Below are 72,089 nucleotides of genomic sequence, written 5' to 3'. Positions count from 1 at the left end.
ATTTGGGGACGTCTATAAATAGTGTTTGGCTGGCTCCAAGGCATTTCTCTTAGAACTTTGACATACTTAACATCCTTGTGAGCCTAAGCAAACACCTCCCACTCATCTTCATCATTGATTCATCATCATAGTAAGATTAGGAGTGATTCCTAGTGCATTTGCTTGAGTGATTGCATCTAGTGGCACTTGGGGATTGTTGTGGCTGCGGATTTCTTATTTCTCTTGATGGTTGCCGCCACCTAGACGGCTTGGAGCAGCGGAGGAGCTTCGGCATGTGTTGGTGATTGTTCTTGGTTGGCTCCATTGATTGTGAGGGGTCTTGCACCTATCGACATGGAATTTTCGTCCCGTGCCGAGGACACATGCAGCAAGCCAAAAGGGTCTGCTCGATGGAGCTATAGATCCACCTAACTTTAGCGCAGGGATGGTCGATCCTACGCACTCCTCTTGAGACGTGCCAGTAAATTTGACCCTACGATTGACAAGGAGAGAAAGCTTATCAGTAATTAAGGGTAAAACTTACCAGTGTTGCCAGACAATCCCGAATGTGCGGCTTTGAGAGCCGATATGAAAGGAGATCGACTAAACAGTCGATTCTAGCATATTCATAAGAATAAATCGGTTAAAGCTCATTGGGTTGTATAAGAAGAATCAGTTATCATTCAAGATAAATGTCATTATTTGAGTAGATATTAATCAATGGCAATAAGATATCAACAATGATTGGTTTATGCTGAGCCAATGATTACAAGCAACCAAACCCCTTTTATATAAAGAAACAATTCAACACCATTTAACCATTTAATAAAGATAAATCTAATAAACATGTTAGATCTCATCTATCGCTATGACTAGTGGGGCATGAGGCAGAATCATGTAGGCCATAATATAATAATAAGATCATGGGGCTAACACATCTTTCAACCTATCTTTACTTCAACGGTCTCGTGATGCGAACTGCTTGTGAAAGCACTCGATATCGACTAAAACAGCCGATTCTGGCATAGCGCATAGTTAAAGTCATGCCTTATCAGGAATATATCTACCAAATAACGATCCCCACTTCACGGTGCTAATAGTGGGATGTGAAGCAGAATCACACAGGTCGTGATAACAGGCCATGGAATGGTTTTCGCTAGCCAATAAATCTACTCAAGACGCAACATGCTTTAACTGCATGCTATGCATGATCAAGATTAATGTAAAACAGCTGATAAAATGTAACTCATCATTTAATGTGCAGATTAGGTCAGTTTTAGATTAACAAATGCTAGGCTAAACAGGATATAAGGCCGATCTAGATCAATCCCAATCGGGTAGAGTGATATTGTTGTAATTTAGATGAATAATAAAAGCAATAAGCAATATCGATAACTTAATGAATCTACCAAAGACTGCCATTCTAAGGTAGAGCCGATAACTTGACCTTGATCTAGTTAATGCAGTGGGGGTCGACCGGATCGATGCAGCCATACTTGAACTAGGCAAGAATCGATAACTAACTTATACCAGAGTCGCAGTGGAGGTCGATCGGATCGATGCAGCCGTACGAACAGAGGTATAAGCCATAATGGTACTTACAACAAGTAGTGGAGGTCAACCGGATCGATGCAACTGTACTTGCTGAAGAACTCGTCGAGATCTACTCTACTCCTACTCCTAAGGGGTGGCCGGAGCCGAAAAAGTAAATGACTTGTATATTGGATTGATTGTTGTTTTGATACAATAGCTGAGGGTTTATATTTATACCCTAGGCTGATACGAGTCCTAAACGAACATGACTAGATAAAAAGAAATACCAAGATACATGGACTCTAATTTCCCTTATGTAGAATCCTTGCTGATGAAGCTTCCTTATTTGATATGTGTCCTTGTTTCTTTCATCCTAATATGCACCTGGACGTCATGTCTCTCTCAAATTAATTAAATAATATTTCTTGGTCAGCTAATAAATATCCCTTAATTAGGAAACTTTCTCGCTTTTGACATCATTGACCGATCTCTTTCTTTCCAGGATAAGCTTACCAAATTTTGGTGTAAATACAGCCCCCCTAGTTCGAAGTATGAGTTTTCATGCTTTGAACTATTTTGATCCGATGGTCTTCTTTTTCCCAGCCGATGACATTTGATCGCAATCACTAAAATCTGCATCGGCTCCATCTTCTTTTTTATCTTGATAACTTCAAAATTGATATTTCTCTGCATCTCTGTTCATCTGCTTTAGCCGATTAGGAGCTGGCCCCCCGAGTTCGATCATAGCAATACAAGCTAACCAGTTATATGGAAATATGCTTATTTCAAGCCTCACCTACACATGTGAACTTTGAAGTGTCTACCATACCATTTTGGGTGGTTGAGGAATGGAACTGATTAGAATCTAGTCATCCTCGCTTCCCCTGCTCAGAAAACTTGGGTTTTTGAAAGATTTTCAAATTAAAATATAGCTTTGCTCCTCAAATGATTCTCTCAGATCGCTCAATGTGTATAGTTCCTCATCAAAGCATTGTTTTGTCTCTTCTTATCCTACTTCTAAAAAGCTTATGTGGAGTTTTAGGTAGGAATAAAATATGTAGCGTACTTACCTTACATATATTGTAAGGTCAAATCCTGGATCCAAGGAGAGAAATGTCATACTCTTAGATCAAGATGTGCATGTGCGTGGAATATTTGGTGGCTAACATAATTCTACTATGCTCTTTGAAATACATTTCTCTCTTATGGAATATTTTTGCGAGAACATGGACTATCTTTTCTCATCTTTTTCTTTTTCCCTTTTTTATTTATTTATTTTGGACTTCTTTTGTATCCATCTTTTATATATTTTTGCATAACCCATGTCTCTCTTTATAACAATTTTTTTGAGAGAAATATTATCAAGAACTTAGAGCATTCATTCTAATAAAACCAAACAATTTTTTGTCTTCTCCTAGTGTAGGAGCATAACATTTTGAGGTGGATGAAGAACATGTTTTTGCGTACTTCCAGTATAGAAGCAGCACATACATGTGCCATGTATGTGATCTTGATCTTAGGAACATGATAAATCTCTCAACAAGGGTCAACAAAACTTGAGAAAACTCAACACAGAGCGAGTAGCTTATGTGGAAGGTTTTTAATGAGACTAATATATGGCTCTGGTAGGAAATTCAACATCATTGAGGAGACAAGCTATTGATTTTGAATTTTTGTAAGAAAATTTCCCAAGTACTTTGCAAAAAGAAGCAAGGTTTCTTTCATCATACCATATCTTATTCATCAACTACTTAGATAGCATATTTTCCCTATGATAGATTGTTCACAAGTGGCAGGAAAAACGTGAAATAAAGAATATGCGTACCTTCGCTTTGAACCAATGAATGTCTTTGCTCATACTTTCTCCTAGTATGTACATATCAGCTAGACTTCGTCGGCCTTATGATCTCTACGTTCTCAATCAAACATATGATATGACATGACCGCACGTACTTCCAAGATTTGACTCATCCTTTTTGTGCCCACATACATCATGTATATATATGCATGGAAATCTGACTTGCATGCACTACATAAAGGGCTCTATTGGCTTGATGTCTTGATCTTCCAATCCTAAGCCGATTGCGAGCAATCTTTCATTTATTGCTTCTAACCTTTAATAAGGCGACTGTCAGTTTCAGAAGCCCCGCAATCAGATCAAGTTGAGAACATAGAAAGAGCACTATGAAAAATTCACTTGTTGAAGCCACAAACTGCAACAAAGGTCAAGGCTGGCCAATAGACTTCCTACGTTGCCGTTGAGCGCGCTATAGGTACATCATGGTAGTGCATACACCCTTGTTGTTGTCATGACTATCTTCATTTTTGTTTTTGCTCTATAGGCGATACGTATCGTATCGGCTTTTTCACATCTTTAGGCTTATTTTTTGAACTAGATGTGATACCCTTCTGGTACCGGCTATTAGAGCTGATGACTAAATGAATTGGCTATCAAGTGTTAATCAAATGTTAGGGTAATATTCCTTCAAATTTGTTTCATCAATTGCTATTGATAGGTTGCACCAGAACTCTTCAAACCAAAGGTTAAACAATCGATCGATTCAGAGCAAGCACCTCATCAAGTGCAACAAAACTTCATTTAAGAAATCTATCAATTCTTACTCACACTTAGGATTCCATTTAGTGTTCACATATGTTAGCCTAAGCCCATCTCTAGGACCAGTGTTTATTCTTCCTTAATCCAATGGCCGACATGGAGCCGTGACTATTTACTAAAACAAACTCTCAGAGTCGATCACTTGCATCGGCTATTGGCTTTCATTGCTGATTTTAATGAAGCCTCCTTCCCATAACTTGCCAGAAAAGCATTTGAAGTCTCCTAGCTCCCAAAAGACTAGATCAGCTGTTGCGATACTTACAAACTCATGAGCACGAACCAGTTCGACATCATTTCCATGCCACTGCATCAAACACTGATGCATGGTCGATGGTACACAACAGTTCGCATGAATCCAATCATGACCAAGGAGTAAACTGTATGACCCTTTTCTATTGATGACAAAGAATGTGGTGAGCAGAGTCTTACTCCCAATTGTCAGTTTGACGTTTATTGCCCCCGGGGTCTTAGACACATTACCTCCAAAGTCCTTAAGCATCATGTCAGTCTCCATCAGACCTCATGGTCCTTTGCCAAGTTTACAAAAAGTTGTGTAAGGCATTAGATTGACAGAAGCACCTCCATCTACCAACATCTTGTTCATCGGCTTCCCATCAATAAAACCTTTCATATATAAAGCCTTTAAGTACCGATGCTTGACTGGTTTATTAAATATTGCTTGTTGTACAACTGTCAACTTAGCAACTATCTCCTCATACTCTGATTCATCTAAATCCAAATAAACTTCTTGATCTACTAGAGCTCTGAATTCTGATGGTAATAGAAAAGCCATTTGGATATTTGCCGATGGTTGCTTTCTATCAGCTGTTTGCTTAGTTCGCCATACTTGAGGTTTACCGGATGTCTGAGCCTGTTCCAACTCTTTGTTTCTTAAGTGCTGCACCCTTCTCTTCTGGCCCCTTGTTAAACCTCCTATACACCATTGGCCTTCCTACAAAACATATTTTCTCTCTGTCGACTTCTTCTCCATGATCAGCCCAGTTTTGATCAACAATTCGCTTTCTAAGCCGATCATGAACACTTCCATTTTTTAAGCGTCAATCCATGTTATTATGATGATATGCATCTTGAGTATGGATAGACCAGTGGTTGGTTTGAGATTGCCTAAACTCCCAATACTGATTGCTGCATTCTGGACAGTCATATCTGGTAGGCAACTTCAAACCTTCATTCCAGCAATGTCTGAAGAAAGGACAATTCTAATGTGATTCGGCTTGTTTTCTTTCATACCTTTCTCTTTCCAGTTGACGCTGGTATTCTTGATCCTTTAACCAATGCTAATAATCCTTTTCCTTTTGTTGATGCCACTTATTCAACAGAAATAGAGATGTAACTCATGGCTTTGTCGTCCCTACTTTTGATGTTCCTCCCTGCTCATATCAGCTCTTTTGTTCATCGTGATGTCTCTTAATTTCTCTATATTTGTCATCCGATATTTACATCGTGGGATCGACTGTTCTGACTTCTTTTGATTTGGTTGATGTTAGGACCTTAGTATTTCCTTTTAGTAGCCTAGCATCAACCATGTTTTAATTTCCTGGGAAAGGATTATCATCGACTTTCATTTTCCGAGGCGTATCAAATTTGAGCCTCCCTTTCTGAATAGCCCTATGTATATGTTTCTGAAAGATTCTGCATTCATTAGTGGAATAAGAAGTAGCGTTACAGAACTTGTAGAACTTCTTATTCTTCAACTGATCAGGGGGTAACATAACATGACCATCGGGCAGTTTGATTTGCCCTTTCTCAAGCAAGAAATTGAAGAGCTTGTCTGATTTGGTGACATCAAAGTCATACCTCTCCTCGACTCCTCTTCCCCAAGGATTTGGCATCATTATTGTTTTCTTGCCCTAATTCTATTCAGCCACAACAACCTCTTCTTCTTCATCTTCATAGCCATCATCGACTGAGTATGGATTGTAAGCCTCGACCACTGTGGTACTTTTCTGAAATTAGGTATCTCTGCGCATACTTTGGAATTGGCTATTGAGCGCTGCCACTTGTTGATCCAATTGACCCAAGTTATCAAATTCTTATCCCAGTAGCTTTTCTTTCCATATTGGTAGTATTCCTTGAACAGCTAAAGCAGCTAGTTGATCATTAGCCAAGTTTAAGGAGAAGCACAAGTTCCTAGTCCCAATTCATTAGTCTTCTGTCTTATAGTTGTCAGATCGGTAATCTTCTTTTCTCCAGTCCTAGTATAAAAATATATATGAAACTTCTTCTCTAGGTCAGCCCAATTGGCAATGGAATTGATTGGTAGTGATGAAAACCAAGTGAAGGCTGGCCCCGATAGGGATAAAGAGAAGAAACGAACTCAATGGGCATCCTCAACTGATGCTTCGCCCAATTATGTAAGATACCGACTGACATGTTCTATCGTACTTATACTGTCTTGGCCAGTGAACTTAGCGAATTCTGGGAGCCTGTAATTTGTGGAAAGAGCGACCAAATCATACCATTCTAGATATGGGTATTTGTATGAAAAGGTCAGCCCTTTTGGCTTCAGACCGGACTAATTTTTCATCATCTCAATCACCTTCAGCAGCAACTCATCAGCATTTGAATTTGGATTTCTCTGTACTTGCTGACCCATCTGTGGATTGAAATCCTATGTGCATTGATACCCTAGATTTAGAATCATGTGAAAGGTATTATAGTCTGATCCATAGTGATATCCTTGTGGAATCTCCATCTGCTGGGTTCTTTGCTGGCTTGCTGCTTGAAGTATCTGATTATAGACATAAGGATCTATATCTCTACGAATCCTTTGCATTGATGGTGCTATTTTTTGAGCCAACGACTGTATGTGACCTGATGTGCCAAAATTGATCACCTAGTTCTGACCTTGCCCCACTAGCTATTGCACATGCTATACTAACGGTCTAGGATTGTACTATATCTAATTTGCAATAGTTCCTTGAGTCTATTCAGATGAACCCTGAACTACCTGGATGTCACCATTATCAGCCGGTGCTGCTTCTTGATGGCTGGTACCGACTTGATTAGTCCCTTAGGTTGACGGATCTGAAATGTTGTAATAAGTTGGCCCAGCTTGACCAACTGGACACTCATGAATTGCTTCTTTCATGGTGTTGTGGAATGTGTCCAAGAAAACTTCATTTTGGCTTGATATGGCATCACAAATAGATTTATCTACAACCTCTATAAAGAAATGCCTATCTTCAGCTTCAGTTGTATCTGTCTATCCATGCAATAGAACTCTTAGTAGTAGCAATTTTTGAACAATTGTGTTGTCACGTGTTTTGGTGTAGGACAACAAACACTTGTTCTGAAACTCTTCTATAGTTTTGTTGATGACACATTTATCACCATCAGGTAGATCTTCATAATGTATCATAAGGATGTCACCAAGCATGCTAGAAACATATGTCGACATAGAATTTTCGCCCCGTGCCGAGGACACACGCAGCAAGTCAGAAGGGTCTGCTCGATGGAGCTATAGATCCTTCTAGCTTCAGCGCAAGGATGGTTGATCCTGTGCACTACTCCCAAGATGTGCCAGTCAATTTGACCCTATGATTGACAAAGAGAGAAAGCTTATCAGTAATTAAGGGCAAAACTTGTCGGTGTTGCCAGACAGTCCTGAATATGCGGCTCTGAGAGCTGATATGAAAGGAGATAGACTAAATAGTCGATTCCAGCATATTCATGAGAATAAATCAATTAAAGCTCATTAGGTTGTATAAGAAGAATCGGTTATCATTCAAGATAAATATCATTATTTGAGCAGATATTAATTAATGGCAATAAGATGTCAACAATGATTGATTTATGCTGAGCCAATGATTACAAGCAACCGAACCCCTTTTATATAAAAAAACAATTCAACACTATTTAACCATTTAATAAAGACAAATCTAATAAACATGTTAGATCTCATCTATCGCTATGACCAGTGAGGCATAAGGCAGAATCACGCAGGCCATAGAAATAACAATAGACTCAATGACCCTAACTCATTACTAATATTAGTGGGGCATGAAGCAGAATCATGTAGGCCGTAATACAATAATAAAATCATGGGGCTAACACATCTTTCAATCTATCTTTACTTCAACGGTCTCATGATGCGAACTGCTCATGAAAGCACTCGATATAGGCTAAAACGGTCGATTTAGGCATAGCGCATAGTTAAAGTCATGCCTTATCAGGAATAGATCTACCGAATAACGATCCCCACTTCATGGTGCTAACAGTGGGGTGTGAGGCAGAATCACACAGGCCGTGATAAGGGGCCATGGAACGGTTTTTGCTAGCCAATAAATCTACTCAAGACACAACATGCTTTAACTGCATACTATGCATGATCAAGATTGATGTAAAACAGCCAATAAAATGTAACTCATCGTTTAATGTACAGATTAGATCAGTTTTAGATTAACAAACGATAGGCTAAATAGGATATAAGACCGATCTAGATCAATCCCAATCAGGCAGAGTGATATTGTTGTAATTTAGATGAATAATGAAAGCAATAAGCAATATTGGTAACTTAATGAATCTACCAAAGACTATCAATCTAAGGTAGAGCCAATAACCTGACCTTGATCTAGTTCATGCAGTGGGGGTCGATCGGATCGATGCAACCATACTTGAACTAGGCAAGAATTGATAACTAACTTATACCAGAGTTGTAGTGGAGGTCGACTGGATTGATGCAGCCATACGAACAGAGGTATAAGCCATAACGGTACTTACAACAAGTAGTGGAGGTCGACCGGATCAATGTAGCCATACTTGCTGAAGAACTCGCTGAGATCTACTCTACTCCTACTCCTAAGGGGTGGCTGGAGCCAAAAAAGTAAATGACTTGATATTGGATTGATTGTTGTTTTGATACAATAGCCGAAGGTTTATATTTATACCCTGGGTCGATAAGAGTCCTAAACGAACATGACTAGATAAAAAGAAATACCAAGATACATGGACTCTAATTTCACTTATGTAGAATCCTTGCTGATGAAGCTTTCTTATTTGATATGTGTCATTGTTTCTTTCATCCTAATATGCACCTAGACGTCATGTCTCTCTCAAATTAATTAAATAATATTTCTTGGTTGGCTCATAAATATCCCTTAATTAGAAAACTTTCTCGCTTTTGACATCATCAGCCGATCTTTTTCTTTCTAGGATAAGCTTACCAAATTTTGGTGTAAACAGCACCTTTCTCATGCAAAGAGCCGCAAGGTAGCTCTAGTAAATTGCTCGTGCCATTGAGTTACCTCACTTAAGAGTAGGTTCTTGTAGCGCCTCTTGTGGTGAGCTAGGTGTGTGATACCTATTAGCCGCTGAACCACCAAGTGTTGGTCGACACAATGGGGACTAGCGTGCCGGTAAGCACATGAACCTTGAGAGAAAAATTTATTGTCTCTTGCCATTTGGTATTCTCCCGGTGATTAAATTGGTATTCATCATGTGATTGATTCATTCCTCAACATGGCAGTATAATCACCATACTCACTCTTTTATATTTATTGTAAACTATCTATCAAGCTCTTTAGTGTAATTAGTTTTGAGAGCTTGTCTTGCTTGCTAGTTTAGTGTAGACTTATTGAGAGCTCTTAGTGAGTAGTGACATAGCCATTGTTTGTGCCTAGTGATCATAATAACTACAATTGTTGAATAAGTGGCTTGCAACCCTCGTAGAGCTAGAGCAAAATTGTATTTTGCCATTTAGTGTAATAACCTCTTGCTCTAGTGTATTTATAGAAATTTTTATAGGCTATTCACCCCCTTTAGCCATTTAGGACCTTTCAGTGTTGCTAGAGAGCGAGTCTTGAAATATAGACTAGTGAACCTAGAAGATAAAAAAGATCTATATTGGTGGCAAAGAGCTCATGTATTATGGCTCGAGAAGGGTGATCATAACTCAAAATTCTTCCACTACTTTGCGTCAGAAAAGGACAATGCAGAATAAAATTTAAAAGCTAGTGATGGAGGAGGATGTTATGGTGGAGGATGATGTGGGTATGAGAAATCTGATTTTTACCTATTACATAACTCTTTTTGAGTCTCATGCAGGTGATCACTACGAGGATCTCTTACAACATATGCCATTGAGAAGCTCTATGGAGATGAATGGGAGGCTTGGTAGGGAGGTGAGTAGTGACGAGATCAAGGTGACGCTGGATGGGATTGGTGATCTCAAAGCACTAGAGGCGCATGGAATGCTAGCTCTTTTCTATAAACAGTTCTAACATATTGTTGGGGGGAGACATTGTATGGGAAGTGAAGACTTTCTTGCAAGGGGTGAAATGCCTCATGGGTGAATGACACAATGGTGCTGCTAATTCCAAAAGCCAAGAATCCAAATAAGCTCAAAGATCCTAGGTCGATTAGCCTTTGTACTATTGTATATAAAATTGCATCAAAGGGTCTATCAAATAGGTTAATGTATCCTCACTGATATCATGTTGCCAAATAAGAGTGCCTTTGTATTGTGATGGAATGTGTGACTTCTGTCTCCTATAGAGTGAAGTTGAATAGAATACTAACTTAAGAGATCAAACCTGAGTATGGCTTAAGACAGGGCGATCCAATATCTCCACACCTGTTTCTAATATGCACTAAAGGCTTCTCTTCACTGCTAAATGTTGTAGAGGCAAGGAGTTGGCAGGTGTGAGGATTTGTGCTAAAGCACTGACTACCAACCATCTTTTGTTTGCAGATGATTCACTGCTACTTCTGAAAGCTAATGAATGAAGTGCATGACACCTACAGAATGTATTAGATTTGTATGAGGTATGCTCAGGGCAAACCATCAAGGATAAATCTTCAGTCGTGTTTAGCAAGAACACCAGAGACAACGATAAGAGGGAAGACATGACTACACTGAATATTGGTATAGAAGCTAATAAGAAGTATTTGGGTCTTCCAGTGTATGTGGGCTTCTCAAAAGCAAAGACTTTTATCTATTTGAAAGATCGGGTGTGGAAAAAAGATCTAGGGATGAAAAGAGAAGCTGTTGTCAAAAGCGGGCAAGAAGATCCTAATAAAACTGCGGCTCAAGCTATACCATTAATCCATTATGCGTAATGTCTTTCTTTGATCCTACCAAATCTGATGAGGACATCACTTCTTCATCACATACAAGCCAAGGAGAGGAGGAGGACTAGCATGGGCATCCAATTCATCTTTCTCATGGTGGAGGCCCAGTCCAATTGAAGTTAGAGCCTATCTCGGGTTCTAGGACCAGTCTACCTTAAACTGGTCACCCAAGATGCATCCGAACTCTATTCTCGATGATCCACATATGGTTGGAAAGCTAATTTGATAAGAAAGCTAATCCAAGTGGTCTAATGTCAAAATACCTTTGGAATCAATGGGAATCGTCAAAATAAGGCAGCATTCAGAATCTGCCAGGGTGCTACGACACCATCTTTTGGTCCGTTGGACCGTGTATCGTGTTTGGGTCCATTAGGGGGCGTGTCTAGGGGGTGATGCCCAAGACTCTATAAATAGTAGTTGTCACTCTCTTTATGGTTTGGGTTTTGTTTAGTTCTTGATTTCCTCGTGAAACAGACATCGTTTTGCTACAACTATGCTGCCAAGGCTGCTTGCTATGAACCAGGGCCCCAGTTCTTGATTTTGTTCACCTATGGCAATTAGTCCTTTTGAATAAAGACTTAAACTCCTTCTTGTTATCATAAGCCTTATATTTATTTGCAATTTTAGATTGTGTTCATCTCGTTCTTGCTTGTGTTCTCGATTCGCTTGCAGGAAAGCCTTCTCGGTGAGGTCAATCGCGTTCGCATGGTTGATAACAAACGGAGCAGTGGTGTAATGGTTGCGGGGGTCCAAATTAGTCTTGGTTCAAAGCCTAGATCGTGAACTTTGAGTCTCTACCAGTCAACGCTATCATATCTTTTGAAAGATCGGGCCTAGTCTACATCAAGTGGTATTAGAGACCTTGTTGCCCATTAGGTATAACTTTGTTTTTCCCTTTAGATTGTTACGGTTTTTGCACTACCTATAGTCCACAAAAAGCCAAAAAAATATACACTGCTACATATTCCCTATCCTATAGCCTCGTTGTGCTATGCAATTTTGTCTCTATGTCGCGTGGTTGAGTTTGTGCCCTAGGTCAAGCTCTGGTTGCTAGTTTTAGATCGTTTTTTAGTCTAGTTTGTGTTTTTCCCTTTGTTTTTCATCATAATCCGTAAACACCTTCAAGTCTTGCTATGTTTCCTTTATATCCATCAAATCCTAGTCCACGCCATCTAATTTGTTATACTTGTCTTCACTATTTCCATCAAATCCTTCCTGCCATGATCAATTTTGCGCGTATTATTTCTGTTTTGTCCTCTAATTCAGAGTCAGCTCGTAAAACTGATCTAGTTTTCGCATACGAACTCAGATTTCAACGTTCCATATATCAAAATCGATTAGAAAATTTTTTTGGATTCATCTATCCCCTGCCTTGTTGGGGTCGGTGAAAGGTCCTAATGGCTAGAGGGGGGTGAATAGCCTAATAAAAACTTCTACAACAACACTTAACAAAAGGTTAGACAATTATGAGGCGAAGCAAGTGTTGTGCTAGCCTACTCAAAATACAAGCCACCTACCACAATTCTAGTTTAGATAGTGTCTATTCACACAAAAGTTATGACACTATTCTATGTTAGTGTGCTCTCAAAAGCCAACTAAAGAGTCACACCAACTAACCAAGCAAGCTCTCACAACTAGCTACACTAAAGAGCTTGACACCTAGTTTACAGTAATATAAAGAGAATAAGCAAGATAGTTATACCGCCGTGTCGAGGAGTGAACCAATCAATTACAAGAATCAATATCAATGAAGACCAATCACCTCGGAATCAAAGGATAAACATAATGATTTTTACCGAGGTTCACTTGCTTGCCGACAAGCTACTCCTCGTTGTGGCGATTCACTCACTTGGAGGTTCACGCGCTAATTGGCTTCACACGCCAAATCCTCAATAGGGTGCCGCACAACCAACACAAGATGAGGATCACACAAGCCATGAGCAATCCACTAGAGTACCTTTTGGCGCTCCACCAGAGAAAGGTCAAGAACCCCTCACAATCACCACGATCGGAGCCGGAGACAATCACCACCCTCCGCTCAACGATCCTCGCTGCTCCAAGCCATCTAGGTGGCGGCAACCACCAAGAGTAACAAGTGAAATCCATAGCGAAACACGAACACCAAGTGTCTCTAGATGCAAACACTCAAGCAATGCACTTGGATTCACTCCCAATCTCACTATGATGATGAATCAATGATGGAGATGAGTGGGAGGGCTTTGGCTAGGCTCACAAGGTTGCTATGTCAATGAAAATGGCCAAAGATATGAGCCATAGCCGGCCATGGGGCTTAAATAGAAGCCCCCTACGAAATAGAGCCATTATACCCCTTCATTGGGCATGACACGGGCTGACCGGACGCTCCGGTCCAACTGACCGAACACTGCTCCTCAGCGTCCGGTTGCCCGATGGCGGCCACGTGTCTTCTGCATTCAACTGTGAACGATTGATCTCAACGGTCGAAATGTTGACTGGACACTCTGACAGAGCTGACCGGACGCTAGACCCTTAGCGTCCAGTCATTTACAGTAAGGGTCCAAAACATGTTTTTGCCGACCGGATGCGTCCGGTCATGCTTGACCGGACACAGCCTAGCATTTGGTGCTTAACCATAATTACTGTGTCGACCAACAACATGACCGGACGTAGCCCTTCTGCGTCCGGTCGCAGAGCGACCCAGCGTTCGGTCAGTTGACCGACGCCAGCATCATTGCGACCAACTCTATTTCACATCTAACTTCTCCATCCTTGCTCAAATGTGCCAACCACCAAGTGTATCACCTTGTGCACATGTGTTAGCGTATTTTCACAAACATTTTCAAGGGTGTTAGCACTCCACTAGATCCTAAATGCATATGCAATGAGTTAGAGCATCTAGTGACACTTTGATAACCGCATTCCGATACGAGTTTCACCCCTCTTAATAGTACGGCTATCAAACCTAAATGTGATCACACTCTCTAAGTGTCTTGATCACCAAAACAGAATAGCTCCTACAAGTTATACCTTTGCCTTGAGCTTTTTGTTTTTCTCTTTCTTCTTTTCAAGTTTAAGCCCATGATCATCGCCATGCTATCACCATTGTCATGCTATGATCTTCATTAGCTTTTCCACTTAAAGTGTGCTACCTATCTCATGATCACTTGATAAACTAGGTTAGCACTTAGGGTTTCATAAATTCACCAAAACCAAACTAGAGCTTTCAATCTCCCCCTTTTTGGTGATTGATGACAACCCTTATACAAAGATATGAAATAAAATTCAATTGAATCCATGTTGCTTGCCCAAGCATATTTACCATTTGTAAAAGGATATGGACAAGTTTCATGAACCCCAAATGGTAGCAATTGCTCCCCCTACATATGTGCTAAGAGTTTGGATTGAAGCTTGCACATATGCTTAGATAGGAAATATAGGAGTCAATGTCTACCAAATAATGCTAAGGTATAAAAGATGGACCTTTAAAGCGTGATACCAATCGGAGTGCACCAATATACCATCCTTAGCACCATGGTTAGCTCAATATCACATGGAAACATACTTTGGAGAGATACCACTTGTAAAGACTTACTTGGAAATGAAAGTTATCTAGTGATTTCATTTCATCATTCAATCTTACAACTAGCATATATCACACAAGCATGGATATTTTGAATTTTAAAACTTATGCCATGCAAGCAAACATATGAAATGCACATTCAAATGCATCATACAAGTTCATGAGCTTGCTCCCCTACTTGTGTGCTCAAAATTTTAATTGATCCCTTTTATTTTTCACTTTTCTCCCCCTATATCATATATCAAGTATACCTTTATGTTTCATTTCTCTTTATGATATTTCTCCCCCTTTTTTCACTATTTTTACTACTATCTTTGTTTCTCTCCCCCTTTGTCACCAATAACCACAAAGGTTCTAAATATAGATAGTATTACTTATAGGGTCAAGATTATCAATGTCAATCAATGGGGTGAGGATCATTTTCCCAAATTTGGTTCAATCTAGATTATTTGCCAAAGATATTTAACTCGGTTTGATCCAAGGACAAGCTTCTTCACACCTCCAAATAAGGGTTATCTTGTACCATGTTGAGTTAAACACTTATAGTTCATTTTCTAGATTAAACACTAGGTTTACAAGCCCATAAACATGTCATATGCCATCACTAGATCAAGTCAAGCATAGAAGCAATAGTGATACCATATAGACATCAAAATCATTTGATTTTCATGAATGAGCCTAATAAAATAGAACCACTTGAAAGGTACTAATAAGATTGAAAATATGATTAGATGCACTAAACATGTCTTTAGCAAGGATGTATGCCATGCCAATCAACTTTTTACCTTGGATTGCTCGAATGAGAGGCATGTCATATGAGTGGGGGTGCATCAACACATATTTGAGAAATCCAATATGTTCAACTCATTCCTTAGCTTGCAAAACCTTTTCTCATCCAATGGCTTGGTGAATATATCGGCAAGTTGATCTTCGGTGCCTACACTCTCAATGCAAATGTCCCCTTTTTGTTGGTGATCTCTTATGAAATGGTGGCGGACATCAATGTGCTTTGTTCTTGCATGTTGAACCAGATTGTTTATCAATTTGATTGCACTCTCATTATCACATAGCAATGGCACTTTCTTGAACTTGATTCCAAAATCACTCAAAGTGGCCTTCATCCAAAGTACTTATGCACAACAACTACCGGCGGATATGTATTCGGCTTCGGCGGTTGATAATGCAACACTATTTTGCTTCTTTGATGACCATGAAATAAGTGATCTTCCCAACAATTGACATATGCTTGAAGTGCTCTTTCTTTCAACCTTGCATCCCGTATAATCTGAGTCAGAGTAACCAACTAGCTCAAACTTTGCTCCTTTGGGAAACCACAAACCAACATTTGGTGTATGCTTCAAGTACCTCAATATTCTCTTTGTAGCCTTTAAATGACTTTCTCTTGGTGAGGCTTAAAATCTTGCACACATGCATACACTAAACATGACATCCAGCCTTGATGCGGTCACATAGAGTAGGCTTCCAATCATAGACCGATACAATTTTTGATCCACCATATTTCCACTTGCATTACTATCCAAGTTGCCATTTGTTCCCATTGGTGTGCTAATGACTTTGCTATCAATCATGCCAAACTTCTTGATCATGTCCTTAATGTACTTGCCTTGACTCACAAATGTGCCATTCTTCAATTGCTTGATTTGAAGCCCAAGGAAGTAACTCAACTCTCCAATCATGGACATCTCAAACTCATTAGCCATCATCTTTCCAAACTCATCACAAAATTCTTAATTGGTTGATCCAAATATGATGTCATCAACATAGATTTGCAATACAAATAGATCTTTTCCAATCTTCTTGATGAAAAGAGTGGTGTCAACCTTGTCCATTGTGAATTCTTTAGAGAGGAGGAAATCCCTCAATCTCTCATACCATGCTCTAGGTGCTTGCTTCAAGCCATATAATGCCTTCTTCAACTTGTATACATGGTTGGGCTTCTTATCATCTTCAAAACCAGGAGGTTGCTCAACATATACTTCTTCATTGATGTAGCCATTGAGAAATGCACTCTTAACATCCATTTGATAGAGCTTGATATTGTGAGCACAAGCATAGGCTAGCAAGATTCTTATTGCTTCCAATCTAGCAACCGGGACATATGTTTCTCCAAAGTCAAGACCTTCAACTTATGTATAGCCTTGTGCTACTAATCTTGCTTTGTTCCTTACTACTATCCCATTTTGATCTTGCTTGTTTCCAAAGACCCATTTGGTTCCAATCACATTGTGTTCCTTTGGTCTTTCTACTAATTCCTATACTTGATTTCTTGTGAAGTTATTCAATTCTTCATGCATAGCATTCACCCAATCAACATCCTTCAAAGCTTCATCTATCTTCTTTGGTTTAATAGATGACACAAATGAGAAGTGTTCACAAAATGATGCCAATCTTGATCTTGTTTATACACCTCTTGAAATATCTCCAATTATAGTGTCCAAAGGATGATCTCTTGCAACCTTGGTTGGTTGGAGGATTGGAACTTGATTGTTTGCATTTGCTTGATCATTGGTAGCTTCGCGTGCAATCCTTTCTTGTTCTGTTTCACCAACTACTGGTGGTTCATCATTACTGACAACACTGATCAAATCCCCTCGCCTTGGTGGGAAAGATAGGAATTGTGAGAACCCCGGGGCGTGATCTAGGATATCCAGATCGTATCCGATGCCTTCATCGTCGTGATGCTAGAGCTCGGTGTGGATAGAGGCATTAGATGCGATGCTAGACGAGGAGCTGGAGTCACCCTCTTGGACTATGTGGACGGATCCTTCTTGATAATCCTCAATTCGGATCATGTTGATGAAGTTGCGAGGCTTCGGCCGAGGTCGATGTATAAAACACAGATCCGAGTGGCGTTGTATATTGTACGCGTAGTTGGAGGCAGTGTTTCATAGGCCATAGGCCTAGGCCTAGTAGTTCTCCATCGAGGCTTCATGCTCGGAGAGCTGGAGACCCATTGTGGAGGCTGGCCAGCGACGAGTGGAGAGCCCTTCAGGAGTAGATGTGACCACGAGATCTGTACCGAGTCATGCAGGACAACTGGCCTGAGCTAGTCAGGTAGATCTATTATGGGTTGCGGTTACCTGCTCATTAGGTTGACTTTGAATCGAACTTACCAGAGCTAGGGTTTCAGCAAGTTTAGCGCTGACCCGATCGATGGAGTCGAGCAGGTCGGTGTTGTCGATCTACTTCCCTTTGTAGTGAGGAAGCGGATGACGGGTTATTGGCATGGCTAAAGATGATGCAGGCGTGATCGGAGCCAGATGTACCATGGTTGGAGCCGTATCCACCATGGTTGGAGCCATATCCACCGTGGTTGGAGCCATATCCACCGTGGTCAGAGCTGTAGCCGGTGTAGGTGAAGCAGCGATCGACGCAGATTGAATCCGCACCTCCTCCGTGGTCATGGCGCTGAAGTCGTTGGAGTCGGTGGTCCAGGTGATCTGACCGACGGTGAACGTGAGGCCATTCAGTGTAGCCATGGAGCCAGGGATGATGACCATCTTGTTCGCTTGGAGAGCAGTACGCACACCCCCTACCTGGCATGCCACTATCGATGAAATATGGTCGGTAGTCTACCTAGGGGTATGCCCAAGGTAGTAGATTGTCGGTAGACAGATGCACAAGCCACAAATAAGATGGTGACGTAAGACATACACAAGGTTTTATCTAGGTTCGACTACCAAGAAGGCGTAATACCTATGTCCTGTGTCTGATTGTATTGTTGTATGTCAATGAGAGATGTTTTTTAGAGGGGTCCCCTGCTCGCCTTATATAGTTCGGGGGGCAGGGTTACAGATCTAGAAACTAATTCTAGCCAGTTACAATTGCCATAGGTGGCCGGATAAGGATTCCTATTCTAACCGACCAAGATCTTGCTTGATCTCCAAATCTGCCTTGACTCCTTGTGCGGGACTCCGAACAGGTTGGCCGAGCCACGTGTCGTCTTCCAGTGGACCGGACCCCCTGATCTGGGCCGGCCCAAGCCTAGCCGTAAGGGTATAGTGGTTAATACCTCCACAGGTTGAGATGATGTACTAGCCACTTGATCTTGTTCATTATCATGAGATCCACTTGCACTAACTTGATTTGTATCATCTTGCACATTTGAGTTAGAGAGCACTTGCACTTGATCATCTTCATCATCATTCACTTGTCTAGGCCTCAATTCATCAATATCCATGTTCTTCATGGCATTTGAAAGTTGAATGCCTCTAACATGTTCCAAGTTCTCATCTTCTACATGTGAACCCTTGGTTTCATCAAATTCAACATCATGAACCTCCTCAAGAGTACCATTATCCAAATTCCAAACTCTATATGCTTTGCTTGTGGTGGAATAGCCAAGTAGAAATCATTCATCACATTTCTTATCAAACTTACCCAATCTTGTGCCTTTCTTCAAGATATAGCATTTGCAACCAAAGACCCAAAAATATGTAATGTTGGGCTTTCTACCATTCAAGAGCTCATATGGTGTCTTCTCTTTCAATGGGTGACAATAGAGGCGGTTGCTACAATAGCAAGCCGTGTTGATAGCTTCGGCCCAAAAAGATTGACTCACATTGTACTCATTAAGCATAGACCTTGCCATATCAATGAGTGTTCTATTCTTTCTCTCAACAAGGCCATTTGATTGAGGTGTGTACTTGGTCGAGAATTGATGTCTAATTCCAAATTCATCATACAACTCATCAATTCTAGTGTTTTTGAACTCACTACCATTGTCACTTCTAACTCACTTGATGGTTGTTTCAAACTCATTGTCAATGCCTTTGATAAATGATTTGAATGTTGCAAATACATCACTTTTGTCCACTAGAAAGAATACCCATGTGTATCTAGTGTAATCATCCACTATCACAAAGCCATATTTATTACCACCAATGCTAGTATATTATGTTGGCCCAAACAAGTCCATGTGCAATAACTCAAATGCTTTACTAGTGCTCATCATGCTTTTCTTAGGATTAGTGTTTCCAACTTGTTTGCTGGCTTGACAAGAACTACAAAGCTTATCCTTTTCAAACACAACATCTTTCAAGCTTTTAACTAAGTTATGCTTAACCAATCTATTCAATTGTTTCATTCCAACATGACCAAGCCTCCTATGCCATAACCAACCCATGCTAGACTTAGTGAACAAGCATGTAGATAATCTAGCTTCACTAGCATTGAAATCAACCAAGTATAGATTCTCATATCTAAAGCCTTTGAAGATCAAGTTAGAGCCATCTACACTTATGATCTCTACATCATCTACTCCAAATATGTATTTGAATCCAAGATCACATAATTGAGCTATGGATAACAAATTGAAGTTCAAGCTCTCTACTAGCAACACATTGGATATGCTCATGTCATTGGATATTGCAATCTTACCAAGCCCTTTGACCTTGCCTTTGCCATTGTCACCAAATGTGATACTATCATAACCATCATTGCCATTGGTGTTGATTGAGTTGAACATACTTGCATCACCGGTCATGTGTTGAGTGCACTCACTATCAAGAACTCAATGCCTTCCTCCAGCTTTGTAATTGATCTACAAAGGAAGATCAATTCTTTTTAGGTACCCAAACTTGCTTGGGTCCTTGAAGGTTAGTTACTAAGCTCTTTGGTACCCAAATGGCTTTCTTCTTTGAGCCCATCCATGGTTTACCATTGAACTTAGCCTTCACACCATTTGTACCCTTAGTAAGCATATAGCATGAATCAAGCTTAATGGAGGATACATTAGCATTTTTGCTCTTGTTTTTGCATTCTTGCTCTTTGTGACCCACTTGCTTGCAACTAGTGCAAAACCGACCGTTGTTCTTCACAAAACTAATCATGTGAGGAGCAAAGGCCGCTTTGCCTTTCTTAGGGGTATAGCCTAATTCCACTTTGTAGAGAGAAGCTCTTTGGCTACCCAAGCATATAAGCAAGCGGTCCTCACCACCATAAGCTTTAGCTAAGGTGTGAGTGAGCTTATTGACCTCCTTCTTGAGGTTCTCATTCTTAACTACTAGTGAGGTGTCACAAGTGAGATCATCACTACTAGATGAGGTAGAAGTGGAAGTACTACAAGAAGGATTAGTAGTAGCAATAATGATAGGCATAGATAGTGATGTATCAATTAAATCACAAGTTACACCTACATCACAAGTTTCAACATACTTCTCTTTATCTTGTTCATTAAGCAAAGTGGAATGAGCTTTTTCAAGCTTTTTGTGAGCTTTGCCAAGCTTCTCATTGGCTTCCTCTAGCCTCTTATGAGATGCATTGAGCTCATCAAAGGCTTGCTTAAGGGCTTTTAGTTCCTTACGTAAGCTTTTGCATTCCCTTCTCTTGATATCAAAGTGTTCTCTAGCATCTTCTAGCATGTTAATTAATTCATCCTTAGTAGGTTCATCATCATCACTATCACTATCATTTTCATTTTCATGTTCATTATCATCAACATGTTCTTCATCACTTTCATCATCACAAGATTGTACCTTAGTGGCCTTAGCCATGAAGCATGATGAAGATTCGAAGAGAGAAGGCTTCTCATTAATGGCAATACTTGCAAGAACCTTCTTCTTAGTGGTCTTGTGATCATCACTATCATCATCATCATCATTTGAGGAAGCATCACTATCCCAAGTGACTACATATGAACCATCCTTCTTCTTCTTGAAGGCCATCTTGTCCTTCTTCTCTTTCTTTTCCTTCTTGTCCTTCTTCTTATTCTTTTTGTTGTCATCATCATTGTCACTATTGTATGGGCATTGAGCAACAAGATGATCTTTGCTTCCACACTTGAAGCACCTTCTTGACTCTTCTTTGTTCTTGGATGAAGACTTCTTTCTTCTAGCACGGTAGCCCTTCTTCACCATGAACTTGCCAAATCTATTGACAAATAGAGCCATCTTTTCATCATCATCATCATCCCATGATTTATCTTCTTCACTTGATGTTTCTTGCTTTGCTTTGCCCTTGGATGATGTGGCTTTGAATGCCACACTCTTCTTCTTCTTCTCATCCTTCTTCTCATCCTTCTTCTCATCTTTCTTCTCCTTCTTTTCTTCCTTCTCATCATCATCTCTATAAGTATTATTGGTCATTATATCTCCCAACACTTAGTTTGGTGTCATGGTGTCCAAACCACTCCTCACTAGAATAGTGACCAATGTACCAAATCTTAAGGGTAAGCATCTCAAGAACTTGTGGGAGAAGTCCTTATCCTTCACTTCTTCTCCAAGTGCTTTGAGATTATTGATAAGCACTTGAAGCCTATGGAACATTTCCGACACACTGTCATCATCCTTCATCTTGAAACTTACAAACTTTTCTTTGAGAATGTAAGCCTTTGCACCCTTCATGGCTTGAGTGCCCTCAAATGATTCTTCCAACTTCTTCCAAGCCTCATGAGCCATCTTAATATTCTTGATTTACTCAAATGTTCTCTCATCAATTGCATCATGAATAGCACTTAGAGCAATATCATTATTTTGGAGAAGTACTTCTTTAGCCGTGGTGGGATTCTCCGGATCACCAATCTTAATTTTGGTTTCTACCACCTTCCACACCTTTCTATTGATTGACTTGATGTGTGTGGTCATCTTTGACTTCCAATAAGGATAATTTGTGCCATCAAATTGGGGTGGTTTCTTGGTGTTGTTGATTTGAGCCATTTTTATAAATAAGGTTGTTAAGCCTCAAATCATGGTGACCTTGGCTCCGATACCACTTAAAAGGTCCTAATGGCTAGAGGGGGGGGGGTAAATAGCCTAATAAAAACTTCTACAACAACACTTAACTAAAGGTTAGACAATTATGAGGCGAAGCAAGTGTTGCGCTAGCCTACTCAAAATGCAAGCCACCTATCACAATTCTAGTTTAGATAGTGTCTATTCACATAAAAGTTATGACACTATTCTATGTTAGTGTGCTCTCAAAAGCTAACTAAAGAGTCACACCAACCAAACAAGCAAGCTCTCATAACTAGCTATACTAAAGAGCTTGACACCTAGTTTGCAGTAATGTAAAGAGAATAAGCAAGATAGTTATACCGCCATGTCAAGGAGTGAACCAATCAATTATAAGAATCAATATCAATGAAGACTAATCACCTCGGAATCAAAGGATAAACACAATGATTTTTACCGAGGTTCACTTACTTACCGGTAAGCTACTTCTCGTTGTGGCGATTCACTCACTTGGAGGTTCACGTGCTAATTGGCTTTACATGCCAAACCCTCAATAGGGTGCCGCACAACCAACACAAGATGAGGATCACACAAGCCATGATGCACTAGAGTACCTTTTGGCGCTCCGCCGGGGAAAGGTCAAGAACCTCTTACAATCACCACGATCGGAGCTAGAGACAATCACCACCCTCCGCTCAACGATCCTCGCTGCTCCAAGCCATCTAGGTGGCAGCAACCACCAAGAGTAACAAGTGAAATCCATAGCGAAACATGAACACCAAGTGCCTCTAGATGCAAACACTTAAGTAATGCACTTGGATTCACTCCCAATCTCACTATGATGATGAATCAATGATGGAGATGAGTGGGAGGGCTTTGGATAGGCTCACAAGGTTGCTATGTCAATGAAAATGGCCAAAGATATGAGCCATAGCCGGCCATAGGGCTTAAATAGAAGCCCCCATGAAATAGAGCCATTATACTCCTTCATTAGGCATGACACGGGCTGACCGGACGCTCTGGTCCAACTGACCGGACACTGCTCCTCAGCGTCCGGTCGCCCGATGGCGGCCGCATGTCTTCTGTGTTCAACTGTTAATGATTGATCTCAATGGTCGAAATATTGGCCGAATGCTCCGACAGAGCTGACCGGTCGCTGGACCCTCAGCGTCCGGTCGTTTATAGTAAGGGTCCAAAACATGTTTGTGCCGATCGAATGTGTCCGGTCATGCTTGACCGGACACAGCCCAGCGTCTGATGCTTAACCCTAATTACTATGCTGATCGACAACATGACCGGACATAGCCCTTTAGTGTCCGATCGCAGAGCGACCCAGCGTCCGGTCAGTTAACCGACACCAGCATCATTGCGACCAACTTTATTTCACATCTAACTTCTCCACCCTTGCTCAAATATGCCAACCACCAAGTGTATCACCTTGTGCACATGTGTTAGCGTATTTTCACAAACATTTTCAAGGGTGTTAGCACTCCACTAGATCCTAAATGCATATGCAATGAGTTAGAGCATCTAGTGGCACTTTGATAACCGCATTCCGATACGAGTTTCACCCCTCTTAATAGTACGGCTATCAAACCTAAATGTGATCACACTCTCTAAGTGTCTTGATCACCAAAACAAAACAGCTCCTACAAGTTATACCTTTGCCTTGAGCTTTTTATTTTTCTCTTTCTTCTTTTCAAGTTTAAGTCATTGATCATCGTCATGCCATCACCATTGTCATGCTATGATCTTCATTAGCTTCTCCACTTGAAGTGTGTTACCTATCTCATGATCACTTGATAAACTAGGTTAACACTTAGAGTTTTATCAATTCACCAAAACCAAACTAGAGCTTTCAGTTAGAAATTTTTATTATGGTAAAAAACTAGTCACAAGATCCTCTTTTCATGGTCACAAGCTTTTTGTCGATTTTGAGCACATCTTCTGAAATTTTCACAGGCCATGCCTTTCACTTGTTTAAGCTCATATTTTCTATGGTTACTTCTTTTGTGATCCTAAGTGAAGAAAAAATATCAAAAAAATAAAAAGAAAAAGTCAAAGAATCCCCAAAAAACAACGACAACCCAAAAATAAAGAAAAAAGAGAGGGGCAGAAGTGAAACAATATCTAGAGGAGCACATAGAGAACGTCATTTGAGCTGTATTTGCGTGTGCTGATTTTTGTCTTATTCCTAATCATATTTCTACTGTTCACATTACTTAATATATCTGGTACTTAGAACATGAGTAGACCAGCAACTAAGACAAGTACTTGAGATACTTATTCAGCTTTGTTATTCAGTTATGAATTTTGCTATTCCTTGCTACTATGTTGTGCCTGTCTAAGCTCCACTTTCTTCTAACCAAGTACAGGTTCGCCTTACAACTGTTATACTCAAGCTACAATGGTATCACAGTCACCGACCAATTGCACCACCTGTTGCGTTGGTAAGAACACTTGTAAGACCGTGGTAAGACGCTTGAGAGTTAAGTGCCTTGTTTTTCCTTGTCCACAACCTAAGTAGTTGGTAAGGATAATACTATTTGTGTTGTCTTCTTCTTTCTACTAACCATATCAGGAAAAGTGGAAGGCAGCGGCAAAGGAAATGGGGACACACCTACAGATTTCAATAACTGTGTTTCTAAGAATGAGCTTCGTGCCGTTCTTGATGACAAGTTCAATGAGATCCTTCAATAAATCACCAACTTGGCCAAGAGGATTGAAGATGTTAAACAACGACATCCTAGACCACGTCCTGAAGATGATGATGATGATCTCTCTGAGGAGGAGGATGACGACGCGGAGGATGAAGCCAAAGCTCAACGACGTGCTGAGGATGCACGTAACCGTAATCGGTTGAACTTTAACCGATGCAGTATGAGAGGTAATAACCAAGGTAATAATGATCCTTTTTCTAAAACTAAGTTTAAGATACATCTTTTTTCTGGTTCTGCTAATCCTGAAGCATATTTAGATTGGGAGATGGCTGTAGATAAAAAATTTAGCTCCCATCAAGTACCTGAAGAATATAGAGTTAGACTTGCTACTAGTGGTTTACTAATTTTGCTCTTTTCTGGTAGAATGATATTTGCAATAATGTTAATGCTAATGCTAATGCTCAAATACCTCAAACCTGGACTGTACTTAAACGACGAATAAAATCGAGATTTGTTCCTCCATACTATCAGCGTGATCTACGATTAAAACTGCAACGTTTAAATCAAGATAGTAAGACTGTTGAGGAATATTATCAGGAGCTTTTAATTGGTCTAGCACGTAGTAACATACAAGAGGATAAAATGGATAAGTGTTCTAGACTTTTTGAAGGTTTGCGTCGTGAAATATAGGATGTTCTTGACTATAAAGAATAAACTAGATTTTTCCAATTATATCATTATGCTCTTAAAGTTGAAAGGGAAGTACAGGGACAACAACCTAGGTGTTCCATGACTCCGTCCACTTCTTCACGTCCAACCGAGGTGAGTAAATTTTCTAATGTGCAGACACTACCAGCGCCTGTAAAGAAGAGTTCTTCTATCACATATTCTTCTAGTGGATCTGCTACACCTTCCTCTAGTAGCTCTTCTAAAATTGTTTGTCATCGCTGCAAGGGCATGGGATATATTGCTAAAGAATGCCCTAGCAAATGCGCATATATTGCTACTAATGATAGTGGGTATGCTAGTGCTAGTGATGAAGAGAATGAATTTGCACTTGCAACTGATCTTTATACAGATAAATTTGTGGATAGTGCTGAAGATCCCGATGAGGTAATTGATAGTGTGACATGCACTGTAAACTATAAATCAATCCTTGTTCAGTGTGTTTTGAGTACACAAGTTGAGCCAGTAGACAAGCTACAACGCCAAAATTTATTTCAAATGTTCCTCATTGTCAATAATTTTCGTGTTCATGCTATAATTGATGGAGGAAGCAGCAATAACTTGGTAAGTTCTGAGCTTGTCAAGACCCTTGGTTTATCTACATATGCTCTTTCACATTCACAGCATGTTCAGTGGTTCAATAATAGTGGTAAGGCAAAGGTAACACAATCTACTCGTGTGCATTTTTCTATCGGATCATACCATGATTATGCTGATTTTGATGTCATGCCTATGCAAGCTTGTTCACTTTTGTTAGGCCGCCCTTGGTAATATGATAATAATGTTCTACGTCATGATAGGCAAAATAGATATACTTTTATATTTAAGAGAAACACCATTGTTTTACTTCCTTTAACTCCTGCTGAAATTATGCAATATAAAAAGCAACTTGCTGAAAAGAAAAAGAAAGGCCATGATAAAGACTTTAGCAAACCAACAAATAAACCATCAAGTAACACGAAAGAAGTTTTATTTGCTCTTAAATCTGTTCTTGCTGATCATGATGAACCTTGTTATGCTTTAACTTGTACATCATCTATATGTCCACTTGGTCCTGCTTCAAGTGATATGCCTCTTATTGGTACTAACCTTTTGCAGGAGGATGAATTTTTAGTAGGGAAGCCACCATGGTAGCCGCCTTTGCGAAGGATTGGGCGTCAAGATAAATGTCTTCTTCCGGAGCCATCGTTGCTGTCATCTAATGGAGGAGACGATCTACTTCAGTTGAGGACGACTTCAATTCAAAAAAGGAAGGATGATGAGGACATCAGATGACGAGGACATCACTTTTTCATCGCATACAAGCCAAGAAGAGGAGGAGGACCAGCATGGGCATCCAATTCATCTTTCTCATGGTGGAGGCCCAGTCGAACTGAAGTTGGAGCCCATCTCGGGTTTTAGGACCAGTCTGCCTTAAATTGGTCACCCAGGACGCATCCAGACTCCGTTTTTGATGATCCACATATGGTTGGAAAGATAATTTGATAAGAAAGTCAATCCAAGTGGTCTACATCAAAATACCTTTGGAATCAACGGAAATCGTCGAAACAAGTCAGCGTCCAGAATCTGCCAGGGTGCTACGACACCGTCTTTTGATCCGTTGGACCATGTATCATGTTTGGGTCCATTAGGGGGCGCGTCTAGGGGGTGACGCCCAAGACTCTATAAATAGCAGCCATCGCTCTCCTTATAGTTTGTGTTTTATTTAGTTCTTGATTTCCTCGTGAAATAGACATCGTTTTGCTGCAACTGTGTCGCCAAGGCTGCTTGCTGTGAACCAGGGCCCCAGTTCTTGATCTTGTTCGTCTGTGACGATTAGTCCTTTCAAATAAAGACTTGAACTCCTTCTTGTTATCATAAGCCTCATATTTATTTATAATTTCAGATTGCGTTCATCCCGTTCTTGCTTGTGTTCTTGATTCGCTTGCAGGAAAGCCTTCTCGGCGAGGTTAATCCCGTTCGCGTGGTTGATAACCAACGGAGCAGTAGTGTAACGGTTGCAGGGGTCCGAATCAGTCTTGGTTCAAAGCCTAGATCATGAACGTCGAGTCTCTACCAGTCGACGCTATCATACCTTTTGGAAGATCGGGCCTAATCTACATCAAAATCCTTATATGATGAAATCAATACTATGATGTGTTGTTATTGGTGGTCACAACAAGATAAAGAAAAGAAAATGCATTGGTTATCTTGTGATACTTTATGTAACCATAAGGAAGAGGGAGGCGTGGGCTTTCATGATTTACACCTTTTTGACGTAGCAATGCTTGCTAGACACACTTGGAGACTACTGGCTGCACCGGAGTCATTGCGTGCTCAGGTGCTCCGTGCAAAATGTTTCAACAACGGTGACTCAAGGGGTGTTTGGTTGCCCTCCTAAATTTTAGTTGTTGTCCCATCAGATATTTGACACATGTATAGAGTATTAAATATAGACTAATTACAAAACTAATTACATAGTTTGCGACTAATTTGCAAAACGAATCTTTTGAGCCTAATTAGGCCATGATTTGACAATGTTTTGCTACAGTAAACATGTGCTAATGACGGATTAATTAGGCTTAAAAAATTCGTCTTGTGGAGTACTGACGGATTATGTAATTTATTTTTTTATTAGTATCCGAACACCCCATACAACATCCTTCCGACATATCTCCTAAATTTTATTAGCCGGATCAAACACCCCCTTACTCTGTGTGAAGGAAGGTCCTTATAGTAAGTGGAATAAAAACATTTAAGCAGAGCTTTGATATGGGGGTGGGTGATGGGACCATGATGATTAGACCATGGATTCCAAAGGTGTCACAAGGCGGCCTTACACCGAAGAGACATATTCTGGTCACTTGTGTAAGGGAGCTAATTTACTCGGTAACAGGAGATTTGGGATCGAGCGCTTGTTAGATTGTCTCCAATAAGAAGACCTAAATCCAAAATAGGTAGTGAGAAACCCAAAATCAGACTCTAACAGAGTATCTATATGGAAGATCTATTTTAGGTTGCCCGAAAGACACAATCCAAATATGGGTATGCTCTCTCCTAGAAGCCTATTTGTAGAAAATATTCTCTTTTGAGTCTTCTTGTTGAAGAAGATGCCGAATATGTATTGAACCTTTTACCTGTAGCGCTACCCAAAGTACGAATGGATTTTGTATTTTAAATGGTGTTGTTAGAGATAGCCTTAGGGACATATTCTCGGAGGACAACGCTGAGTTACCCGGTAGGAAAAAATAGAATACGGAGGCATAAAGATTGTTGGACTATTTTTTTTGCCATATAATCTCTGGAATGGGTTTTATGAAGGCATTTAGACGAGTTGCTCAGCGGGCAAGTAAGTTGATGTTTAAATTCATGGCGTAAAGTGTAGGGACGTTATATCGAATGTCATATCAAGGTGTCATATGAAAGTGTTCGGATAATAATAATAAAATAAATTATAGAAATTCGCAGTAATCCGTGAGACGAATTTATTAAACCTAATTAATCCATCATTAACGCATGTTTAATGTAGCACCGTATTATCAAATCATGGACTAATTAGACTTAAAAAAATCATCTCATAAATTAGTCGTAATCTATATAATTAATTATTTTTTAGTCTATATTTAATACTCTATGTGCGTCTAAACATCCGATATGATAGGGCTGTAAACTTAAGCACCAGTTTCTCACGCGTCATCTAAACTCTAAAGTCCCACATGGCAGTCAGTCCAGTCGGTCACCGCCGCGTCGCCCGCGGGCAGATCATGTTACGTTACCGCGTGCGCGGACTGGACCCCACCTCCATCACCAAAAACCACGCGCTGCGGCGGCGGCAGTGAGATCGAGCGAGTAGACGCAGCCACACAGGAGAGCTGCAACCATTTCCCCCTCCCTCCGCGAATCACCTTCCCTCGAGGCGCTTTTGAATCCGCCTCCGTCCGGCTTACCCCCAAAACGCCTTCCTTCCACTACTGCTTGGCATCCTCAGACTCGCACGCAGTCAGATCACGCGGCTCGCCTCCACTGGTTACTGACCTAGGGCTCGCCGCGAGGGCGCGGCGATGTCGTCGTCCAGGCGCCGGAGGGGCGGGGGCCCCGAGCGGGCGGCGGACAACTGGGAGCGCCTCGTGCGGGCCGCGCTCAAGCGGGACCGGGACCACCTCCGCTTGGGGGGAGCCCCGGCCGCCGTGGGAGGGCAGAGGCTCGCCGACGCCGTGCCGGCCTCGCTGGGTCGGACCACCAACATAGAGCAGATCCTGCAGGCCGCCGACGACATCGAGGACGAGGACCCCAACGTCGCCCGGATCCGTGAGCCCCTTCCTCCCACATATCTTTACCTGTTTGTGTGTGTTCGCCTAGTTAACAGGAGTGCAGTTCATGGATGGAGCTGGCAGCTGATTTGTTTGGGGTAGCTCTGGATGGGGGTTTTGGAGTCCTTGATTCGGGGGATTATCAAGTCCTGCAACACTGCCTTTCCTGTTGTCCTGCTGTGATTGCCCATTACTACCTGCAGTGCGTGCCACTGAGTAAAGGGGAGGTTCTCAGTGTTGGTAATTTGTGGCCAGGTGTAGTGCTGGGTTGTAGCTTGCAAGTGGTAGAGTCTTACCGCCTGTGACTGGAAGGTCCCGGGTTCGAGTCGCGGTCTCCTCGCATTGCACAGGCGAGGGTAAGGCTTGCCACTAACACCCTTCCCCAGACCCCGCACAGAGCGGGAGCTCTCTGGGTACGCCCTTTTACTGAGGTTTTAATGTTGTCGCCGAGCAAGGTATGGTTGGCTGGTTTTGATTTCAAGCAAGGAGGGCTTGGCGTGGTGACTAAGAGTGATCAAACGGCGTGGCAGAGGGGGGGGGGGTGTTCAGGTGCTATTTCCTAATGCTATGTATGAGTGCACGTACTCACAATACCTAAGGTTTAGGGTGTTTCTGGCTCGTGGTTCGGTTGGGTTTGTGCGATGGGAAAACACAGCAGGCCATTAGATCAGAAGAGACAAACAAATTGTTCCTTTCCAGGGATTTTGATATAGGGAATCAGTTTACTTTATTAAAGCTGGCACTTTGGTGTTCTTTTAAGTCACTCCTTTTCGGCTTGCACCACAGTTTGTGAACAAGCGTACACGATGGCCCAGAATCTGGATCCCAGCAGTGAAGGTAGAGGGGTTCTTCAGTTCAAGACAGGTTTGGCATCTGTAATTAAGGTATGCTTTCTTTCACTGTAAACATGACTAGACATACTTGTTACTTTTGTTTCTGCTCAGTCTTCTTCTTCTCAGTGAATTATTTCTAAGTTTCCCATGTTCTAATCATGGCATTCCACAGCAAAAACTTGCTAAAAAGGACGGGGCTTTGATAGACCGACAGAATGACATTCAAGTCCTGTGGAACTTTTATCTTGAATACAAGAGTCGTCGTCGGGTTGATGATATGCAACGTGAGCAGGAGAGACTGAGGGAGTCAGGAACCTTTAGTACAGAGTATGCCCTCTCTACTGTAAAAAAATTCATGATGTATTTTGTTTTTTTTTGGGTTTCCCTAGTGATAGGGTCTCAAAATTCTTTGTGACTGATCAGCTTTTGCCTGATAAAACTTCTAGTTCTAGGTTAGCATACTTTTACTGAAAGTGAGGAATCCATCCATTTCTGTTTTACTAGTCATCAGCAACCATTAATTTGATCTTTTGTAAATAGTATTTTTCAAGTTCACTTTGCTTCAGACCTGCATACGTTTTGTTTACTGGATGTGCCCAGAAACGACATTTGTGTCATCAGTCTTTATATAATGTAATGAACTTGTGGTAATCCTAGAATTGACAGGGATAGATACATGACACTGTTTGTTGCTTGTTTATTCTCTGTGAATTCTTTTTTCATGCACACTCAGTAGTCAGTAGCTCATTTGCCTTCTTATTGTTGAACAACTAAGCTATGTGGTGCTACTATATTATGTACCACATCTTTTAGAACTTTGCTCTCTGAAGTTGATACTATGCTATAACATCCTTCTCTCTTTGGGTTTTCCATCAACAAGAAATGGGATTGGGTGATCTAGTCTAATCTGTTCCACTGGAGTGGAATGTAATTTGTGGTGCGAACACCAAATCTAGTTGTTTAAACCTGATATATATGCTTACTGAGCATTTGTTATATTCCCCAGTTGTTAATAAAAGGTTAGTCTATGCTCAGTCCAGTTTTGCCTTCTGAGTTCTGATGTGCCATATGTTTTTGGTTACTCTTTGCCTTAATGTAATGGAAACAGATCTATCTACTACCTTCCTCCTAAATATTGTATCACTCTCAGGGCTTACCCTGTTATTTTATTCGTTAGAAATCTTATGTTTGTTACTATGTGTCTCATGGCAATTCTATTTTCCTTACTATGATCAGGATGGGAAATAGGGCAAGGGAAATGAAGAAAGTTTTTGCTACATTGAGGGCTTTGCTTGATGTTCTGGAAAATCTTGTTGGCCAGTCACCAACTGATAGACTTCATAGACAAATTCTGGAGGAGGTAGTTCATGGAAGAACTCATGACCCTGTGAAAAAAAACGTATTTTTTGTATGTAGTTGTGTCACTGGTGCACTAAAACCCTGTGACAGTAATAGTATTTGCTTCACAAGAATAAATTTACGTTATATAAAATGTACCATTACTCTTCTCATCCTCCTTTTTTTTCAGATAAAGAAAATAAAAAGATCTGATGCAGCCTTGAGAGGTGAACTTATGCCATACAACATTGTACCCCTTGATGCACCATCTTCAGTGGCAAATATTATTGGGTTTTTCCCTGAGGTATGAATATGTACTTTCGGTTTTGAAACACCAATATTGATTATAAATTTGTGCTGTACTATGCTTTTAATTTTTAAATGTAATATTGCCATGGGCTTTAGAAGTCCTTTGAATCAATTACAAACTCTATAAGACGTCATTTTCATATGGTATATTTACATAGAGACATCACTGGTCAAATTTACAATCTTTTACTTCAAGTTCACTTGGTCGGTACTTGATGGGTTAAAATAATCATACATCATGCCATTCCTATAGTCCAGTTTCCTTTTCTCATTGCTGGAGCAATAAAATGTTTTTTGGGATTTATATGTTGTTAATGAAGAGCAGAAATTTAGGTGGTAAATAGTCCAGAGTTGTCTATGCTGGTACTCAAAGACTCGAGAGCTCTTTCATTATTTTGTTATAGCTTAACAAACAAAAGAAATATCTTTGTGTTGATGAGAACTATTCCATGCAACTGTGTCAGGTCAGGGCTGCAACAGCAGCAATTCAGAACTGTGAGGACCTGCCACGATTCCCTTTTGGTACACCCCAGCTAAGACAAAAAGACATTTTTGACCTTTTGCAATATGTTTTTGGCTTCCAGGTACATATACATACTTTTCAACAGTTTGATATTAGATCTTCTAAATGTTTTGTATGGTTTATATTTTATCCTGCATGTTGCCATATGGAGCAGTTAAAATTGTTGCTTGTTCTGAGTCATCTATTTTATCCTGTTTGTTTTTATAGATTTAGCTAATACTTACTATTATGGAAGAATTCTGTGCCCAAATCTCGCATATTGCCAATAATACCTCTAATTTTCTTAGACTTTGGAACTGTCAAATGATTAGACCACTAACTGGCTTTGACAGTTGACATCTTCCATTTATCTGTTGACAAGCCACCTTTAAGTCTTGGCTCTCTTAAGACACTGTGTTACTTTGTTATCTTCGGTATGGAAATGGACAGTTTGATTTTGTGCAGATTGAGTAAGTGATGGCTTGGACATTTTGAACATTTTTCATAAACAAGTTAATGACTAAAACTAGTGCCATGATTTGCCATAGAATCTTTTTCAAAAGTTTGAATGCTTGGCCCGTTGACTTTTGTATTATATGGCTTAATGCTAATCAGGAGACTTTTATGGGATGTTTTTATTTCTCTCTACATGCTAATGCAATTGTTCACTGTCAATTTGTTAATCCAATTTTGTATTGGCTTTGTATTGACCATCCACTTTGGTTGAATGATTGTTCCAGGAAGATAATATTCGGAACCAGCGTGAAAATGTTGTACTTATGTTAGCCAATGCTCAATCCTGGTTAAGCCTGCCAATTGGGTCAGAACCCGTGAGTTCTTCTGCTCTTTTATTATGTAGCTTATCTACTAGTTCTGCATTTTGTAAGATTTTTAGATCCAGCTGATGTTATACTCTATATGTTATATTAAATAGGTGTTGTTGCACATTAACAAGGTATCAGTGTTTCCCACAAACCTAGTCTTGAGAACTCTTTAAACTGTAGTTGGGTGATGGGTCTCTCATAGTGGCCTTGGTGATGTATTTTTCTTCTATTGTTTAGCTTTCTTTGAAATTCATTATTCAGGTAAATTAAGCTCGGTCTAGAACAAGGAATAAAAATCTGAATAATCAGCCTTTTTGCGTTTATTAGTTGATCTGGATACAAATTTAGGGGCTTATTACCTGTCAGTATAGTTTTGCTAGTAATTGCCTTACAGAACAGAAGTTTTGCCATAGTAACATCACATCCTAATTCAATGATATGCAGATCATCTGCGTATTCGAGAAAAGAAATCAGATCCTGAAGTATTGGATAAGTTATTTGAGATACATTAGCATTACTTAGTAATGCCTATACTAATTGTTGTTGTCTAACATGTTTCTGGTAAAAGCTCAGACAGTCACCATGTATGGAATCTTTGTCATGGCCTTCTGTATCCATTTTCAGCAAGTTCTCTCTGTATATATGCACCAGACACTAATTGGGGCTATGATCCTTGCAGAAAATTGATGAGATGGCTGTTACTGAAGTTTTTTGCAAAGTCCTGGACAACTACATAAAATGGTGTAGGTACTTGGGCAAGCGTGTTGCATGGACCAGGTGAGTGTGTGTTGTGGGTGGGTGGGTGGGGGGTGGTGCTTTCCTTGTGCATGCTACCATCTTGCATGATGCTGACCAGTTTACCTTCTTTTTTTTAGCCTTGAAGCAGTAAATAAGAACCGGAAAATCATATTGGTTGCCCTCTACTTTCTGATTTGGGGTGAAGCTGCGAATGTTCGTTTCCTCCCAGAATGCATATGCTATATTTTCCACAATGTGAGTCAATGTTTGATCAAGTGCTGGTCTTCTCTTTTCTTTTTTCCTTCTAAAAAGCACAGGATCTTCACTTCATTTCATTATAGAAGAAGAAACATTTCGTGTAGTTTAGAAATGTGTTCATTATGCGTTGTACTTTTATGTTGATAGTCTTGTTAGTTTGTTGATGATGACTGACATGGTTAATGTTACTAATCTTGGGGATCTGAGAAGATTAGCTCTCCATTAGAGGAGATGACTCTATATATATAGAGAGAGCCTCATAGGGTATATGGGGCTATAGGATGGGCCTTGACATATTCTTGCACACTCCTTCAAACTCAAGGTGAAAGTGGAGGATCTGAAGCATTGAGTTTGAGCAAGTGAAGCTGATGGCACTCTGTGTTAGGATTGATAGTGGTATATGGAGCTGCTGTGCTGCTGCTGCACTTCACTTGTGTGAGGATGTGGAAGGCTAATTTTGGCTGCTAGATGCTGCAGCTGGCTGGTGCATTCACCTCTCATTTATAGCTGAAAAGGGGTACAGAAAACATCCCTATTGGCTTACTTACAACCTAAGAAAAAACCTTGACTTGCAGCCTAAGATTTATACTAATTACAAGCCAAGAAAACTTATTGACCAAGCTAGGAGACTAGCTGACAGCTGACCAGACCTATTATGACTATTAGCTAAGCAGAAGACTGACACAAGGATTATTTATCTATCACTCTCGAGTTTGTGCTTTAGTGAAAAATTTGCACTTGTAGCTCCAATGCACATACTAAAGAACAATTGTCTTGTTATAATAATGAGAGAGGGTGAAGAAGGCATCGATTGCCAAATAAATGTCAGCATATTGTTAATGAAGCCATGGACTGCTCAACCTTTTTTTTCCCCTTAGCTGACTTCCCTTCATGCACATCTGTGTTCCTGGATAGCAACTTTTGTGCTAAAATACTGATCGTAGTTTGCTACGCGCCAAATATAGTTATCAAATAGATGTTCTTGTACAGTTACTGATTTCCTGAAAGAAAAATAAATTACTTCATCTGATAAAATGAAACACTGTCCTCGAGCATTATGGGCTATGTTATGGCCTTGAGCCAGACCCATGTGGTGAATTTGGTTAGGATTAAGTCATATAAAGGTAGAATATCATAGGAAAGCGATGCTGATAATTGCGTCGTTGTGCCTGGGCTGTGAGGGCTCTCAGCCACATGGATAATTCAATGTGCTCATCAGCGCCAGACCTGAAGATGTGGATCATCCAAGGCACATTAGCATGGCGTAGATGGGTCGATTCAGGTGAGATCCCATGTAGATTGAACTTTCTATTCACTCGTGGGATCCGGGCGGTTAGGGGCGTGTGTGTGGGGGGGGGGGGGGGGGGGGTGGCATCGTGGCTCCTCTCTTCTCGAGAATCCATACATCCCTTATCAGTGTATGGAGAGCTATCTCTCGAGCACAGGTTGAGGTTCGTCCTCAATGGGAAAATGGAGCACCTAACAACGCATCTTCACAGACCAAGAACTACCAATGTTATCAGGACGGCTGGTCGAGCCTGGTCGCCTGGGGACCGTCCAGGATGATTAGTCGTCGTCCAGGACGATTAATCGACCCTGGACGCGTCCCCTGGTCGTCCCCTACATATGGGGACTGATATATACCATATATATATTATATAGTTTTGCTAGGGCCTTCTCAACAAGAGATGCAACATCTGGAGCAGCTGAGGATGCTGAACCAGCAGCAGCTGAGCCTGATGCAACTGAGGAGGCTGGAGCAGAACCAACTTCTCCTTGAACATCGGCCTCAGGCATGTACACTTCCACCTGCGCACCCGCTGGATCTGCAGGCCTGTGCACCTGCAGCAGCAACAACCTCAAGGAAGAGAGGGAGGGCAGCTGGAAGGGAGGAGCGGCTGGGAACTGGAAGGGAGGAGAGGAGGAGAGGGAGCTGCAGAATTGCAGCACTGGAGGCGGCTGCTACAGCTGGATGGGAGAGGTGAGAAGAGTGCGTGTGTTCTGCTGACTTCTGAGTGAGCGTGAGGCTGATGGAGTAAGGGGTAGGAAAGAAGAGAAACCCTAATGGCCTTGGGCCAAAACATAAGACAGCTAGCTAGGCCCAACTCTGAGATGCAGCCCACTCTCTGGCTGGACGACCACACAGCCTGGACGGATGATTAATCGCGACTGGACGACGACTAATCGGACGACCAGGTTTCTGGACGGTCTGGCCGAGTTGGAGGCCCTGGTCGAGTAGCTAAGACCGTCCAGGACAACTAGTCGCGATTAATCGGACGTCCTGATAACATTGAGAACTACGAGATCACCCCTTTCATTCTGGGGTGACGGACGGATTGTACCATTCGAGCCTTTTTTTCATGCTTTTCCTGGCGGTTTGGAGAAAGCAGTAATGAATAGGACTTCCCTAATCCTCCCTTCCTGAAAGGAAGAATGATATTAAATTAATGGCCAAGATCAGGTTTATTTCTATGATAATAGAGATTAGGCCCTCCACAATCTGTGCTTCAACTGATGCCTAAAATGGAGAGAAGATTTGAACATCACTCACTACACTGCAGCATGTGATGCTAATGCCAGGAAATCTGGGAGGGAAGCAAGATAGGACGCTGGTGCCTGTTCATTAAAAAATTGTGAAAGGGAGCAGAGCATGAGAGAGAGATGGTAGATGAGGTTCTGCACTTTTGATTCCTTTTCTGTTTTTTATTTGTTTCCTGACTCCGAGGAACGATGCCCACGCTGTGACATGCAAGAGTGATGCCAGTATTTCGCATGTGGGGTCCAGATTTTTTAGGCATCTCCCATGCTGTGGAAGGCCTTAGTTTCTTAGATGTGAAGTCCTCCCTATACATAAGGACCCATGTACTTGATTACGAATATAGGATGAATCTATAGTTAGTCTCATAAGCCTGAGCTTCTCCTAGCTAATTAGAGGGAAGCCCTGCTGGTGCTGGTTGAGGGACTAGGGAGAGTGCCCCGTCCCTTGGGTCTTGCCCTATGAGGTAGTACAATATCTAATAACCAAATTTGCATTTTTTAGTCAAAATTTAAGTTTATATCCTTCTGTTTTTGTAGTCGTACATATCCTTACGAGGGAAAAAGTCCTCTGTAGTTCTGTAGTAATGTGCTTGTGTGTGGTACTGCAGTTTTTTCTGCTCAATGACATTATTGGCATATTTTCAGATGGCAAAGGAACTTGATGGGATTCTTGATTCATCTGATGCTGAAACTGCGAAGAGTTGCACTAGTGAGGGTTCCACCTCATTTCTAGAGAGAATAATTACACCAATTTATGATACCATGGCAGCGGTAGGTTCATCTATTAAAGGTTCTATCTTGATCTACCTTTTTTTATAGAAAAAAACTGGGCTGCTATTAGATCTTGATCAGTATGGTCTACCTACTTGTATTTCTGGCTGCATTTGGATTGACAATAGACTCTTTGGTGTTTTGTTCAAACACTATAATGTATTCACTGCAATTCGCCTTTACGGTATTATGCAAGATCCCGGTTCAGCTAGGGACCAAATCTATCTGGAAAATTGTGAAACTTTCATGGGGTGTTTTAGCACTCTAGGCATTTCATCAATGTTTTCAAGTCGTCTAGTTGAACCTAGTCGCCATGGGACCGACCAGGTGACTAATCGCGATTACTCGTCGACCAGGCCGATTAGTCTAGCAGAGTGGATTGCTTCTCTTTCCTTTGGAACCAGAGAATAACAGAGGGACAGCAGTACAGCACAGCAAGCAACCTAGCAGTCTAGCAGAGAGCCAGAGAGGCTGCAGAGTGAGGGATGGGGGAGGAGGGAAGATGGAGAGGGGAAAGGCACATAACGTCGTCGGAGCAGCTCATCACGAAGACCGTGGCCACTTGACCTTGCAGAGGGCGCCGTTGGCTTCATAGCTCACCAGAGAGGAGAATAGCGTGCGAGGGAGGGAATAGCACACGAGGGAGGGGAATAGCTCACGAGAGAGAGGGAATCGCCCGCGGGAAGGGGAGGAATGGTGCGCGGGAGGCAGGAAATGCACGCGTGGGAGAGTGGAGGCGCGTGGGGAAAAATTGCGGCCGCCCTGCGTTTGCCACTGTGCCTGCGTGCCTCCGGTGTTTTGGGGTGCCTATTCTAACCCTAATAGGCCAAATTGGAAGCCCAATAGGCCACATATAGGCCCGGTTGAAAAAAGGGGGCAGCCCCAGTGCACGTAGCTCCCGCTTGCGCAGGGTCAGGGGAAGGGTCCGACCACTTGGGTCTTTTGTACGCAGCCTTTCCCTGCATTTCTGCAAGAGGCTGTTTCCAGGACTTGAACCCGTGACCTCATGGTCACAAGGCAGCAGCTTTACCACTGCGCCAAGGCTCCCCTTCTATATAGGCCCGTTGAACAGGCCCAAAAAAACAGAGCAACTACACTGGTCATCCATGGCCTAGTCGGACGACTAATCGTGATTAGTCGTCGACTAATCGGACGACCAGCTTTCTAGTTGAGCTAATCGAGTCGGACCTCCTAATCGAACACCAGGGACCGATTAGGACGAGTAATCGCGATTAATCGGACGACATGAAAACATTGCATTTCATTCTCCAGAAGAGAAAAAGTTTCCGTGGACAGGAACATTTTTTCTTTCCCCTTTGTTTTGCTAGATTGTTATATTTCTTGCTATTAATTCATTAGCATGATTTTGACTTATTTTGTTTGTAGTCCACAGGAGTAAATGTAGAGTTAGATCTAGGCATGTAGCATTTTCACTTATAACTAGTGACCAAATTCAATTCTAATTGCACAATTACACTGTAAAGATGTTCTGCATGGTACCTTGCGCTGCTGGTGCTGTTTGGTGCTTCAAGATTATAGTACTATGTTTTATTTTGTTATGAATTTTCATTCAATATTTAATTGGGCATATTTAGAAATAGATTGTTCTAGTAAGACATGTGGCATTTATCTAATCCTACAATCTGCCTGTGTATTAAGCTTTTCTCTTGGGTAAAATTAGCCAATTACATTCCAACAGCTTAACTATGTTGGATTTTTTTTAAACTAGCAAACCATGCCCATGCGTTGCAACTTGAGTGTACTAGTATCATCTGTTCCAATACGTCCTGCAATTGAACTCTTTAACGTGGCTAGACGCGTGCTATTCTAACTCGTATGAGCACAGGTCGTGAGTTCGGGTCATGGACGGGACAGTAAACCAAGTAGAACTCTTGTATATCTAATTCATCATGTACTACTATTCTTAGTAAAATGGTGTGGACGGACAGATGGGAGGGAGGGAGGGAATTTTCTCCTTTTAATATTAGCCTATTAGGTATATAGATATAGATAGGGGCGCTGGGAGCCCCAGCAACCGCCTTATTTTTTTGTTGCCATATTGAATATTTTTGGATTTTGTATACTGTACACAGGAGGCTGAAAATAATAAAAATGGAAAAGCTGCACATTCTGCTTGGAGGAACTATGATGACTTCAATGAATATTTCTGGTTTGTCTGTTAACTTGCTTTTCTGCTGTTTGTGTGTATATCCTTTTTCTTTTCTGTCTTGATGTCTTGCCTATTCTGCTGCATGTGTAGGTCACGCTCATGCTTTGAGCTTGGTTGGCCACCTGCTGAGGGTTCCAAATTTTTATGCAAGCCTGCTAAGAGGAAGCGTGTAAGTTAATCATGTGTGTTTTCCTAAGGAACTACTACCTCTGTTTCAACTTATAAGTCTGTTTTTTCTAGGTATATAGTTTTTGCTATGTATCTAGACATAGCTTATATTTAGGTGCATAACAAAAGCCTATGTACTTGGAAAAACCAAAACGACTTATAATTTGGAACGGAGGGAGTATTGGAGTAATAGTTTTGTTACATGTGGATCGCGAGGGGCACAATGCGAGAAATATAAGTACAAGAAATGTTTTCTCTTGAGATTTATATTTTTCTGTCAGCTAGTATCCATCCTTGAGTGTTTTATTAGCTTAATAGTTTTTGTGGCTGTAGACCTAATTTCCTATGTTATTTTAATTGCTTCCAATTTACCTAATCGCATAATAACACTCAAATAGTCAAAATTGTAAATTATAGTTTTCTATTAGTAATCTTGTTGCTATGTATAACGCCTGGTTTGAAAATTGGTCAACCCTACCATTTAATGTTATGTAAGAACATTTTGACTAAAAAAAAGAATAAATACACTTTTTGGTGATTGTTGATCCCTTCGGTGTTTAACACAATTATCAATATTTTCACCTTCTCTTTGCTTTTAATTATTTATTTACAGACAGGAAAGACAAATTTTGTTGAACATCGCACTTTTCTGCATTTGTACGGCAGTTTCCACCGCTTGTGGATTTTTCTGCTATTAATGTTCCAGGTTAGTGGTTTGAGATTGTGTTCTGTCATCAATAAATATATCAGGAATATATAATGCTAAATGTGTTTTTCAATTGATGATGCAGCTCTTAGCTATTATTGCCTTTCACCATGGGAAGATGGACATTGACACCATTAAAATACTACTTAGCGCTGGGCCAGCCTTTTTCGTTCTAAACTTCATTGAATGTATGTTCTCTATTTTACTATTATAGCTTATTTTTGCTTTTATCTTGATGCCTTTGTCATTTCTAAATGTAATCTGGACTGTGATCGATTTATATTTTTATGGCCTTTTTATATTCCATATTTTATTGTCATTGTGTTCTTTTGTAGGCTGCTTGGATGTGATACTCATGTTTGGTGCATATAAGACAGCAAGAGGTTTTGCCATCTCAAGATTAGTTATTCGATTCCTTTGGTTAACTGCAGTTTCAACATTTGTAACCTATCTCTATGTGTGAGTATTCACTTAGCTTTTCTATCTTTTACTGTCAATGCACATTAATGCTGTCTATTCATTTGAATGATGAATGCTGAACAGGAAAGTCCTGGAAGAGAAAAATGCAAGGAATTCGGATTCGACTTATTTCCGAATTTATGGTCTTGTTCTTGGTGGTTATGCTGCTGTTCGAATCATGTTTGCACTGATGGCTAAGATCCCAGCTTGTCATAGGCTCTCAAGTTTTTCTGATCGGTCTCAGTTTTTCCAATTTTTCAAGTGGATATACCAGGTATTATATCATTGTTCAACATAACTTGGAAATATATTTTGATTATTTAATTATGCACTGATCATGTTTTACTAATTTGTTCTTAGGAGCGATATTATGTTGGGCGGGGACTTTATGAGAGTATTAGTGATTATGCCAGGTTCTTTCTTTTACCTTTAATGATTTGACATATTGTGACACCCTTTGTTTATTATGGATTATCCAGGTTAACATCTGGAGCAGAACCTTTTTATTTTCAAATTTTCACTTCAGGATTCCAATATTTATCTGCTATGTGAAAACTGTAAATTGTTTCTTGAGTATTGCATGTGAACTAGATGTTGAGACTGCTATTTGGGCTCCTGGTTCAGTCGTGAAAATTTAACACTGAATTCTGCTTGTAGTTTCCTTTGTTTCAGGGTTGGTACATGTGTCACATCGTGAAGCCTACGAAAATACTAATTAGGAATTGAGTTAAAGTAGCCTGACATACCCTTGTGGGTTCATTTACGTGTTGACGTTAACAGTTAGTGGCAATTGCTTGGTGTGATTACTTCCAGCGTTTAGCAGTTACTGGCAATTGGCCAAGATGTTACCATCTAGTAGATTTTTGAGTACTTGCTATGCTGTCATTTGTATACTCACCAGACACAAGTTCTCTGAATAGTGACTAAGTTCTCACTTATTGTTTTCAATTGTGCTGTGTTATGACAATTTTTTTTTTCTTAAGCAGATATGTGATATTTTGGGTCGTCATACTTGCATGCAAATTTACTTTTGCATATTTTCTCCAGGTGGCTCTACTAACAACTTTCAGAGAGTTTATGTTTGTTTTATGTTTTGTAAGATGAAAAAAATTTACTCCTACCTTTTCTTACACATTTGCAGATTAAGCCTTTAGTTGAACCAACCAGTATTATCGTGCAACTCCATGATTTGAAGTATTCCTGGCATGATCTTGTATCAAGGGGTTAGTAGATCTGAAAAATATTAGACTAGAATCATAGCTCAATTGTTGCTACTTTCTCAACTAAAATTATTGTTACATTGTTTTTCTATGCACATTAAAGAAATGCAACTATAATCCTGATAATGTATTCATTTTAGGGAATAAAAATGCTTTGACCATTGTGAGCCTATGGGCACCAGTCTTAGCTGTAAGTTCCTGTTTTGACTTCAAAGTTTCTTTGATATAAGAAAAAAGAGACTGCAAATGATACATTATGTCCTTTCATTTGTGTTTACAGATATACCTGATGGACATCCACATTTGGTACACTCTTTTATCAGCACTTGTTGGTGGCGTTATGGGTGCTAGAGATCGCCTTGGAGAGGTGTAATATTTTGCTCTTTTATGTCCTGGCCCTGTTTGTGGATCCAAGTTTTGTCAACTATGCATACATTTCTTCTGATGTGCAAGCTAGATTATTGTTCTGACATTCTCTAATGTAATGCAGATTCGGTCAATTGAAATGCTTCATAAACGTTTTGAGAGCTTTCCAGAAGCGTTTGCTAAAAACCTTTCCCCTCCAAGGTTCTTAACCCTATTCTCTATATTTGTCATTCTGAATTCTTATGACTCATGATTAATTGCATATAAGAGGTCTGTGTATTTGTGTTTATTCTGTCATTTAGTATAAATTGCTTTTTTTTATATTACGTGCCTTGTTTTTATAATGTTTTTATTTTATGCTGCAGGATATCTAGCAGACCCATTGCTCAGGTAAATGAACTGGTTCTGAAGCCTCGTCTTATTCACATCTTTGAAGAAATTTACTATTATTCTTTTGGCCTGTTATTTGTTTTTCATTGACATGTCACGGTAATCTAGCTTCATGTTCCACTAAGGTCCTGTTTGGTAGAGCTCCCAGAGCTGATTCTGTGCTGCTCTGCCAAACATCTCTCTACTAATTCTTTGAAGTGATTCTATGAAATGAAGTAAAGAGTCCGGGAGCTGAAAAAAGTAGCTTCTCCTGATTTTGTAAAGTGATTCTCCATTGTGATTTTGAGAGTTTGTGCTAAATCAAAGAGAATCACTTTCAGCCATAGAATCACTTCTCTCAGAGAATCAGCTTCCATAGAAAATCAGAATCAGATGGAGCTCTACCAAACAGGCCCTAAATGGTTCATTCTTGATTTGTGAATTTAGATGTCCTTTTCTTGTTATTATCATTTAGAGCTCGTCTGGTTAATCCCCAATCCGAGGGGATTGAGGGGGATTTTATCGCCTACAAGTCAAAGTCCCCCTCAATCCCCTTCAATCCCCTCCAATCCCTTTAGATTGGGGATTAACCGAACAAGCCCTTAGGGGAATACCCTAATGGCTTTGATAATGGACTCTGACTATTCTGTTATAGTGGTTCATGACTTCCTTCTCTACTTATTATACAAAAAAGTAGCCTAGCGGACCATAGTTTTTTGAAATTTTTGATATGTTGCTGTACTGATTTTTTTTACCACTCGACATTAGGATTCAGAAATTACTACTAAGATGTATGCCTCGATATTTTCCCCATTTTGGAATGAAATTATCAAGAGCTTGCGTGAAGAGGACTATATCAGCAACAGGTGTGGCAGAAAATAATAATATATTACACAGTATTATCTTATATGTGACTTTCTTTGCTTCAGTATTGTGTGAATTTCCTTTCAGGGAAATGGATTTGCTTATGATGCCAAGTAACTGTGGAAATTTAAGGCTTGTACAGTGGCCACTGTTTCTATTGACTAGCAAGGTATGAGATATCCTAGTTGAAATCAATGTTTTCTTTGGATGAATGAATCTTTTGCATATCGAAACCTTTGGTTTGGATGCTATCAATCTGTTGGTTGCTTCTTCTGTAGATCATGTTGGCAAATGACTATGCTTCTGACTGTAAAGACTCGCAGTATGAGCTATGGGATAGAATATCAAAAGATGAATACATGGCTTATGCCGTCAAGGAATGCTACTACAGCACTGAAAAAATTCTTCACTCCTTAGTCGATGCTGAAGGGCAGCGCTGGTATACTTCCTCACTGAAAAACCATGAATCTGATACTGAAACCAAGGCTTCTAACTGCTTGTGCTAAACTTTGTCACTACTTAATTCTAATGCTTGCTGCTGATACATATACAGGGTTGAAAGGCTTTTCCGAGATCTTAATGATAGTATAGCACAGGGTTCACTTTTAGTGACTATAAATCTGAAGAAGTTGCAGTTAGTCCAGTCTAGGTTGACGGGCTTGACAGGTCTTCTGGTAAGATTGTTACTCTGGATTTTGGATCTTGGCATCAATTACCAGTCTTTTAGTTCTTTACTAGCATGTTTGGCATAAGGTGGTTTATATTTTGTCATCATGCTAAGGTTAGTTGAATTATTCATATTCCATCTATGTTTCATTGATTTATTATAAATCCATTCATTTAACACGGAATTTCCATTAGATACGCGACGAGACTGCTGGCCGTGCAGCTGGTGTTACAAAAGCTCTCCTTGAGCTCTACGAGGTTGTTACCCATGAATTTCTTGCATCGAATCTGAGGTTAGCTGTAGAAATCTTTTTCTTTGTACTGGAAAACATTGTCAGCTCCAGTTAGTTTCTGTTGCAAATAACCTCTTTCTTGCTTGCAGGGAACAGTTTGACACGTGGCAACTGTTGTTAAGAGCCAGAAATGATGGACGCCTATTCTCTAAGATTTTCTGGCCAAAGGATCCAGAAATGGTACTTGTCTTATAATATAAATTGAAATTTTCTTAGCTTTGGTGCTATTACTAGCGTGGCACTATCTATCCCTGCAGAAAGAACAGGTTAAGCGTTTACACTTACTTCTGACTGTCAAGGACTCTGCCGCCAACATACCAAAAAATCTGGAAGCTCGGAGAAGATTACAATTTTTCACTAATTCTCTATTCATGGACATGCCAACAGCAAAGCCTGTATCTGAGATGATCCCTTTTAGGTACTATTAGTTAATGTGTGTAATCTTCATTCTATCAAAAGGAATAGGTTCCTATTAACACCTAATTTTCATGTGCAACAGTGTCTTTACCCCGTACTACAGTGAAACTGTTCTTTATAGCATGTCGGAGCTTTGTGTTGAGAATGAAGACGGCATTTCTATACTTTTCTACCTTCAGAAAATATACCCTGGTACTGTTGACATACTTAATTTTCACTTTATCTGCAAATTTTATTATTCATGAACACATTTTTTGTCTACTATAAGCAAAGTTATATTTCTGCACCATATTTTTCTGGAACACGGGAGGAGAGCTGCTTTCTGCATCTTATTTTTCCTCTTTCTCCCGAAGTGAACCATTCACTTCTATGAGTGGATTACTTTTGTATGATGTTGTTGACTGACTTTTGGTTTATGCAAGTCTTCATTAATAGGGATACATCAAGATCTAGCTAGAAGTTGGGGCTTTCTGCATCTTATTTTTCCTCTTTCTCCCGAAGTGAACCATTCACTTCTATGAGTGGATTACTTTTGTATGATGTTGTTGACTGACTTTTGGTTTATGCAAGTCTTCATTAATAGGAATACATCAAGATCTAGCTAGAAGTTGGGAAACACATTAACTTCATTTTGTTATTCTTGCATGGTGACAAGTATAAAAGCAATTAGGTCCAAGTGAATGGCAAAAAATTGGCTGCTTTTAATTTTCGTCATCTTTTTTCTTTCTCTTGCTTGTTGATAACATCCTAGTTCACTAGCACTTGATTCTATGTAGAAACATGTTGCCAGCTATATTTGAAAACTACTCTTTGGGTGTAAACTATAAGCATGGCAGTGTTCTTAAGGCATCGCTTACGGGACAAGGCACTTGGACATAGGCGTCCTCGATGCCTTGCCAAAAGCAGCGAGAGGGAGGGAGGGATAATAGAGAAGTGGGAGGAAACCAACCAACAGGGTCTGAATTTACCATTTTCCACATCCTTGGCAACCAACAGAGCCTGAAGCTACCATGTTCCCCATCCTTGCCAGCTCTGGCAGCTAGAATGGCAACTTCCTCCTATCAGCTGCAGCTGCAGCTGCTGGTAGATCAAGTAGTTGGCGGCAGCTCTGTAGCCAATCTGATTGTGCAGCACAGTGAGGGGCAGAGATTGGTGGCCTGGTGGCGCAACGGGCAGAGCAAACAGAGGATGGAGCACTTGAGAGAGATGGCACTGCTGCATCATGGATAGACAAGGGATGATGGGGAAAGGCGCAAATTGTCTTCCTTCTTTTCTTTTCACCCTCCTTTCTGTTGCTAGTTTGCTGGTCAACTGGTTGCTACTATGGCGGTCATCTCTCCTTATCAATGCCTAGGTGTTGTGACGGGGGTAGGTCGCTACACCTTGCCTTACCGCCTTAAGAACATTGATGAAGCATGGTTACTTCGGTGTTGCTTGATTGTTTAGTTGGCTTTGAGGCTGCCACAACTGTGCGTCCCATTGCTCGCGTATGTGTGAAGTCTGGTAGAACGCCTCCTTTCCAGAGAAAAGCGCTCTGTTCCTTGTGCATGAATTTTGTTCCCTTTTTCTTGAATATTTCTCATGCTGAATTCCGTAGAGTAAAGCGCTTTCATTAGAGCATTGCAAACAGCTTCAACTTCACACACACAAAAGACAAAAAAAACCTATTGTTTCACATGTAACGTGTTCTTATCTTGCAGATGAGTGGGCTAACTTCTTAGAACGAATTGGCCATGGTGAATCATCAGAAGATGATTTTAAAGATAGTCCAAGTGACACCTTGGAACTCCGGTTTTGGGTATCCTATCGTGGCCAAACTTTGGCCAGGACAGGTCAGTTTGTTTTTTTCATTTCTTTTGGTTACAGTAAATGCTGAAGTAGTAGAAAAAATGGTGTGAAGTAAACATTATTACATGCTAGGTCTAAATTCTTTATTCTGATTTGGTTATCTGCATGGTTTTGTCCTGTATTTGATTGCTATATATCTTGATTTATTTTGCTGAGGCAGTGCGTGGTATGATGTACTATAGAAGAGCTTTGATGTTACAAAGTTACCTGGAGAAGAGATACCTTGGGGGTGGGTATATAGTTTTTGATGTTTGTTACTTCAGCAATCAGCACATATCTTGTTTATCTTTATCCTTGCTGCTCTATCAGGTATTGAAGATGGCAATTCTGCAGCAGAATATATTGACACTCAAGGCTATGAGTTATCTCCTGATGCACGGGCCCAAGCAGATATAAAATTTACTTATGTTGTTTCTTGCCAAATATATGGACAACAGAAGCAAATGAAAAAACAAGAGGCTGCAGATATTGCTCTCCTACTACAAAGGTTATATCGCTTTCTTCCTTTTATTGTTTCGCGGGTTCAAAGCAGCCTCTCCGCTGATTCTGCGGGGGGAAGCCTTGCCTCGGTTTTCCCCTTCCCCAGACCCCACTCATGTGGGAGCCTCCGGCACTGGGTATGCCCCCCCCCCCCCCCCCCCCCCCCATTGTTTGCTGAATGGGTTGGTAGATGATGCCAGATTAAATATGAAATAATTATTTTCTGGGGTTTGGGTTGGTAGATGATGCCAGATTAAATATGAAATAATTATTTTCTGGGGTTTCCAATCGTGTTCTCTTGTCTCCTAGATGATATACATGACTTTTCTTGGTCACTTGTCTCAGAATTCTTGAGTCTTTCATGTTTCTGATCTTGATTTTTGCTTGACACCTTTAAGAGCATCTCCAGTAGGAGAAAAACTCAACCCCAAAAAAGTAGTATTGGTGGAGGTACAATAAACTTTTTGGGGTTTGGCAGTACTGTGCTGCAGCAGAATAAGAAAAAGGCACCTCAATATCTCTCCATGACATGTGGGGCCTGCTTATTAGTGAGTCAACCCTCTTTTGTTTTTCCTCACCCATGCATTCTGTCTCGGCAGTTCTCTCTTTTTTCTCTGACCCGCTTCTACTCCACCGGGCCGTGCCCATTCTCTCCTCTTGTGACGGCGCCTCACCCCTCCCCCTCATCTCCTCTGGCAGCGCCATCCTCCCCATCCTCTCCTCTGGCTGTACCCCATCCCATCTTCTCCGGCGTCCCTGCCTCTCTTCCCTTACCAATGTGGTGGCCTGCTCCCCTCATCCTCTGCTGCTACAGCTCCTTCCTTGGATTAGAGGGTGCTGAACTTGATTCATCTCTGGCCAGCCTCGATTCGTGATGACCAGACCCGATTCGTGGCTGCCCAAGTTCCATTCGTGCTGGCACAGGCTCAATTGGTGGTGGCCAAAGCTCAAGCCCATCAACAGTGTGTAGAGGAAGGGGTGGAGGAGAGCCGTGGCGAGGCGGACCAAGGGGGTTCGTGGTTGCGGCAGAGCAAAGCGGACAATCACTGCTGGCTGACAAGCGGCAGGTGAAGCACCCACCACACAAAACGGTGGATTGGGGGAGAGGTGGTCTCCCCTTTCTTTGATAGATGACGGGTTGATCTTTGAGGGGCTTAGATCCCCCCCCCCGCTCATTGGGAGTGGTGTTGGCCTCTTGGGGGACCGCTGGAGCACCTGAAATCCCCTAAACAACAAGTTTTTCTCGTTGGTGGTGAGAAAGTGGGACTGGTGGAGATGCTATAAGGTTCTGTTTATAACACGCAAAACCTGATTTGTGTGGGAATGATCTGCTTCCTGCAAAGTTCTTGTGAAATGCCTTGTCTTCTGAACTGAGCAATACTAACCTATTTTTTATATATAATTTGTAGAAATGAGGCTCTTCGGGTTGCTTTCATACATGAAGAGGAAAACATATCAAGGGATGGGAAGGCTACAACAAAAGAGTATTATTCCAAGCTTGTAAAGGCTGATGTTCATGGCAAAGATCAAGTCAGTCTATTTTTTTAAGTTATCAATAATTCTTTTGCCAATGTCGCGGTGCATTTATCTTGCCTACTTGAAATCAATTACGACACTGCCAATCTGCCATTCCCATCAAGTCCTATGCATATATTGTACCTCAAATTTATGTGCGACTGATTTATTTATTATTTTTTACAGCAAGCATAATTTTATTTGCTGTGATCTAGCCACACATAATGCATTTTATTGATGTTGCTTTGCCTTAACATCTTGCTCTTTATTTTGCCATCCTGTTACATAAATAGGAAATATACTGCATTAAACTGCCTGGGAACCCGAAGCTTGGCGAAGGCAAACCTGAGAACCAAAACCATGCTATAATCTTCACTCGAGGAGATGCAGTTCAGACGATCGATATGAATCAGGTTTACACCCCCTTCACCCGCGCCCCCCAACCCCCCCAACACACACACAAATGCTATAGTAACCTTTCCATTGGTACCTTCATCTCCACACAGAATGTATTTTATTGTCTTTTCATAAACTATTATGTGTTAATTCTTCTAGGGTGGTAGAATTAAGATTTAGCAACCTTATTTCTTTTGAACTTCCTTAATGGTGATCTTAACAAGGACGTGTTAGGATCTGTTCATGCTCGGTAAATTTTCCCATAATCTCCCATGAAGAATGCTAGTCTACTTTTTACCTTGTGTTTCTCATGTGTGAAACCTGTAAAGCAAAGACATATTTAAGTGTTAATATAATGTCCTCCACATGGAATGTGGCCATGTGGGCTGCTAGAATAGGCGCCTATGGGCTAGCCATGGGCCTGGCGCCCAAGCCTATTGGCTGGGCTTCCTCTAGGGATTATGGTAGATGATTATTGATTACGTAAGGATCACCGTTGACTGGATGTTTCTATAAACCCTTGGGTGTTTATATAAACCCTTCCTGATCCTTGCCTATATAATGTACTCCCTATACCCATATCAATCTATCACAATTTCCCGAGACCTATTCGCTCTCATGGTATCAGCCGCCTAGGTTTAGCTCTTCCCTTCCGCTGCACACCCCTGCGCGCCGGCCTCTGCCGTGCAACGCCATGTCTCCCACCCCCCGCCCTCTCCCAGGTCTGGGGATGTTACCGCTGAAGAGATCGCGGCACGCCAGGCCAAGGAGAAGGCGAACGACGCCGCCGCCGCCTCCCAACTTCTCGACAAGGAGCGCTAGGCCGCCCTGGCTCGTGCTGCCTAGGCCGAGGAGGAGGCTGCAGCCGCCGTCAAAGATCGCGACGCGGCTGCTGCCCCTGCCAGCGAAGCCTTGGCGCGCGCAGCCGCCGTCGCCGCTGGTGCACCTGGAGGCGCCTCCTCCAGCACATCTTCCATGTCTCCTCCCGACCTCGCCTCAGCCATGCTCCTTCATGAGGCCATGGCACTGCTGCAACTGCACGCCTAGGCCGTCGCCGTCAACAACATCCGGAACCACGTCACCACCGTCCTCGACGTCGACTCCGGCAACTTCAACCGTTGGCGCGATCAGTTCCTGCTCATCCTCGGCAAGTTCTCTCTTCAGGACCACGTCCACGAGGAACCTCCGGCCCCGATCTCCCCTGACTGGGCTCGGATGGACTGCATCGTCAAGTCTTGGATCGTCGCCACCCTCATCGACGACCTTGCCGAGATCATCTCCGCCCAGGGCTCCACTGCCCGGCATGCATGGCTCGCCGTCGAGTCCTAGTTCCTCGGCAACCGGGAGGCTCGCTCCATCCACCTTGAGACGTGGTTTCGCAAATTCGTCCAGGGCGATCTCTCTGTCACCGACTACTGCCGCCGACTGAAGAAGATGGCTGACGACCTCACGGCTCTTGGTGAAGTGATCACCGACCGCACCCTCGTCCTTAACGTGATCCGTGGCCTCAACGAGCGCTTCAACCACGTCGGGGCCCTCCTACGCCACAGCTGGCCCTTCCCAACGTTCCTGGAGGCTCGTGATGACCTCATCCTCGAGGAACTCACATTGGAGAACAAGGAGTCCCCTGCCACTGCTCTCGCTACCTCCACCGCAACAGCAGGCTCCTCCAGCGCTTCCTCACCCACGTCCAACACGGCTCCGGGGGCGCTGGCGGGCCTAAGTCCTCCAACGGCAATCGCCACAGCAGGCGCGGCGACGGTGGAAAGGGGGGCCCTGGTGGCAACAACAGCACTGGAGGCCATCGCCCTCCCTCTGGCGCCCAGCAGCCTGCCACCGGTGGTCGCCCTTGGCCCAGTGTCTACAATCCATGGATGGGTTCCATTCAGATGTGGCCAGGGGGTCCTCGTCCTTCGCTGGCACCCATCCCGATGCCTCCTCATCTGCAGGCCCAATAGCAGCAGGCACTCGTCGCCCATCAGCAGCCTGCTGCCGTCACTGCCTCTGATGGCTCAGGACAGTGGGTCGCTCGGGGTACTACAATCCTGTGGCCGGCCTCCCTTCTTGGGACTAGACGGCCCTTGCCTCCGCCTTCAGCACGATGTCGCTGACCCCTCCTTCGTCCAACGAGTGGTACTTAGACACAGGTGCTACTTCACATATGACATCTTAGTCTTCCTTTCACATGTTCTATTCCCGCGGTATCCTACTCCTTCATCTATTGTTGTCGGTAATGGTTCCATGCTTTCTGTTACTGCCACTGGCTCCACAGAGTTGTCCCCTACTTTACGTCTTAATAATGTTCTTGTGTCGCCACAACTTATTAAGAATCTCATCTCAGTGTGCCAATTCACTATCGACAACAACTGTTCTGTTGAGTTTGACCTTGCTAGTTGTTCTGTGAAGGTTCTTCCATCTCGGACCGAGATCGTCAGGTGCAATAGCTTCGGGCCGCTATATCCACTGCGCCTACCATCCAGCACCTCTGACGTCAACAGCGCCCCTGCCGGTGTGCCTGGGGCGCCCCCGACGCCTCCGGTGGCTGCTACTGATCTGCCAGCAGACACTGCTGATCCCCCGGCGCCCGCGCTCTACATCCCGCCTGCACTGCGAACGCCAGGGACCCCTCCCGCGCCACGCGCGGCTCAGGACGCGCCCAGCACGACTGGAGGCGCTCCACCTCGCCAGCTGTACATCCCGCCAACGCTTCGCGCGAGCTCGCCGTCTCCAGCACCGACCGCGGGCTCCACAGCGCCGATGTCACCTCCTTAGGCACCCCGCGGGCCCCGCTTGGGTTCCCGCCTCTTCGTCCAGACCGCGCCTTCGCCTACCACTACACGTGCCGGCCTCGACCACAGCCTGCTCCAACTGCTCCTGTCACCGCCGCCTCGGCTGCACCTGCACCAGCCGCCCAAGCTGTGCCCGCACCAGTCGCGCTGCTCCCACTGCCCAAAGGGGCTGTTGCTGTCCCTCCTGTGACCAACCAGCATGCCATGGGCACACGTTCGAAGAGCGGTTTTCGGATGCCTGCTGCGTACCACGCTACGTCTATGTCACCGATACCGAAGACATTCCGTAGCGCTCTTGTCGACCCCATGTTGCGAGTTGCAATGGAAGAGGAACACAGTGCCCTGTTGAAGAATCACACTTGGGATCTCGTGCCTCACTCCCCTCGGGCCAACGTCGTCACCGGCAAGTGGATCTTCAAGCACAAGTTTCAGTCTGATGGCTCCCTCGAAAGGCATAAGGCGCGCTGGGTTCTTCGCGGCTTTACCCAGCGGCCTGGTGTGGACTTTGATGAGACATTCAGTCCCGTGGTGAAGCCTGCTACAGTTCGCACGGTGCTCTCCCTGGCTCTCTCTCGCCGCTGGCCCATCCAACAGCTTGATGTGAAGAATGCCTTTCTTCATGGCAACCTGACAGAGACAGTTTATTGTCAGTAGCCGTCTGGGTTCGAAGATCTAGCTCATCCGGATTATGTTTGTCACCTGAAGAAGTCACTATATGGCCTCAAGCAAGCCCCTCGTGCTTGGTACAGTCGCATGGCCACACACTTGCTGTCCCTTGGGTTTGCCGAAGCCAAGTCAGACACTTCACTCTTCGTTTACCAGCGCGGATCAGACACAGCTTACCTGTTGCTCTATGTTGATGACATCGTCCTCACAGCCTCCTCAACCGGCCTTCTTCGGCGGATCATCTCAGCCCTTCAGCGGGAGTTCGCTATGAAGGACCTTGGTGAACTGCATTACTTCCTCGGTATGCATGTTCAACGCAGTGGTGATGGCCTTCTTCTTTCTCAGCGACAATATATGCTGGACATTCTTGATCGCGCCGGGATGGCAGAGTGTAAGCCGTGTTTCACTCCAGTTGACACCAATCCGAAGATTGCTGTAGCAGATGGCACCCCTGTCTCTGACCCTTCGGCCTCGCTGGAGCGTTACAGTACCTAACGTTCACCCGGCCGGATATTGCATATGCTGTGCAACAAGTCTGTCTTCATATGCACGACCCTCGTGAGCCTCACCTTGCAGCTCTGAAGTGGATTCTACGCTATGTTCGAGGCACTCTCCACCTTGGTCTCTTGCTGTGACCGTCTACTTCGGCTGATCTTGTCGTCTACATCAACGCTGATTGGGCTGGTTGTCCAGACACCCGCAAGTCCACCTCGGGCTATGCTGTGTTTTTTGGCGACAATCTTGTCTCCTGGTCCTCCAAGCGCCAGAACACGGTGTCAAGATCCAGTGCTGAAGCCGAGTATCGCGCGGTGGCCAATGGAGTTGTTGAGGCCACCTGGCTGCGCTAGCTTCTTCTAGAGCTGCATGCCCCTCTCCGGCGCGCCACACTGGTGTATTGCGACAACATCAATGCCGTCTACATGACCTCCAACCCGATACAGCATTAGCGAACCAAGCACATTGAGATTGATCTTCACTTCGTCCGGGAGCGAGTCGCCATTGGTGATCTTCGTGTTCTACATGTTCCCACTTCTTCACAATATGCGGATATCTTCACCAAAGGGCTGCCTTCTTCAGTGTTCACGGAGTGCAGGTCCAGTCTAAACGTGCAGAGTGGCTGACGATTCGACTGCAGGGGCGTGTTAGAATAGGCGCCTATGGGCTGGCCATGGGCCTGGCGCCCAAGCCTATTGGCTGGGCTGCCTCTAGGGATTATGGTAGATGATTATTGATTAGGCAAGGATCACCGTTGATTGGGTGTTTCTATAAACCCTTGGGTGTTTCTATAAACCCTTCCTAATCCTTGCCTATATAATGTACTCCCTGTACCCATATCAATCTATCACAATTTCCCGAGATCTATTCGCTCTCATGGGCAGTTTAGATTCAAAGTGTTGGTGTGAGGATCACGGCATGTTTGGTTTATGCCCCCAGTGAGCCAAGACAAATTTTGTCCATGTCCAGGAAATTTGGCCTCTGTTTGGTTTGAGTCCAAAATCTAGCTAGGCAAAAATATCTAGATGACCGCCCACAATTTTCTTTTGAAGAGCTGGGCAAAACTCAGGCGGCCAAACTGTTGCCCTGATTTTGTCTGGCCAAAATTTGGCTTGATCGTGAACCATGGTATTTTGTTTGTTCCAGTTTTAGCATGGACAGATTTTGGGCTTGGCCTCTTGGGGCCTCAAACCAAACCAGCCCTAACTTCCTCAAAAGGATAAGAAATGAGATACCCACCTCAATTTTCACTTAATGTATTGTGCTCATACTATCTCGTCCAACGTGGTCCAGACAAAGTATGTATGACCACACATGGATGATCCTGAACTGGGCTGGGCACTTTCCTTTTCCATGTACATGTCAGAAAGTATATATTTATTTCAGAATGACATTTGAAAAGTTTGAGATGTCCCTGTGCAACCGTAACTGACAAAGTTCCCATGTAGGATAACTACTTGGAGGAAGCAATGAAAATGAGAAATTTACTTGAAGAATTTCGTAATGTTCATGGAAACCATGGCATACGGAAGCCGACAATCCTAGGTGTGAGGGAGCATGTTTTCACGGGGAGGTTGTTATTTAACTAATCTCATTCGTTAGCTCTTTGCTCGATTATATTATATTTTTCTGTATTGACCTGTAATCTTTAATAGTGTCTCTTCGCTGGCGTCATTTATGTCGAAACAGGAGACTAGTTTTGTTACTTTGGGGCAACGTGTTCTTGCTTACCTCAAGTGAGTAAATTTTAGCAACCATATGGTAGCATGCTGTAGGGAATATGTTCCGTTGCACTCTCTTATACTGCATTCATTTTATTATGAAATATTTGACAATAATTTAGAACTGAACAAACTTCCTGGTGGTATACTATCCTTGTCCAGAGTTCGAATGCACTATGGACATCCTGATGTTTTTGATCGGATATTTCACATAACCCGAGGTGGCATTAGCAAGGCATCCCGAGTGATTAATATAAGCGAAGATATATATGCCGGTGGGTAGATTGTATTCTTTACAATGGAGTTTAATTATGAGTTTGACTTGGTGTTAGTAGTGGTTGTTGGCAACCTTGGACACACTCATGGATGTATAGTTGTCTTTGTTGCTTAAAACTGAGATTTTCTTGTTTCAAAAAAAAAAACTGGGATTTTTCTGGTTCTTTCAAAAAGCAGTTAGAATTCAAAAATACTAATGGCACAGAACTGGGAGATTTTCCTTGCAAAACAGCATTTCTTCTGCCCCTTATCTTCTTTTTCTTTTTGTTTAGGAATTAGGAATTTGTATTTCATCTTTTTGTGTCTGGGAGTGGCCTGTTGCTGTTACTAAAAATTGCCTTGTTATTCAAATGTTCTGGATAGATTATTTTCATGAAATAGCCAGAATGTATTATCACACAGTTATACTATTGACGTAGATCAGAGTTACTATAATTCTTGGTATGAATGATGTAGACCAGACTTACTATAATTCTTGGTATTTCGTCTCTTTTTTTTATATATATTTGTATGATACTAGACGCTGGGAGTCACAAGTCATTGATAACTTTTGTTTGAGTCACTTTCTCATACGGGAGACTCGTACCTTTTGAATTTCACCATTTTTATTGCTAATCATTCTGTAGGGTTCAATTCGACTTTGCGCCAAGGGAACATCACACACCATGAATATATCCAGGTTCATATTTATGTCATTTTGTTACTACCAAACTGCAAGACAGGGATACTATGCACTGTGCATTTGCACCCATTATGGTTTACACGAGAATTTCCTCGAAGATTCCAAAATACGCATGGTTATTTAGCTCAGTAGGCCATGCACAATTGCATAACTTTGCACTTTATAATAAGATATAAAATGTTAATATGTGCATTTGCAATTTATAAGACATGTGAAACTAAATATGCTATAGGACATCCTGGTTTGTTGTATTGGTAGGAGTGCGTTCGTGTGTGTGTTTACCTAATTTTGCTCTTAATGCAGGATCATCTTAGTCAGATTTCTTTGTTATTGGGATAGGTGAATTCTTTAGAATCCATCCCCCAAAGGAATTGGACATGAGAATTTTTCGTCATCTGCCTCAAGCAAGAATGGAAGAAATAAGACCATGGAGGATCCACAATAGAATATATATATATATATATATATATATATATATATATATATATATTCGGGCGGGGGGGGGGGGGGGGGGGGGATTTTTGTATGGGTTTTCATACACCTTTTCCTTCTTAATACAAAGATACACAGTCCTGTGTTTAGAAAACAAAGGTAGACAATAGACATCAGTATTGATTCTTAAGTTATGTATAGTGCAAATGTGATGACCTTCGTACCCACAAAGTTCCAAGGGTGCATATGCTAGCCTTCTTATATTCATGACCTTTTAGATTTTTTTGAAGCGCATGAATGCTTGCATTTAGCCAATGGGTGCATTGCCATTATGCCACATCTGCAATTACCTGAAGTTTATCACCAAAAGGGAATATAAAAGTATCCTTTGTTTCAGGTGGGGAAAGGGCGTGATGTTGGCTTGAACCAAATTGCACTATTTGAAGGGAAAGTTGCTGGAGGCAACGGCGAGCAAGTTCTCAGCCGAGATGTGTACCGTCTGGGGCAGTTATTTGACTTCTTCCGGATGCTAACCTTCTTTTTCACCACAGTTGGTTATTATGTCTGCACGATGGTACTCCCTCCCTTGCTCCCTTTTCATATGGTTTGTACTTTATGGTTCCTGGGTATTTTCTGTAGCATCTTACGTGTCTGCTGAGCTCTTTCATGGCATCTTTAGTTACAATTATAAAAAACCTGAAATTTCAGTGTTGGTGTAGCTAGGAACTGTTACAGTAACGATGCGTTCTGCATGCACATTGCACTTTGGCTTCTCTAAAAAACTAATATATTAGCTCTTTGGAGGAGTACGAAAAAACTCATCTTCTTTGAAAGTCCCAGATGGCTGTTTGGCAGAAAAAAGTTGAGATGAATTTGCAAGGATTCTTGCTTGACTACTTCAGCTGTTGAGCTCTCAAATGCAAAGCTTGTTGGCCTGAACATTTTGAAAAGTCTTTATTCTCAACGTTTTAGTGCAAATTACCTTTTGATTATTCTTAATTCTCAACATTGTTACAAATTTGAATTGGAAACTGGTTGTGTCTTCTCATTCCCTGGACCTGGCCCTAAAAACTGGTTTGTTGGGCCAATCTGTACTGGAGTGACTTTGCATTAGTACTCTTTGTATAGGGAACTTATTCTGCAAGTTATTACTATGCCTTTGGTTTTGCCAGGTATCTTGACTGGTTTTGGACGTGTTTATGTAATATAATGTAGTTTATGTATCATGTACTCCTTCCATATTGTTGTATACTACCAGTCTTTTAGCTTGTTTGTTCATTTATCCATGCAGATGACTGTTCTAACTGTGTATATCTTCTTGTACGGAAGGGTTTATCTGGTGAGTACTTTGAATTTTTCAATTGTTTATGCTCCTGTTTGAGGATTTTTTATATTAGTGTTTCTTTTCCATTTTGTATGATTTGACTTGAGACAGTCTGTTGTAATTTTCAGGCACTCTCTGGCCTTGACTACTCAATATCTCGCCAAGCTAGGTTTTTGGGGAACACTGCGCTAGATGCTGCTTTGAATGCTCAATTTTTGGTCCAGATTGGTATTTTTACAGCAGTACCGATGGTAATGGGTTTCATTTTGGAGCTAGGGCTGATGAAGGTGAGCTATCTTTGTTTTCTTTTGGGAGAATGGTTGCTATTTCAGGATTTTGCAATCATGTCAAAATTTTCAATCTTGTGCAGGCTGTTTTTAGTTTTATTACAATGCAGCTCCAGTTCTGTTCGGTGTTTTTCACCTTTTCGCTTGGAACAAGGACACATTACTTTGGTAGAACAATCCTTCATGGTGGTGCAAAGGTACAAAACAGTCATATTAATCGTTACTATTGTTACTTCCTGAATTTTGTTGACATTTTTCCTTTATGCAGTATAAAGCTACTGGAAGAGGTTTTGTTGTTCGGCACATAAAGTTTGCTGAAAATTATAGGCTCTATTCTCGAAGTCACTTTGTCAAAGCGTAAGTTGTTACTTATCAAAAAGCAGATAAATTGTTACAGGAAGTTGACATATACTACTAATGTTTGCACTAGCATATCTTCCTTGAATGGGTTGTAATGTCAATTGTATGGCTTGTAGGAATATTTTTTTGTTCAGCATCATTATGAGATGCATATTTGTCTATCCCATCAGTCTATGTAAATGACATGTGGGACCACACCCCATTTGTCATTCACTAACTTGTTATAAATGAAGTCTAATGTACCGATGCTTTTGAAACATGAAATCTAAACTTTGCCTTTACTTATGTTTTGACATTGGCGAGGAAACCCTGGTTTATGTATATAGCATTCAGAATCATACCTAGGAATACTGGATATACGTTTTCCTAGACATTACATGGATCTGGCACAGCGAATGGAATCCTTAGTTCTAGTTAATCGTACTTGCTGGCATTACTTGATAATCCATCTGAAAGACATCCTTATTGCAGGCTTGAGGTTGCTCTGCTCCTCATCATTTACATTGCATATGGATACACGAAGGGCGGTTCATCTTCATTTATTCTGATTACTATCAGTAGTTGGTTCCTCGTTATGTCCTGGCTTTTCGCGCCTTACATTTTCAACCCTTCTGGTTTCGAGTGGCAAAAGTATGTTTATACCCCTATCCTTAAATTATTTTCCTTTAAGGTTTGTTGGCATTCAAGCAAGATGACCTTTGGTAAAATTGAGAGTTTATTGTTCTTTCATGTCGTGGGGAAATATAGCCCTATATTTGGTGAATTGTTTTCTCTGGAAGTATAGGTAGAAGTATATGCATCACCATTGATTCAATCAAGAGTCATCAGTAAAATACGTGGATGCTGCATAGTGTATTTTTTCATAATACTCATGTACTTTGTCCCCTCTCCCAGGACTGTTGAGGACTTCGATGACTGGACAAACTGGTTACTTTATAAAGGTGGAGTTGGTGTAAAGGGCGACAACAGTTGGGAATCTTGGTGGGATGAGGAGCAGGTCAGTAGCAATTTACCTGTGTTTCAACTATTATTATGTTTTAACCTGGGTGGTTTGTTCCTTTCACTTAAAACTAACATTGTTTAATTATATCTCTCTCGATATGTATATACAGGAGCATATCCAGACATTCAGAGGACGTATTCTTGAGACAATCCTGAGCCTTAGATTTCTCATGTTTCAGTATGGCATTGTGTACAAGCTTAAAATTACAGATCATAATACTTCCCTTGCAGTAAGTTGTGCTGTCTCTCGTCCTTAGACTTTAAGATCTTCAATTGGTCTTCTTCTAACTAACTATTCATCAGTATAAAATCTTTATTGTGATTTTTATATATCATGCATATATCTTGTTTTCACGTCTCATCTCTTCAATGTTGATGAAGCTGATCATTGGTAGCTTTTCTATTTGAGGGAAGGGAGTAGTATAGGGCATCACTTTTCCTCCATATAGGAAATTAAAAGATCTGATCGTTGTAGGAATCCTTGAACTTCACCTTTTCCAGGCCCTAAAAGAATTCAACCCTGTTTATCAACAATGTGTAACACAAAACATTCTTGTATTTCTTTTATAGTGTGAAATACAATGTATGATTTTTCCTTGTTGAATGATGTTATTATACCTCATTTTTTCCAAGTAATTTTATTATGGATTTTGGTCTTGAAGGAGATATTGGTAACTTAAATGTTCAATTTAAGCAACATAAAAACATTAATAACCAACCATTTGGATGTTATATTTAACTTGGGATCCTATCACCATCCGAGTTTTGTTTGTTCTGTCTATCTAATGCCTTCTCTCACTGTGCAGGTTTATGGCTTCTCATGGATTGTACTCGTTGTTGTGGTTCTTCTTTTCAAGGTTTATCATGTTAATTCTTTGAACATTCAAATGCTGTATGTTTTAAAATTATATATGGATGAACTCTAAGCTAAGCTTTGTCCTGTTGTCTTTCAGCTTTTTACTGCAACTCCGAAGAAGTCGACAGCCTTGCCGACTTTTGTTCGGTTTCTGCAGGGCGTCCTTGCTATTGGGATAATTGCAGGAATTGCCCTTCTTATCGTGCTCACATCGTTCACTGTTGCTGATTTATTTGCAAGTGCACTTGCTTTTATAGCAACTGGCTGGTGTGTCTTATGTGTAAGTACAACATCCTTATTTTGTTTGAGAAATACTTGCATTATATCAATCTGCTACTTAATTGAAGCAAATTTAGAATATTACAAGTGCCAAGTTAATGGCTGGTAACTTGCCTGGTGCCACATGCCTCACCAAAATTTTCCTTGTCATGGCAGCTGGCCGTCGCATGGAAGAGGGTAGTGAAAGCCCTTAGGCTATGGGATTCAGTCCGTGAGATTGCAAGGATGTACGATGCAGGAATGGGCGCCATCATCTTTGTGCCCATCGTCTTCTTCTCGTGGTTCCCCTTTGTGTCAACATTCCAGTCACGTTTCCTTTTCAATCAAGCGTTTAGTCGTGGCCTGGAGATCTCCCTCATCCTGGCAGGGAACAAGGCGAATCAGCAGACATGAAAAGCCTCGCTGCATCCAGTATATTTTTCTGTTGTACATTCTTGGAATTACTGAGAGCTGCTTAATTAGTTTGAACAATTTAGTGAGCTCGATTTGAACAACAGCCTTGTACATAATTGCCCCCTGTAATTTCGACACTAATTATGCGGAGACAGCTACGGCATTAGAGATGAGCAGGTGTTTGTCAACCTGATCTTAACAAATCCTTTCTCTTCTCCGATGGTCCTGCAGCACTGCAGCGGTATGTTGCATCCATCCACGTGACTACGTCTGGGGTGTCAGTAGCGATGCTAAATATATGGTGCAAACCGCTCCTTAAGTACAATCGTCGAAACCGTTTTGAAATATATATCTTGAAGTTTAAAATTTTATTTGAAACGATGCATATACACTGTTATTCTACAGACTACATTGACTAGTATATGTTGTCGTGAAGTGATAACCGCATTGAAGAACATACTCTGAAGTATATGCTCACCCCCATAATTTTGTTCATGGAACTTCTTAATTAAATAATGTCCCAACAATAAAAAAAAATGGACAGACAGTTGGAGGCTTTCACATGAGTGCAGTTTTGGGAACGGAAAAATTGATGCAAGCCTTTCCTGTAAAACTATAGAGAGGCTGCTTCGAACATGTGACATGATGATTTAGGAAGATAGCTCTCGTCACTGCATCAGGTCTGCTCTTCAATGTCCCAACAATGTTGATAGAATTTAATAGGTATTTGATCAGGCCCAGGGGCTGTTTTTTCCACATAGAAAAGACAATTTCTTTAATTTGCTCCAACCTAAAGGTTCGACTCGGATCTTCATTCTAAGATCCAGATATTTCTTATAAGGGTTCAACAATTGGTGTCCATGAAGACCGTGGGTTTACTAGTTGAGACACATGTTTTTATAATATTTTTTTTATCATCTCCTCAATGTCACCATTTTCCACTTAAAGGCAGAGGATATTATTTCTTTTTTGTTTTTCCCCCATTAGCAATCCTGTGGAAAAACTCAGTATTGTTCTCCTTTTAAAAGCCAATTGGAGTTGGCTATCCTATGCCAGTAGCTTCCTTCTTCCTCAAGAAGCTTGAGAAGTTCACTTTGAATGAAAGTTTTTTTTTTCTTTTTTAATCAAGGAGGTTCACAGACAAACTGCTTCCCTCTTCAAGCCTTTCCAAAGTCGTTAGTTCTTCTTGAAGAATAAGCTTGTATTTCCTATTATAGCCTTTAATGTTTTGCCCAAACCCTTAAGAAATGATTTGACTCTGTTAATCTTAATGCACCACTTGTCCACACAATTTTTATGTCTAATATCTTTTCCCCAAATCTTACTGATCTAGGGATAAAATCAGGGTGCTTTAGCCAAGTATTTTCAAAGCAGAAAGGCTCCAAAGTTGTTTTAGTCTCTAGATCTGAGCCATGCACTAGAGGGTTATGATCCAAAGTATATCTAGGGATTTTCTTTAACCAAAGAGAACTCATGGCCCTAGTCTTTGCTTTGGATGTACTTGGATGGAATTTTTTGGATTTACATCTTTGTAATTATTTGATTAGACATAATCAAAATCCATTGGACATCAACTCAAAAAGTGCAGTTTCAAAGTATTTATGTGAACTTGACGAGAGGCAAGACCAGCCTTTAATGTCTAGTTTTAAGTTTATGACTAGGTAGCGTGCCCGTGCGTTGCTACGGGACAACTAAATCTTTTGTATTAAAAATACACGGATCGCACGATAAGATAACAATACTGTTAAATTAAATACCGACGTCAAAGTGACATTTAATTTAAAAAGCAAAGTTCATGAAATTAACACAGTCACGGAGAGCGCGACGTCGCAGACTCACAAACTCTACTGTATAGACTTTTTCGTGATACGACTAAGATAATATTTTATATCGGCAGAAAGAATTCTACAATATCCATTTTTTTCATGCGCCAATAAATCCATGAATAAGTTCCACTGCATCTCCATATAATCATGTACACACAGGTTCGAGTATATATGTAAATAGGTTCGTGCCCGTGCATTGCTACGGGACAGCTAAACTTTTATACTAAAAACACATGGATCGCACGATAAGATAACAATACTATAAAAGCACATGACCGACGTTAAAATGACATTTAATCCAAAAAGCTAAGTTCGTGAAATTTACAGTCACAGAGAGCATGACGTCGCAGGCACACAAACTCTACTGTGTAGATCTTTCCGTGATGCGGCTAAGATCATTTTTTATACCGGCAGAAAGAGATTTCTGATATCCATTTGTTTCGTGCGCCAACAAATCCACGAATAAGTTCCACCACATCTCCATACCTATCTGTACACGGCGCTGACAAGCGAATTAGCCACAACTTATGTAATTATTAGTTTTATAATTAGCTCATGTTTAGTCCTCCTAATTGATATCTAAAAATTCAATGTGACAGGGACTAAAGTTTAGTCCTGGGATCCAAACACCCCCTAACTCTCGACTCCTGCTAGCTGCTCACTTGCACCACCATACCTATGTGTCTGCACGTATATACTCTAATGCCAGAACGTCTAAGATGGTCTTTATTGTCCATCCTTTGAAAATATCATAACTTTAAGGTTGCCATTTGTGTATGCTATAGGATTATGATGCTTTGAATTGATCTATGAGGGTGTCCATGAGAGTCGAAATTTTTGATGCCATTATGATGTCTAAGCTTACCAATCAGACAGAGACAAACTTGATTGTTAAAATATTTTCAACACTACTTTCATATACTCCATCTGTCTCAAAATAGAATTCATTCTTGCTTCCCGAGAAGTCAACTTTTTTTTAACTTCAACCAATTATGTATAAAAGAAAATTAATATTTATAATACATAATAGGTAGCGTGCCCGTCGAAAGGGGCAGTGACGCCTAAGAGAGAGGGGGGGGGGTTTGAATTAGACAACTTAAAAATCTAACTATAAACTATGGCCTCTTTTTTTAACATTAGCAAAACCTATACAAAAGATAAACTATCTAAAAGTACAACTACGATTTTGCTAGTGTGTTTCTATCTCTATCGCAAAGGAGTAATACAATCATTGTAAAATACGAAAGCTAAAGAGCAAGCTAGAGATATGCAAACTCCCGTCGACGACTGCGGTATTTTTATCGAGGTATCAAGAAGCGCGCAAGCTTCCCCCTAGTCCTCGTTGGAGCCCCTCACAAGGAATCCCTCGCAATGGCCAAGCTCCCGGTCGGGTAACTCCGTGGATAGCCTCGGGCCTTCCCCACGCGCGAGTGGGTCTCCGACGTGACTTTTGGCAAGCCTCTCTCGGATGCTCCCCGCCTTCTTCATTATCAAGCTTCCGGTCAAAACACCGTGGGCCTTGTTCCCTCCGGTACACGGTGGCGGCCACACCACAAGCGCGGTTGGTGTGATCTCACAAGACTACAAGCCCCTCCGATGTACAATAATGGTGCGCGCAAGCACCGAGTGGTAAGAGGTATGTAAACCTCACTAAACACTAGGCATAAACCTAGAGCAAGCGCATAAGCGGTGGTCTAATCAACCTAAGCACTTCGCAAAGCACCTACGCTAATCACCTAATGAATCACTAAGCACTATACAAGTGGAGATCACTAAAATGGTGTATCAACACCCTAGATATGTTTCCTCAGCTCCACTATCCTTAAATGGCCGGTTGGGGGGTCTATTTATAAGCCCCACTGATAAAGTAGCCGTTGGGGATGAAATCCTGCTTTTCTGCTACTGACCGGACGCTGATCACGTCCTGATCGAACGTGTCCGGTCGTCCCGACTGTTGGAGCTGCGATCAACTGATCGGACGCTGCCAGCGTCCAGTTACATGCCACCGGACATGTTCGGTCGCATTTTCGCCGCTCTAGAACCTCTCTGTACTCGACCGGACTCTACTGTCCTGCGTCCGGTCGACTTGCCACCAGCGTCCGGTCTAGCGTTCGGTCGCGCCTGTTGCCGAGCCTCTTGATCGGAACGTCCGGTCACTTTCCTCTAGCATCCGGTCACTTCTGTGAGCTCGTTTCTTCGCGATCTTACGTACGGCTTGGTTCCTATCTTCGTGCTTGGACTTTGCTTGATATCTTGGGTCTTCTCTTGTGCTTCTAAGGTCTTGCTTATGGTGTTGATCATCGGATCATCGCGTCGCCTTTGTCCAAGTCACGTCTTGCACCCTATTGAACTACAAAACAATCACTTGCAAATTCATTAGTCCAATTTGATTGTGTTGGTCATCAAACACCAAAATCCAAAGTAAATGGGCCTAGAGTCCATTTTCCTTACAATCTGCCCCTTTTTGGTGATTGATGACAACACGACCAAAGCAAGCAAATAAATAAAATTTTGCAATTTAGAAGCTATCTACTTGCTAGGATACAATGCAAGGGCAAGGTTATATGATGCTAAAATATACTACTTGTAAGACTAAAAGATACTACATAAAAACTTATCTTGCCCTTGCAAAATATCCCCATGTGGCATTATGGATTTAAGCCTTGCTTCCTACAAATTCTCCTCATTACATAGACTAATCCATAATCCACTATCCTCCCTTTCTCGGACCATTACCACTTTTAGACCATTACCACTTATAAATTATCTAGCTTATGGCCCTACAAATTAATGCTTGCTTTTGGTCCTCTAAATTCTCTCCCTTTGGAATCAAACACCAAAAATGAAGACATTAGTAGCACAAGGGAGGGTCAAACTTTGTGATCCTTTATGTGTAGAGTGGAATAGGTCACAAAATTTGACTCTCACATTATATAGATTAAGCCCCCCCTAAATATATGCATACATATGGTAGAAAGCAAGGCATATGCATATTTGGCAAATTATTGCTCAAGGGAATTTAATCTATATAATGCATGGACAAAGCATATAAATATAAAAAATGAAATCAACATGATGATATCGGTTTAGAAATACCACATGTGGAAACCAATTTGATTTCTATCACTTGCAATAGGTGGTGGATATTTGAAGTATGATGCTTAACTTCGGGGACTCCATTTTTCTTGCAATGAGACTACTACACACATGATAAGCTTGAAAAGGTGTTAGTCTCAAAGCATCTAACTTGTAGAGTAACCTCCCCCTAAATTTGTGCACACAAGTGTGGGATACTTGTAGAAGTCGTGCACATTGATTTTAGAATCAATAATACCACTTGAAAGATGACATCTTATGAATGTGAGAATCATTTTCAAAGATGATATTCGGGAGAAATTATCTACAATTTGGACTTTGGCACATATTAGAGGAACAATCAAAAGACAAGCTATGTGCCATGCTCCTAAACAATTTTAAACCATGTAGGTTTGCTCCAAGGGTTAAGAATGAAACCTAGCAAGCCTACCATAAGATATACCTAGTGTATGCATGACAAAAGATATAAACATGCAAATGCAAACATAGGCATGAAAAGTAACTAGATAATTAAGGATACCAATTTGTAAGAAATACCACTTGTAGGAAATGCAAATTGATACTACTTGAAGGAAATTGAATCTAGTTACCTAACATGGAAAGGGGAATTTAGGTCCATAGTATTCACTAACCCACTTGGCAAAGATTTTGTCCATGCACCCATGAAATACACCCATACTTTGCCAAGTCTCCAAATTCCCCGAAGTCCATTGGACTTCTCACTTCCCTTTTGGGATCCAAACCTTCTTGGTGCCCTTCATATTGGAAATGATTTCCTTTGGCACCCAAAAGCGTTTGTCCCCATTGTTGGCTTGCTTGTTCACCTTGATGGCCACCACCTTGTCATTTTTCTTCTTCTTTAACAAGTATGGTGTGGAGGCCTTCTTGTCCACCTTGTTGGTGTAGGTGTTGGAGAGCTTGCTTGTTTGCTTCTTCTCTTTCTTCTTTTCTTCTCCCCATGTTTTACCTTGCACTCAGAGGACTTGTGACCTTCCTTGTGGCACACATAGAAAACCATGGTTTGTCCTTCATCAAGCTTCTTCACTCCCTTGATGGTGTTATCTTGATGAAGTTGGGCTTGCTTCGCCTTGCCTTTCACTTGAGTCAAGTCCTTGGTGAGGTGAGCTACTTCTTGCTTGAGTTGCTCATTCTCCTTTGCAACCTCTTGTGTACATATGTCTACAACAACTTTCTCAACACAAACTTGGTTGCACAATGATGAGTCTAAACATAAATCATTACAAGAAGTAGAGGCATCCTTTTTAGACATGTTAAAGATAGAACTTTTCTTTTTAGATGCCTTGGTGGGGGTTGTACTAATGGCTTCAAGATTAGCAACTTTATTAGTTAGCTCATCACAATATTTGCACATGGTTTCCATTTTAGCAAGCAAACTTTTATAAGCGTCTTGTGAGCTAGCTAATTTTTCTTTTAATTTTTCATTTTTCTTTACAAGTTGCTCATCATTGATTGTGCATGCATTTGTTGTTGCACTAGCCTTAAGTTGCTCAATTTTAGTAGATAGTACAACATTGAGATTAGCAAAGTTCTTATATTGTTCAAGCAAAGTTTTGTATGCTTCTTGTGAACTATTTAGCTTTTCTTTTAATTTTTCGAGCTTCTTTTATTGACTAGTGCAAACTTTAGCATAATTAAGATTTTATTGCACAATTTCATCATAAGAAGGCATTTCATCATCACTATCACTCTCACTAGAGGATGAGCTTTTGTTACCTCATGCCATAAGGCACATACGAGAAGAGCTTGATGATGAGTGCTTGCGGCCTTGCCTCTTGTGATGGTATTCTTCTTCACTTGAAGAATCATCCCATGACCTTATTGATGTGAGGGCTTGGTTCTTGCATGCCTTCTTCTTTGTCTTGGGTGTGGGCTTGTTTGGATAAACTTCTACAAAGTGCCCCAACTCACCGCATCCATAGCATCCTCTCTTTCTTTGCTCATTTCTTTGATTTGTGAAAATGAAATCTTGGATTTGGATGGGCACACCCTTGACATTGAGCCTTTGGATCATCTTCTCCACCTTGTTGATTAGTTTGATTGATTCTTCATCAAGGTCGGAGGTGGAGGAGGAAGATTCATCATCTTCACTTGAGTCATCATCATCATCATCCTCTTCTTCTTCTTTATCTTCACTTGAGGAGCTTGAGCTTGAGCTTGTCTCAACTTGCTTGTCCTTCATCTTCTTTTTCTTCGTACATGTGAGAGCTTTGCCTTTGCTCGATGAAGAGGCTTCGCCTTGACCCAACTTACATGACATTTCAAATGCCACTATTTTGCCAATGACTATGCCCGGGGTCATGGTGCTCAAGTTCTCCATGTTGTGAAGGATGGTGATGATGCTTGCATATTTCTTTTGTGGTAGCACGGAGATGATCTTCCTCACGATGTCCGCATCATCTAGCTTTGTTAATCCTATTGAATGGAGCTCATTGATAATTAGATTTGAACAAGAATACATATCATGAACAAGCTCATCATCATTCATTGTGAATGAATCATAATTTTGTTTAGCTAGACAATGTTTTTGGCTCACGGATATTAGATGTGCCATCATGGAGCTCTTGAAGTTTTAACTAAATTTCATGTGCCATATTTAAGGTGACCACTTGGTTAAATACATCCATACTGTCGGGTACCATAAAAAGGGGTCCCCTAAGCAAGAACCAAAAAAATCGCTTAGACCCTGTCGAAATCGAAGCCAAGGGACAACTACCGGCTAACCTCTGCCTTATCCAAGGCTACCGATTCTCCGCCTCGCTCGAGGCCTCGCACATAAGGCCTCAGACGGGGAACCGATTCTCCGCCTCGCTCGAGGCTCCACACGTAAGGCCGTGGATGGGGTACTAATTCTTCGTCTCGCTCGAGGCCCCACACGTAAGGCCTCGGACGAGGTGCCGATTCTCTGCCTTGCTCAAGGCCAGCTCGGCGATAACCCCGTCGCCTCCACCTCGACCGATTTCCCTGTCAAAATGTCACATCCAACTAACGTGACCAACCACTCCCGTGACGTCAGCCGAACGACAGCTCGACATAGCAGAGTGACCGATGAGATGGGAGTCACATCAACACCATGCTGTTCAGGACAGGACGGGGCAGGGGTTATCGGCCGCTATGCTCAGCACTGTGCCCACGACTGACACCCGTACTACACTGTGCTACCTAACCCCTGCTTTGAGGATGGCGTGGCGTGGGGAGTCAAGTCTAGGTACCTGTAGCCTCAGAATCAGTGTATAGGACCAACTGCTCCCTCCAAGCCTCGGCAATCCGCTTCAGGGTCTCGGCAGCCTTGGGATTCATGCCCACCGAGCCCCCCACGATGGTTTGGCCTCTGCACCAACTGAGCCTTAGCTCTTTATGCTGTCGACATACAGTGACCGGCACATCGTCCGCCATGCCCTGCGTTAAGCTATCACTGGAGCTCCCATGTCTCACAGGATTGGGCGTGATCGGCGCGTCGCTCTAGTGCATCAAGGACAAGACCGCTCCATCGACCATGCTACCATAGTGATAGGCTACAGGGCTCAGACACGCCACCTCCGCTCACAAGACGCCACGTAGTGAACACATGTATCGCTCCTGTTCCCCTTCAACTATAAAAGGGAGTGACCAGGGCCATTTCTAGGGATGGGAGATAGACAGGCACACGAGCTCATGGGTTCACAAACTCATGCATAGATGCACGCACAGACAGATGGAGATTCAAACACACACACACGCAATCAACGTGCAACACTCTGTAATATGCATGCCTCCTCGCTGCCTAAGATCAACATCTCAAGCAATCCACGCTGCTCCATGCAGAGACCTAGGACTAGCTCCCTCTCTCACCCTACTTGTAACCCCCTACTACAAGCACCTCGGTGTAAGGAATACAAGATCGATCTCTCAGACTGGACGTAGGACATCTATTGCTTGAACCAGTATAAACCTTGTGTCTCTTTGCATCACCATCCGGGATTAGGGGCACACAGTATATTTTCACTAGTTGGTTGAGGGCCCGCCGGTCCAAAACACCGACAGTTGGCGCGCCAGGTAGGGGATCTACTACATGTTAGCTTCGTCATCCCCAACAAGTTCCGGATGGCAGACCCTGTACGACCACTGTGTCTTGGCATGGTGATCTGGTTCGGGGGCCTAGAGTTCATGTCTCTAGGATGTGAGTACGATATGGTACTCCTCACACCCAGAGCCCCACCGACCGATGATAACATCACGCACCAGCAGCCTAGGCGTAGACGGTGCCTGGGCCACCGCTCTCATCGTGCTTGCTAGGCATGACACAGGTAGGACCACCCTGACACCACGCAAGCTTAGGGCGAGGCACCGCGCTCCGCCGATACCCCATGCCCGGCTGTTGGTACAGAGTCCCTAGTTGGGGACCTATCCAGCTTAAGCCTAGGCAAGGGAAAGGCGCCAGTGGCATGCGGTGATGCCCCATCATCAAGATCTGCCCTACCACCTCCTAAGGAGTTGACTCCAGCGAAGCAAAGCCCGGTGATGGCACCATCCCCATACCCCTTTGGGTTGACTAATGCCGCCGCCGCCTACTGTCGGTGTTTTGGACCGACGGGCCCTCAACCAACTAGTAAATTTGTACTGCGTGCTCCCAATCCCGAATGGTGATGCAAAGAGACATAAGGTTTATACTAGTTCGGGCAATGGGTGCCCTACGTCTAGTCTGAGAGTTCGATCTTGTATTCCTTGCACCGAAATGCTTGTAGTAGGGGGTTACAAGCAGGGCGAGAGAGGGAGCTTGTCCTAGGTCTCCACGTGGAGCGGCGTGGATTGCTTGAGATGTTGATCTCAAGCAGCGGGGAAGCTCGTGTGTTCGTCCGTGCGTTTATGCGCGAGTTCATCGTGTGGGCATAGGCCTAATCATAAGAGTCCGATCTCTAGAAATGGCCCTAGTCCCGCCCTTTTATAGTTGAAGGGGGGACAAGGGTGATACATGCGCTAGCTACACGGCGTCATGCGAATGGAGGCAGCATGTCTGAGCCTGTAGCATGTTACTATGGTGGCGTGGTCGATGGAGTGGTCCCATCCTTGAAGTACTAGGGTGACGCGCCGGTCACATCCGATCCTGTGTGTCGTGGGAGCTCTAGTGTTATCTTGAAGCAGGTGTGGCGGTCGGTGTGCTGGTCACTGTGTGTTGACTGCGTGAGAAGCCGAGGCTCAGTTGGCGTCGAGGCCAAGCCATCATGGGAGGCTTGATGGGTGCGAATCCCGAGGTTGCCGAGACCTAGAAGTATATTGCCGAGGCTCGAGGGGAGCAGTTGGTCCTGTTCGCTGATTCCGAGGCTACGGTGACCCGGACTTGACTCCCCATGCTGCGTTGTTCCTGGGGCAGGGGTTAGGTGGCACAGTGTAGTGCAGGCGCTGGTCGTGGGCAC

General features: G+C 42.0%; 1 protein-coding gene across 1 annotated transcript; it reads left to right on the top strand.

Annotated features, from left to right (window-relative positions):
* The first annotated feature begins 29,690 nt into the window (after positions 1-29,690).
* On the top strand, positions 29,691-61,971 carry LOC136526774 (callose synthase 10). The gene is made up of 51 exons (XM_066519368.1): positions 29,691-30,144; positions 30,933-31,030; positions 31,152-31,306; positions 32,216-32,339; positions 32,508-32,621; positions 33,091-33,210; positions 33,869-33,958; positions 34,632-34,729; positions 34,828-34,945; positions 38,132-38,257; positions 40,351-40,427; positions 40,518-40,596; positions 41,209-41,301; positions 41,387-41,489; positions 41,637-41,760; positions 41,845-42,034; positions 42,121-42,173; positions 42,747-42,807; positions 42,902-42,983; positions 43,121-43,170; positions 43,261-43,347; positions 43,471-43,547; positions 43,712-43,736; positions 44,484-44,581; positions 44,667-44,748; positions 44,858-45,018; positions 45,133-45,253; positions 45,441-45,538; positions 45,628-45,718; positions 45,796-45,956; positions 46,038-46,147; positions 47,656-47,787; positions 47,964-48,032; positions 48,113-48,290; positions 49,693-49,813; positions 50,092-50,211; positions 55,593-55,717; positions 55,800-55,880; positions 56,028-56,140; positions 56,768-56,820; positions 57,653-57,829; positions 58,547-58,594; positions 58,708-58,866; positions 58,950-59,063; positions 59,135-59,223; positions 59,698-59,856; positions 60,121-60,223; positions 60,339-60,458; positions 61,035-61,085; positions 61,182-61,364; positions 61,520-61,971. Exons 1-51 carry the CDS (start codon positions 29,898-29,900, stop codon positions 61,754-61,756), a joined length of 5,745 nt encoding a protein of 1,914 aa, XP_066375465.1. The 5' UTR covers positions 29,691-29,897; the 3' UTR covers positions 61,757-61,971.
* The last annotated feature ends 10,118 nt before the right edge of the window (positions 61,972-72,089 follow it).

Source organism: Miscanthus floridulus, chromosome 2, assembly GCF_019320115.1.
Source record: "Miscanthus floridulus cultivar M001 chromosome 2, ASM1932011v1, whole genome shotgun sequence".
NCBI lineage: Eukaryota > Viridiplantae > Streptophyta > Magnoliopsida > Poales > Poaceae > Miscanthus > Miscanthus floridulus.
The sequence above is the reverse complement of the archived record's forward strand: the minus strand, read 5'-3'. Positions and strand labels throughout refer to the sequence as shown.

Coding starts and splice junctions, on each gene's coding strand:
- LOC136526774 (XM_066519368.1), top strand. CDS start 29,898: ATGTCGTCGTCCAGGCGCCGGAGGGGCGGGGGCCCCGAGCGGGCGGCG. Junction 31,031..31,151: donor GTTTGGCATCTGTAATTAAG/GTATGCTTTCTT, acceptor GGCATTCCACAG/CAAAAACTTGCTAAAAAGGA. Junction 41,302..41,386: donor TTCTGCTATTAATGTTCCAG/GTTAGTGGTTTG, acceptor TTGATGATGCAG/CTCTTAGCTATTATTGCCTT.